Here is a 55,769-nt window from a genome sequence, read left to right as displayed (position 1 = left end):
ACAGGTTTCCAGGTTTCGAAACCTCCGCTGGCTTCAGAAACGGCTCAAAGCTTTGTTGCTCCGGCTACCTGTAACAGCTTTACGGATGTACTGCCTGTAGGACTGTATGTTGTTGTTCTGAGTGAGCAGTACCAAAAGGGGTGTTTCTAGTAAGATGGATTAATCACCCAAGCCGAGGTGGTTGTTGTTGTTGTTGTTGTTGCTGTTTCTTCTCTGAAAAGCACCAGACTGGTTAATCACAAACACGGGTAGAGCACTTCCTCTCTCTGACTGTGAAAATTGGCAGCTCCGACTTCTGTTTTCATGACGCCTGCATGCCTGGTCAGAGCCTTGCGGGTGTCTAAAATGGGCAGAGGAGACTGTTCCACTTTCGGACAGCTCCAACACTGATTAAAAATAGGTGGAAAAACTCAGAGGGGAGTGCTGGGAGACGCAGTCGGTGTGACGCAGTGTAGCCGTAGTCTGGTATCACAAAATCTCACGGGCTGGTATCTCTGAACGGCCAAATGCTGTGTTTCTACTGACACCCAAAACACGTCTCTCCCTAAAGAGGTCGTGTAAGTGCAGGCCCCTTCTCCTTCAGAGAGGTTTGGTTTTCTCGTAGTACAGTAAGAACTTAATGATTTGGGCAGTGCAAATAACTGACTCACGTTTTTTTTTTAGGTCAAAACATGAGATTAATTATTAATGACAGATTTACAAAATCAGTTTTAAGTATTCTTTTAGTCCCCTGTGAGATGAATGTTTGAGGAACTCATTCTGTTTCTAGCCCCTGTTAATTGTATCATTGCATTTGGCCACTCAGCAGTACGCAGATCAAAGGGCAGCTGTAAAAACTACATTTAGTACCTCTCCATTAACTCTGTCCAGATTATGAAAGGACTGTGCCAAGAAAATTCTGAGATTGGCTATTCCCACATCGTGTACCTTTTGGTTTTGGTAAACGGAATGTGCTAAGCGAAGTGATGTTTGCAGAAAATTACTGCAGCAAAGCTCAGTGCAAGATCCTACTGGAGGAGGAAAGTAATATTTATTTGCAAAATCCTTGGTAAGCTCATTTTACCTATTCAAATTCATTCTCTCAGATTTTATTCACTCACACTATCACAGCCAAATACTTGCAGGCACCAAGATGCACGTGCACAGGTGGACTGCCCAAAACCAGAGAGGACAAGGACCTTCAGCTGTCCCATCCTCACTTTCTCTTCTGGGTTCCTCTCGGTTGGTGGTGACAGGGTGGGTTTTGGTCAGGTCTGCTATGCCTTCTTGCAGCCAGCAGTTTCTATGCTGCCATCTTTTTGCCTCCGAATTTTGCTTACTCGGTGTTCCACGAATCTTAGGCAGGGTTTTTTGCCCATTATTTTCATTTTCCCATTTTGGATGTCTTTTCAGCTGCAGCCTCTCCCCGTGTTGGAACGAGGGGGAGAAGGAAGGTGTGTGTGGGCTGGTGTGACCCGCTGGCCGTCCTCCCGCTCTCAGAGCGCAGGTCTTCCAGCGGCAAGTCATCCGTGCTGGGCCTTAGCCGAGTGCTGGTCTTTGGGAGTGTGTAAATAGCACTTTTCCCAGTTTTATTGCTGTTAATGATTGTGCTGTTGTTTTAGCCTTTGCTCTGTTGTTTCTTCTGGTGCCTTCACACACACACCGCCATTCGGTCATTCTTCGTATCAGCCAGTATTTCTGTTACAACTTTTACATCTTTACAGTGCTCAGAAGTGTCACGAACTGTGAATGTTATCACTGGTGACATGGCAACTCGCTGATAACTCCAGCAGAAAGGCCCCTTTTCAGTTCATCACACAATCCTAGAAACAACCTCGGATCCATGGCTTGTTTCCCTGACCTTTCAATGTCACCCAGCACAGCTTGGACACAGCTTTGTAAGATTTAGTTATGGCATCTTCGTTTAAATGATTTCCTCATCCCAGTTGCTCCCCCAGCTCAGAGCAGCACGACATTGGTATGGATCGGTTCAGGTCTGGTTTTGGTTTCTGGTAAAGACAGCGAAGGATCCACCTGTGATATACTGAATAGTCAAGGCAGAACGAGGAGTTGGTCTGCTCACCACCAAGCTCCAAACCTTTCCAACTCCTTCACTGTTGAGAATATGCTTCCCTGAACCACATATTTTAGGTGACCCTATCCATCTCCCTCTGACCGTTGTCACCACCAGCAGAAGCGTGTATGAGAAGAGGGATGGCTGGGAGTTGCATCTCCAACACCCTCCATCAGGCCTGTGTAACACCCTCCTCCTGAATGCATTTCCCCCGATGGCACACTACAGATGTCATGATCAGACCTGGGCAACTGCTAAGAAAACAGTTATCTGAGGTGCAGTAGCAGGTATAGCGTCCAAAAACGTCTCAAAAAATGAAACGAGCTGCATGCAAGCTCATACCTGCTTCCCCAACAGACTGTTCATTGCACAGTCGCTGTATTTCCAGCTCTTCTACGATATACTGCAATGATGCACAACTCACGTAACTGCTCTACCTAGCAGTTTTCCTCAAGCACTAGGCTGGGCATGACCAAACCTGTGGCTTTTCAGCCACTGCTGTTGATTTATTGCTTGAAATGAGTTCCTTCTTGTGCGCCCTTACGACGCGCAGAGGGAGCAATCTTCCAGAACAGGAAGGAAAACATGCGTTGGCACTGAGCCATCGCTGCTTGGCGTAATCCCTACCTTCTCCAGTTCTCTCTGCCGCTTTTGTCCAGTTCCTCCCGGCACGTCCAGCCCTGGGCCAGCCCCGCCGCTGTTACCAGCACCCTGACCCCACTGCGGAATTGCAGCTCTGACAGGGTGCATGGACTTCAGCTCCGCAGCTCCTGCTGCCAGGCCACAACACATCGTAAACGTTTACCTTTGTATAAAACCGCTTCAGGTGAGTCTCCTGAATGTGTTTATCAAATATGACAGGCAGCCTGTTGCTCTACGAGATACAGCCCCTGCTCCAACCCCCGTGGGTGAGACAGAAAGGCACGTACCTGCTCTGTCACCAGCACGGCCGTCGGCTGCCGGCTCCCGCCGGGGCAGGTCCTCAGGGCACTAGAAGCTGTTAAAACACAGCAGACAACTGATAGCGCTGGGCACGTGCTCCAGATCTCATAGTTCCGATTTTCTGCTGAAACTAAAGGCTTTTAAATGCTGCAGGAGTGCGTTGTGTTCGGAAGAGTGACCAGAGCAAGTTGTTTATGCGGTGGCAGTACGTACATATTCTGATCTCCGTTACATTGGAAGCAGCTTGAGAATTTACCAGCTCCAAGATGTGCCTGACATACTGTTCTGTGAGCTTCTGCGCGCTGAAAATGTTCCTTCCAGTCTGCTTACGGGGATCAATGTCAGACATCCCTTTATTTTCAAATCTTCTGATGACTGCCTATGAAATACAGTTACGGATTTTTTTTATCTCCAATGATGTTACTAGTGATCATGGAGACTTCTCCCAAATACTCTAATGCATCCAGCTAGTTGAAATCCTGAATATTGTCGTCTATATATACAGCTAAAATCTGAAATGATTGTTTGAAAGCACTGAAGATGCTCTTTAGAAAAAAGGGGACTTCAAAAACTGTATAAGTCATGGGAACAGATCTTCAGATGAGTAACGTAGAAGACTAAAACCACCTATCTATTCACTGAGGCAGTTGTTACAACACTGCTGTGCTCAAACAGAAACACAGTTGTATTTTCAACAGAAAGATTCGCCTTTTTTAATCAGAGCAGCCATCCTAACCCTGACCAGGGGAGACAGCAGACGAGTGTGCACCAACACCAGCCAAGACGCCCCGTTGCTCCCCGGGCTGCCGGGGGTGGTGGGGGCAGGCAGCGACGCTTCTCCTCTGCCCGGCCGGACGTTTCTGGGGGCTGTATCAGTTCCCAGGCCCTGCCAGTGGACACGTGAAGTTTTCCGCTGTTACGTCAGATCTGAAGAAGAGCAGAAGCATCTGAAAGCTTTTTTTTCCCAACTGTATCAGCCAGTCTAATGAGATCTAGGGTGGAAATCTGCTTCGCCTTGGGAAAGGGGGAAAAAAGAGTTTGGGGAGATTTATTGCAAGCAGAGGAAACATCCCCCTTTCTCTTCTTATTTTCTTACCCTTCCGATTTTCTAAAACAGCAGCAAACTTCTTTAGCAAGATATAGAGCATACTGTATTTTGTAGCTACTGCAAGATAGAGAGCTGTAACACTGTGCAATTAAATGTCCCAAGCAGGCAAATTAATACTGAACCTTTGACAGATGCTGCTTATCACAATGCAGCGCTTCAAGTTCAGTGGCTTTTCTTAAAAGCACAAACATAGCTCATATGTATCCTTTGATCCTGCAAAGAGATTTCGTTTTTCTTGTCCTCCTTAGTATGCTTTACACTTACTGATGTAACGGCAATGGGTAATTTTCTTTTTACAGTGCTGCTCAAAATTTATTCATTAATAACACTGGTCACAAGTCCTCCCATTTTGCATAGCTGGTGTATATTTTGCTAAAATATAGGCATTTTTATTGCATACAGTGATTAGGAGCCTGATGTGATTCTGTAAAACCTTTCTAAACCAACTTCTGGTCCTCTGTAGATCGTAGAAGGCTTATTTCTCAAGGAACATACTAAAGAGGTTTGGGTGCCCTCTGAAATTCTAAGGGACAAAAGAAACAGGATTTTTTGTCAGCTTTATGGGCAATAGGGGATTACAGAAAATGATTGTAAACTTCAGCATCAGCTTGGTTGTTTTAGAATGCTAAAAGTTAAAACCAGCAAAATAAGCAGAAGGTAAAACATCTTCTTTTTCCCACTTAATGTTTTCTTATGTTACTGTTAGTAGGAGTTTGTTTGCTATCAATATAGCAAATGTGACAGTAATTCATAGTTCTTTGCACATTTTGTGCCGTATTTTTCCTCCTTTAAAACACAAGTTTTATCTGCTTTAAGTACCAGTGATATGCGGATAGTAGACAGAGTTTAGAGAGAATCACATACTATTTAGATTGCCTAAAGGGTTAATAGCAAAGCTCTCATGTGAGTCTGCACATATGTGTTAAAAATTTAGTGAGGTGTATGCTAAGAAAATAATTTTTAAAAATTGCACTGATGGAGAACATTTTATAAAGGAAACATTGAGCAAGAAAAAAACAATCTTGAGATCTTTTATGTACGATTTTATGTGCATATTAGTAGTTAAAGGGATGACATATTTTAGCGGAGTCAGTTTTTTAGAGAAGAGATTGCCATGCAGATGGGTAAAGCAATGGGAAAGGTGAGGTGCTGAATTATGGTGAGAACCGAATATATCAGTTTATCAGCACAAGAGTAACCAGATAAGCATTAGGTGCTCCCATGCTTTTCATGATAAGAATTCTTTGCCCAAAATTAAAGCAAAAATAATTTGACTGTTTGCTAACAGTTTTGCAACATGACTTTTGTTAGGTTTGTTTGCCCAGCAGTAATTTTGTGAACAAAACATCTCTTTGGAGCTAGAAGATAACGACATGTGGGTGCTAAATGATACATCATTTAGTGGCTGCAGCCCAGCACCGTGAAGACAGCCCTGGCCAGCCCGTCGGCACTGAGTCTCTGCTCTCCGAGCTGGTTGCTAACACAAATTAATATTAATTAATCAGTAAACGATAGAACAGTGGAGGCGGAACAAAGTCAGAAGCAGACCGTTATTCAACTAAATGCAACATGCAATCCTAGTGAAGAATTGCTGCTCGCGGGCAGATTAGGATAAAATCGGTAAGTCAATGGTTAGGGCAGAGCTAGAGAGGACAGAATTCAGAATTAAGCCTTTTCTGTCTGTGTGTCTGTTTTTTGCTGATAACTTAGAGGCACCTTTTCCCTTGCTGTTGCTCAATTAGGTAGGACATTGAGAAATAGTTGTTTTGCAGCTTATGGGGTTGGCAGAGAAGCATTTTATCAGGGAAGCTGAAATGAGTCCCAGGGACTGGAGACCATGTGTGGCGTGAGATAGCAGGGCAGCAGCGTTCATGTCTGAGCGCCACGAGGTTTCTGGATTGGCCTTACTTTCTTTTCCAGTGACATTTTGGGCCTTAGGGAGACAGAGAGCAGTGAGATGATGCTATGGGCTCTCCCTGACTCCTTGCAGAGACTCTCTGCCCCCCAACACTCCCTTGATTGAAAAAAATAAACAATTCAGTCTATGGACGCAGATAAGTCTGGATTACACACAAATGGGAATACAATTTTGCATTAAGATTTTTTGTTCTGCTTTCTAAGGACTGGCAGAGGAATGCTTCCTATGTAAGCCAGGAGATCAGGCAGCACTTCCACCTCCTAGAGCCAGTCACTGTCTGAGAGCAGCCGGTCGGCTTACGGCAGGACACGTGCCTACCCCCCATGGGCATCCCGGGTCCAAATGAGCATCACTGTGGGACACACATCAGTGTGAAGAGAAGGGGGATTGCCACTGACCACAGGGAACCAGTTTTATGGATCTGTTGCATTTGGGGTTGCCAATCTAGGCAATTCAGATTTGCTTATAAAACGTATTTAAAAGCTGAAAATAAATAAAAATGACTCAACTTTACAAGAGGAGGGTTAAGGAAAACAGGGACAAGTGAAAAGCAGAAAGAAACATAAAAGTGTGACAAATAATAGGAAATACTGACTAATCACTCAGATATTTGTTTGCAAATTAAAAAAAGTTCTATGTGCTTTGTAACCAAAAAAAAAAAAAGAACAAGACAACCTGATGATAATATAGACCATCTTTACCAAATGACAAATCATTCCTCCTAGTTATCTTCAAAAATCTCTCTAGCAAAAATCCCATGATCAGATTGTCTTTTGAGACTAACTTCCCTCGGATTAGCAGGTTTGGGGGTTTTTTTTGTATTTACAGTCATACCTTCTCAGATAACTCAGAAAGAAAACTGAATATATTAATATGATTAAAGACTCACGTTGGCAGTCCATTGTAGAGTTCTCTGCTGAATTAAAGAGATCAAGGCCATGCCTTTAAGCTCCATTCCTTTCCTCCTATGTGTCCACCTATTGATTACATTACTTTCAGATACTTTAAGCTGGGATTTTGCAAAATGAAGCACTGTGCATATTTGCAGAGCATTCATATGGCTCTTGATTTAATGTTCTTAATTAAATGCATGCATTAGCATATACTAATCTTCTTTCATCTTTTTTTTTTCCCAGACAACTGAAACGTGACTATCCTAGTGCTGTAATTCTTAGTACTGATGACTTCTTTATTGAAAATGGTGTATACGTGTTTGAGCCTGACTTCCTAGAGGATGCACACAAATGGAACCAAAAGAGAGGTGACTGAAATCGATCCAGTCTGTCTTTAAACTTAGCCTCCAAAATAAAATACCTCAAAGTGGTGTCATACACTGAAGTTCATGGGGTGCTGGTTAAAAGAATACATTTACCACTTCTGATTTTATTTCTTCTGACTTACAAGAGAAAAATTTATAAATGAAAAAATGTTGGTGATTGATAGATGTTATTTTAGAAAGTAAACCGGTGGCTATGAGGCAGCACTGCTGAAGCTTGGTAACAGCAGGTGGCATGCAAATACCAGCCCAGCAGCAGCTCACCACAGCTCCGTGCACCGCATCCCTCAGACTGCGGCTTGTTAGATGTCTGTCCTGACTTGGAAGGGGGTGTTACAGGGGCAGTTAGTGATATCCAGGAGGAAAACTTGCAAACCTAATTATAAGTTTGAGAATGAAACAACCCAGGTCTCTACTTCAGAGAGAAAAATGTAACATGCTTTTGTGGCTGTGCTCTGAACTAATTTCGAGCAATGGAAAACACTTTGAGATCATATAACAGACACCTTTTGCAATAACAGTCATTTTTAGCTGTTGTAAATACCAAGTGCTGTGATACCGCTAAGTATGTTCTATGAGAGATTCAGCTCTTACTACTGAGCACAGCCAGCGGCTGCATCACTCCTCCAGGAGAGCACCCGCCGGGCACTGACCTCTGCCCGCGTTTGGGTGGTGGCTACAAACCCAAGCCCAGTGGGGAACCAAGCGTGCTGCTAGCAGTGGGCGAAGAAAGGACGCTTTGGGGCTGGTAAGACCTGGCGCAGTCTGTTATTTAATATGTTAGCTTTACTTAATGTGTTACATTACAGCACACAAGGCAATGAAGAATGGGAAAAGCCCGGTTATTATTGATAATACCAACATCCATGCTTGGGAAATGAAATTAGGGAAAGCTCTGATTTATTGCTTTTATATGCTCAGCTATGACATTTAAGAGGTGATCTGACTGAAACAGTTCTTAACATGGCTAAAAAGAATTACTTCCATTTTTCCCTTAGTTCTCCAATTATAGTTAAGGATTGATACTGTGACAAAGTAGGGGAGGAGGTGCCAGTGCAGTTGTTTTACCTAGTCAGCTATATACCTCAGTGAAGGCAAAATTACTTGAAAAGATTAAGTATCTTTGAACTTGCCCTGTAACTTCTCGATGATCAGGATGTCAGCCCCTTCCCCAGTAGTGACATGAATCGAACAGTTCCAGTGGCTGGAAATTGCATGACTGATAGATGTTGACCTCACACTCTGGGAAGCTCTAGGCTGGCATGGCCAACTTGTGGCTCTTGAGCCATCTGTGACGTCCGGAGAGTTCAAGTGCCAGGATGCCGTCCCGTGGGGGACGGGGGCTGAGGGCAATACTGAGGCAAGTTTTACTGGGAGACCCAAATCCTTTGCTGTGGAAGGAAATGAACTAGCTGGGACTCAGACCAGCACCTTGATGGGAGCCATGGTTATCTTCCTCTTTCTGGCTCCTGGAACATATGATACATCTCTTAACGAGATAAAATCTCAGGGGGTCTGGCAGATTGGCTACTCCTGAGCTCGGGAGCCATACATCTAAAACTTCTGTGTACTTCTTCAGGCACGTGAAAATAGATACGAAGTTATATTCCAAGAACCAGATACACCCTGGAAGTTCAATGTTCAAGAGCTGACGAGGTACATCTTCTTCTCTTTGATATAGCAGACAGCTTCTCATTTTATTGATGTGCTCTGAGAAAGGTCAGCACTCTTCCTCTTCATGTACCCTAAAAGGTAACCTAGTAAATGACAACAGAAGGATTGTCGTGGAAAGCTTCTGTTACTCAGTACCAGGTCTGCAGTGACTTCAGCCTGAAAGAGCCTGACGGTGCTGAAGTGAGTCAGGCAGTAGAAAAAGCAACCCTCTGGCCAAAGTGTGTATTTATACTGCAAGCTTCTTGGGGCAGGAACCCTGATTTTCATTCTGTATTTTGAGCAGCGCTCTCTCTGTTTAGGCACAAAACGTGTCTAAGCACCACAGACAACATTCAGAGATCTGTTCTTAAAAAGCTAACCATACAAATAGTCTTGCAATGGTGGGATTAAGCTACATTAAGTGTGGTCAAGAAATGGGCTTCTAGAGGATCTTTCTGAAGATCTTAACATGCACACACAAAAGGGGTAAAATGAATGTATCAACTCTGCATAATCTGGTAGGATACAGAGGCAGCCAAACGCGCCTCTAAGTCTGTTAGTTTGGCTGGTGGATGCAGGGTTAATGGTTATATCACTAAAAAGACTCCATGCAGGCTAATTTTCTTTAACCAACCAGCTGTAAACTATGTTACAGTGGCACGTGCACTCCCATCTACTAGATCCAGAAGCTAACACGTGCTAACTTACTTGTTATTGCAAGAAAACAGGGTGTGGGTACTTCATTCTGACTGATTTATTTGTTTTGTACCAGCTAGGAACTCTAGTCAAAAATCAGCCCTGCTCCTTTTTGTGTGTGACAGAGACAAATGGCAGCGGGCCGTGGCCCAGAGCGCTGGTGGCTCCAGGGTGAGGCAGGACCTGGCAGGTGGCAACCGATGGCTTGGGGCTGAAGGCAGGCGAGGACACCAACAGCCTTAGCAGTCAACTGCAAGTGTCAGCTCTTGCTTCACCAGCACCAGCTGGGAGCCATTTGCTCCCAGCATCACTTTGCATCACTGCAAAGGCAGATTTTACTCGTAATCATTCATTATAGGCCAAGCTACTCAGTAACTTGTATTTTGTTTTATTAATCATTTGAAACAAGTTGGCTTTTTACAGTAGCACTGTAAAGCTAATTCAAATACACTCAGTTTGGAGCAGCTCTTTGGCAAGTGGTTCAGGGACAGCTGAAGGCTGCTTCCAGTCTGGTTCCACGTTGTGTCTTTACTGGCAATACAGTTTGTGCTGGTTGCTGGTCCCAGGCGCAGGCTGCACACCTGTGTAGGGCACTGGCTGCTGGAGGACCTCGTGCCCGCTTCGTAAGCGGGATGCTGCAGCTGGCAAACCTGCTGCATTACTGTCACCTTAATTCCAGCAGGGGAAAAACATGTTGAGCGATGCAGGATTTGCACACCACAAGGCTTTGAAAATATGGATGCAGGACAAATTTAGATTCTAGATGATGAATTGTGCCTAATAGCTAAAGGGCAAACCCAAAGACACTCAGACTCACAGACAAGCAGAAATCCTTGGTGGTCTTTGGAAAAACAATTTCCACTAGTGTGTCGAGAGACTGCAGCCATTTCTGGTCTATCCAGAAAGCCCTGCGTGTTTGAGCATCCTGTTCTCCTCCCTCTCCGACTCGTCATTTACAAATCTGCCCTGGAGCGTGAATCACATCAGGTGCGATTTTTCCCCACTTGCACTGAGACAAAGCAACAACAGGTTTTTGACCTCTATACTTGCTGATTATGAGTCAGTGTCTGGGCTCTCTACAGCCCTTGTCTGCGTTTCTCCAGATTTATAAAAGCTCACCCTGAGGCTAAAAAGCCGTTAGCACTAAAACCCATATAAAATAACACACAGGTCTTCTACATAGCTCTTTCTTACCTGACCTACATTTCAAAGCATTTGTCTAACTTACTTCTTATGTCCTGGCTGCCCACAAAAATATTTGCATAATATTTGCAAAAATATTTTTCAGCAGTCACAAAAATATTTTTAAGAAGTAGGTGGAAGTGAAGAACAATTCGGCAAAAAAGGGCTAGAAATAGATCAGCAGGGATAGGAACCATTATCCTGAACATATCAGGAACCTTAGCAAGCTTAAGACAACCTCTAATACATGGGCAGCTAAATACTTGTGTTTTCTGTTAATGTTGACTCTACAGAAGAAATATTCATCAGGTCCCTCGACAAAAGATACAACGGATGAAAGAACAATACGAGCACAATGTTACCTTCCACAGTGTTCTTCAGTCTGAAAAACCAAGCAGAGATGAGAGAAGCTCCAGTGGACGAAATGCATCTTACAGCATGGGTGCCCATTCCAACCCCCCTCCAGCCTTCTCAAACAGAAGACCTCACGTGGCACGTACGAACAACATGCCATTTAACTGAAGAGGTGGATTCCTCACTGTATTTTAATCATCAGGGTATAAAAGTCTCTAGTTTTACATTTTTTTCTAAACTGTTTTTTATTCTTGGATTTTTCTACTACATTTCTAAATTACTTTTATTTCTTACAAGTCTTTAAATGTCACTGGATTATGATCTCACAGCACTACGTGACTGATCTAAAAGCACTATCCCCAGTACAAACTGCACCCCCTCTCATCCCTCTTCCTCCACGAAAATCCATTCAAACTTATGGTGAAGTTTACTGGCTGTGCCACATGATTTTTGGGTTTTTTTCCTGCATCGCACTGTCACTAACAGATAACAATAAATATTCCTAAATTCATTCTTTCTTACAGGCCACGTGGCCAATTCCTTCTTCACACAATTGTCATTTCTTGCCCTTTTAATACTTTATATCTGGCTGTATAACCTTTTGTATCTTCCCACTCAATCTTGCCTAGAGCATTACTGCTAGCTTGAAGAGGGGCAAAGTGAATGGTGGAAAAGGTAGCTCTAACAGATTGTAGAAAGATTTGATGCTGTTCCCTATCTGCACCTCTGCTGTCTAGATTCATGCTGGTCTTACCTCAGCTCTACCACAGCCAGACAGCTTCTCCAGCCTGGAGGTGAAACACTTCAACACACCAAACTGAGCCCTTTATCTTGCCAAGACATAGGAATTCAACTGATCCTGAGATGAGTCCATGTATGGTGGCTCCTAAAAGGTAACATTAGTGTTAGGCTAGTGCTTGTTAACTTCTAAGTAGGAACAGGGCTACAGGAGCAGCTCTGAATGGCTGAAGCACAAGGCTACCAAATACCCAAACTAACTCAGTACAAACTAATGACTTAAGAAGGGAGAAAAAGAATGTCCTTGTAAGGGGAGAAATCAACTCCTTCCACCACTAAGTGCCAAGAAGCCACTGACTGATGGATGAGCAAGAAAAGAAGCTATCCTGCAGTAGTTTTATCCATATTGCTAAATTCTGCTGGTTATGTTCTTATCAAGAAGCCTCATCAAACATTTTTAAAACTCAGCATTTGTGATGGCAATTTTTTTTAAGTAGGTGTGGATTATTAGGCAGTGCTTGTAAAACAGGGCAGTAGTGAGTTATTTCGCAGTAGGAAATGAAGACAGCTCACATTGGACATTTAGAAATACAGGTACAGCTGCTATTCATCTAGCAATTTAGCAGACAGAGAGGTATAAAGAAATATGCTGTTTGGGCAAAAGCCAAGCTGTCTTCAGGACACTGTAGATGTATGAGATGAATTGCATTTTCTACTCAAGCTGCACTTAAAAAAGCAGTATCATCGTTGCAAATAATTACGAACTAGAGGGCCTAGGGAACCTGGCTCTGCAGTATTGCACAAAGGTTTACAGAACTATCAGCAAGCTTGTGTCAGCCCAGTACAGTTCTCCAGTCCTGCTACATTGTCCAGCTTGGTGACAGGAGCCACCCCCAGCTCAGCGCTTGCGCCAAGTGAACGGCACAGGACCCCTGACATGGTGCCGAGTGGGAAGCTGGTGGTCTCAGTTCTGAAACGTCCTCCCTCCTTTGACCCATGCCTGGTGGGAAGCAGCAGGGCAAGGGGCAGGTTGACAAGAAATGAACTACAATGTGGAGCTGGCAGCTGGTCTAGTAGGACTGTTTCTCCAATGGAGAAACTCCAATTCTGAGAAGCTTCACCTGTTGAAATTAATAGAACAAAGTAATGAATCCAAGTACTAACTCACTCCCAGCAGAAAGATCTCGTGATGAAATCAAAGAAAGATCTGATTATCTTTCATGATGCTGTGGCCTTAAGTGCTTCTTTAAGAAGGAGTAGCTTAGAAACACTGACCAAGGATCTGTCATTAATACCTTTCTATGGCATTTTGCTATGAATCAAATAATCACAGCTGTTCTCTAAAACTCTTAGCACTATATGGAGAGTCTGAGGGGAAGAGTACAAGAACTATGGCAGAATTACAGAGCAATATTTCAGAATTAAAGTGTTATATTTGGTAACAATAAACTTTGAGAATTGTTTATTTTGCCCTGTGCTAGTTCTGACAGCCAAACAACTATTCTAATACTACAGAGGGTAACAAAACTGATTGCTTTAGACTGAAACAATACATCAGAATCAAAGCAATGGCTTATAAAATGTCATCAAACCTTCAGCCACACTCATGCTATTGTATGATACATGTTTGTGTGAGAAATGTATGATCCGACTCAACTCCAAATTATTTTGCAGATGAAATGTCATTTCATGAGTCTTTGTTTTTGTAATAGAGCTTTATTAAATACAATCAGGATTTAATGTACAAAGTGTAAAAATCATTTGAATTTGAAATATATACAATACTGTACATGTGCATTTAGTAGCATTTTCGGGGTTTTTGTCTTTGTAGCATTCTGCGAGCTCGTAACAAGTCCTCAGGTTCCTTTGTGTCTTTCTGAAGAGCATCAGCTACTTCAGAACTGCTTTTCAATGAGTTATTTGCTTCCCCAGTAGACCTGAAACTGTTTTTGGGTGAAAGATCATCAGATAAGTTAGTAGCTATTGTACTGCTGTTTTTATTTACATAATGAATCTTCTTTTCTTCCTGTAAATTATTCATGAGTGCTTGTGTATTAATCATTGCAAGTTCTTCATCAGCAACCAGGTCATTCTCAGGAAGATGGACAGTTTCTCTCAATTTTCTACAGGGGGTGACATGATCAATATTCTGATTTGTTTCTTTTGATGACTTGCTACGTTGTAAACCCAAACTTCGTGGAGGCTGAAATGCTTTTTTTAAAGATGGAGAAATGATTGAACAGATCGGTGTCAGTGGTGGGGGGGCAGGTATGCAACTGAGGAAGTCCATCGCTTTTCTCTTTTTGCTGTTTTTGGGATGGTCTTCATTAATAGTAGCAGATGAAGGTGTTTTTGCTGACCCTTGTGTGACAACTTTCATATTCGGTGTGCTAGTTGACAAAGGGCTTGGATGCTTTATTTCAATTTTGGAAGAGATCTAGTTAAAAAGAGATTAAGTTTTATGTTGAATAGAATGTCATATTTCATTAGCTTCCTCAATTACTTCCACAAAACGGGGGGAAAAAACCTGATACAAAAAAGCTATGTCATCATTCATGTCCAATTTAACTTTAGTTTGATATCTCCCGATGGTGGCTAATATTGTCCTTTCAAGTATCGATGCCTGATAAATCACTGTTTACATGTACATTAAGACAGCACATTTACATTCTGTTTCTGAGATCTAAAGTAAATGTATGGGAATTTTTCTGTGCCACATGGTAAGAAATTAAAGCACTCATAAAAAGGAGTTAAGTCTTCTACTGCATTGGGTATCTCCTCAACAGGTTATTAAATAGGGGAAAATAAGGAGAAAAATTTGAAGACAAAAGGGATAGAATATAGACCAAAAAAATTGAAGATAACAATACACACAAGATAGGCATTACACAGCAAATCATTCAAACACATGCTTAACTTGAGAATACCTTTAGTGTCTCACTTGTTTTAACTTGGTTAATATATTTAATAAATGGATATAAACTAAATCTTCAGAATTTAATATTAGCACTCTCTCTGAAATGGAAAAGGATGCCTTATAAGCTTAAATTTAGTCCCCAGGAATTGATCTCACATCAGAGTGTTTCCACCTCCCTTGCAACTAGTGGCACGAAAAATTTTTTTTCTGACTGCGCTCAGTACTCCACATCAGGAACAACTTGCCACCAGCAGCCTTCATGGGAAACTTCACTACTATTTAACTCAATTTTTGTCAAGACTGCTATAAAACGTAAACATTTACTGGGTGATACCTCTTTCCTTTTAAACCCTGGAAATAGTGAACACTATCTAGGAAACAAAGACCAGGAGGTAAATTCTCTAAGCAAGGGTAGGAACTGCAGAATGCTGTGAAACAAAAATTTACAGATCAAGACTTTTCCTTCCAGTGACATCCATGTCAGGTAATTTTCACAATAGGACCAAGGAAGCAATAAATCATCTATAGGGAAAGGATGATTCATTTTACTCATATAAAATTCAGAATATTTAAAGTATGCTGTGAAAACACAGGCCACAAGGGGAGGTTTTCATGTACTGCTTGGAGGAAGAATAGTCTCACAGTTCCTCCTGGGGAATAATCCTAAACCCACACACAGAGAAAGCTTCTAATCAGCTTGCAGTGCCCTGAAGAGAACCTATGGAGTGGACTGAGACCATTCACCACAGCTATCAGTATAAAACATGCTTATATCCTTACTATATGTACTGTCAGTATAAACCAGAAGCTTACCAAACTTTTATCCTCTGCATAAAGACCTGAGTTGCAGGAAGGAGAGAGGCATTCCAAGCCACATCTTTTAGTTAAACTGGGTGGAAGCGAGAGATTTCTTTGTAGCAAATTCATCAATTTACTTTCTGCATCAGAGCAAAAGGAGGCCACGTTCTATAAAGGAGAACAGATTACAATGCAGAACAGTTGTTTTTCAAATTTTTTAAGTACTATATGCTCCCCAAAAAAATATTTAAGACTTTGTTTTCTCATCATAATCCCACTAGAAGTTTATTTTATATCAAACCAACAACTTAGAAGACCGCTGCACTTTCTGTGGAGGGAAATATCATACCTTCCTTTTATTGTTAACAAGAAAAAAATCCTTTTGTATTTAAACTTATTTTTCAGTAAGAAGTGAGAATGCAGGACCAAGACATGCTATTTAGCACAGCTAGAAAATTGAAATAATAAATAAATGAAATCAACAATCCAATACTGAATATGTTCAACTGAGCAAGACAGTAAATTTCAACTTTTAAAAGGCTAGAACCAAACTGTCCACAAGACATTCCCTGTTGATAGGTACAATAATTTTTGCTAGCCAGAGAAGATTCTGTGGCACATCCCAAAGACAGTGTTGGTTGAACTGAATTTAAAAAAAAAAAAAAAATAAAAAAAAAAAATCAAACGACATTCCAGAGGTGATATGGGGAGTCCTCCAGTAAAAGTGCATTAACGCCTTACTCCATCTCCCAGAAAATCCCCTTAAATTCAACATTATGTGCATTACTTGTTTTAAAGATTTGTTAGTAATAACAGACTTTTTGGTGAAGAATGTAACAAAGCAGTAACTAAAATTAATCATTAAACTAAAAATCTATAGATTTACCTCTATCGTACTTCTCAGTTCATTAACCTTCTCTTGAAGATAGTTCTCCTTTGGACTGGCTGAGAATACAGAAAGATCTCCAGCCAACAGCATAGGAATTTCTGATCTGAATTCAGATTGCCACTGAAGGTTGCTTGCAGAAATGAACGAACAGCGGACAACTATATCTTCAATAGCAAAGTGTCTAAGATCTGTCCAGATCCTTACTGCCACCAAATTATAGCTTTCATCAGATAAGTACACCATAGTAGTGAAACCTAAAAGCAAGAAAAAAGTCTGAATTAAACCTTAAACCTTTAAGTAAAGGTTGATTACAGCAATTTGTATCTATAAAAAAAGTCTCACATCTTGAAAGAGAATTGTTAAATATAACATGGCAGCCTATCTGCATGGTAACAGATGTTTGATGCTTCATTCATATTCTGCACTATTTCCCTACTGATTACAGAAAACAAGTGAAAGTCTGTGTTCCAGTGCTTAAAAAATAACACTTCTATGGTGCTTTTCCTTTTTATTCAGCAGATTATCCACCTGTCCCTACCCATGAGCTCCAGTACCTGGGTTCTACTCATTCCATGAGAATGAGCTTTCCACAAAAGAGGGAGCTCACATACATGCATGATGCTACTTCTGCAGATGCTGAACACAGATGTGAGAACTTACATCCACCATTTATAGAAACAACTACAGAAAAGTTTCTCTTGAGCTTAGATCCTCCCTTACTAAATTCTTCCTGAGCTAATAAGCAAAGACAAGTTTTTCTTTAGGAAAACAGAATTATCTGCCAGCATATCATGGTGATGGGTTAATTAGCATGTTTTCACAGGCCTGAGATGCAGGTACAACACTAAGATCATTTTGACTTTTGAAATAAAAAATTTAGTGCTTATTCAATGGGAGGACATGAATGTGGTCTACAACATACCTGTTCTGCTAACAGAAACTACAACTCCAACTAAATCAACTTCAGCACATGGTGGCTGAAAAGAAGGATCCAACAAACTGGTGAATTTTAGAGCTTTCCTTGGAAAGAAAATCTGTACCAGCATCTCCTGTGATACCTGAAGAAATACAAAATTTTTAAGTTTTTACTTATATAGACTGTGATATGTTTTAATGGTACATCTTTATGCAGCTAAAGCACTTACTGATAGTTGTAGATACTGAGTTTTCTTTGTTGCTGTTAATTGTATGTTAGTTGAGTCTGATCTTCCTTTGGACTGTGATGTTGACAGCTGGTAGATTCTGTACCGACTCCCTTCCTTTAACAGCGAACAAACGTCTAGCAGTGGACGCCAGATACTCAGTATCACTCCTAACAATATCAGAGTAAGATATATTAGCTGTGCAATACTAATTTGAAGGCTTTTGAACAATATAAATCCACAACACTCCCTCCCACCCAAAAGCCCTAAACCAAAAACCAAATAAAACTGGAAATACTAAGACGCAAGCTAGAATACTGTTGGGAAACTCTTCAAATCTACCTGCAATGTTGGCCAGTTACCATGTTTAGATAAAAGTCACTTATAATTTTCCAAGAACTAACCTTTATGTTTTTCTTGCTTTCTGTAGTCTACCACACATAATTTCCATACAGTAGACACATCTCTTTTGGAACAACCATTTTCTTCCTGTTCTGCTGACTCTAAGGCCTTCTTGAATTCTTCTTGTATCTGAGTTTGCTTTTTATCATTCATCAACTGCCTGTGAGCATTCAAAGCTTTTAATTGGTCTTCACTGAGATATCCCTGTAACCAAGAGAAAATGTATTCAGTATCTTTTTTTATTAATTAAAAAAATCCCATCAAGATTTTTATATAGCCTCTTTAAGTGTTTGTCTGTTACAAGCAATTTATTGTTCAACTGATACACTACCAGGACTTGCAATGAGGTATGTTAACACAGTGGGAGTCACCAGTCTTGACTGGTACTCAGCTAGTGCTCCGTTGTCGAAGTATTACATTACACACTGTTCTTATGTGATAATTAGTGAGAAGCCTGCTTAAGAATGCATAACTAAGGTGAATATTTAATATAACAGGCATGCTTGCCTGTTTCGTAAGAAAGAAGAAATATTAGGAAAAAATTCTGTAAGAAGAAAAAAGGAGTTGCACCTCTCAGCAGACTGCTGTCTCTGAGCCTACACAGTGATTTACACTAAAATGCATCAGGAGTGTTACCTTTCTGACCAAGCCTTCAAGATCCAGATGCCTTTACATGTAGCACGACAGATATGCATAACATTTTATCAAATAAAGTCACAGATCATATGGCTGTATGACAGTCAAGGACCCTGACTTGCAAAAGGCAAGGCATGCATTTCATTTTTAACAACTGGCAGGGACTAATCACCTGCATCTTATTAATAAAGGCATAGACACTTAAAACTTGTGATTGAACTGGAACAGGGAGTGAAGAGAGCAACACTTCAGTGAACAGCATGCAAAAGTAAGTGTGTGAAACTCAAGACTTATGAGATGCATTTAGTTTTCACATATGCAAGACAAAGTAATAAAATTACATGTAATATTAACTTTTAATTGTGCTATATCCTGGATTTTTATATCAAGAGAAAATAACTTATTCTGTTTTGCAATCCAAGATATTAATCTATTTTAACAAGCCTTCATGAAAATATTTTCAAAATTTTTAATCTTAATTTACTTAGCAATAAGCATGCTGTAGAAAATCTCAAAAGGTGGCAAAAATAAATTGTAATTTAACGGTTGTTTTTAGCAGGAGCTACTAAATTGTAAATTATTCCACAAACATTTCAGAAGTAGCCCAGAAGGATCTACAGTTACCTCCATATAGCCAGGATCAGATGCATTCTGAATTGCTTCATAAAGTTCTGCACCATCTTGCAAATTATGGATTTGCTGTCTCGTGACTATGCGTGATCTTGGTGTTCTTCCGTTACTTCTCTCTGTTGAAAAAAAAGCCATTATGTTGAGTACAGCAATACACTTCAAAAGTGAAGGAAAAAATAATTATGTAAGAAGCACGGTAGTACTTAGGCCTTGCCAGAATGAAAACACAAAACACTTCTATATAAGAACTGATATATATATGTGTGTGTGTGTGTGTGTATTATATTTATATAAAAAATACAAGCAGAAAAAAAATCTCGTTCATTTAAATACAACATAAATTAGAATATTATACAAACTTTGGGGAAGCTGGTATCAGTGTTTGCACTTAGGAGAGGGTAGGAGACTTGATGGGCTGCCATGAAACTTCATTGATACTTGACCATATTTTCTGTATGTCTGACACTTCCTCTTCCTCTCATACAGCAGAAAAGCACAAAAGTCTCAAAGATACCAAGATCTGGGACAACAGGTGACCACAGGCCTGCACATGAAGCCTCCTTAGGACACCAGCTAAAAGCGGAGTTAACTTCATTACATTAAATTATTACCCTCTTCTTAGGTAAGTCATTTTGCTGCTAGCATTTTGATTAATTCCTTCAGCGTAGTAGACTCCAGTACAGACAAGTTTACTAGTCAAACATAAAACAACACAATGAGGTGACTGGAAGTTCATATCAGTGAAGTTAAGAATTACAAAGCAATCTCTGTTTTCAACTAAGAATTCGGTGGTGTGTTTGTTTTGTTTGGCTTTTGGGGTTTTTTTTGTTGTTGTTGGTTTTTTGAGGGTATGGCTTTATTTGCCTTTTCCTTGTTATTCGTGAGGGACTCCAGGTTCTGAGAAAGCAGAGGACATCTCAGTGTTACCATGAGATGGTATCGAGATCACCACGAGAAAGACTTATGGAGAGGGAAAGGCTGTGTGGGTTGTAGATACAACCCTGTGAAATTTGAACTGCACAGGCTACCATTAGTGATGGAATCCTATCTGTTTTTTTGGGCGGGGGGGGGAACCAAAAAAGAAAACACCAAACCAAAACCAACAAAAAATCCTCCCAAAAACCAGACCAGAGTATCAAGGCAGCTAGAATCCAAAATCAGTGTGGCAGGAATCCTGATGCCCTTCCTCATTCCAGTTTAGCTGAGTCAAACCTAAGGGGAAGCAAACACATTTCCTAAGGGGAAGCAGCAGTGAGCTTCATGAAGCTATAGCAATCAGCAGCACTTACAGCAATGGCAGACCTGAAACTACTGCTAGAAATCACTGGCAGAGGTGTGCAGTGTCATCCCATTACAGAATCAGAAAATGGTTGAAATTGGAAGGGACCTCTGGAGGTCATCTTGGCCAACCTTCCTGCTCAAGCAGGGTCACCTACAGCAGGCTGCCCAAGACCATGTCCAGTGAGCTTTTGAATATCTCCAAGGACGGAGATTTCACATCCTCTCTAGGCAACAACACTGTCAGTCACCCTCACAGTGAAAAAGGGTTTCCTGATGTCCAGAGGGAACCACCTGTGTTTCAGTTTGTGCCCATTGTCTCCGGTCTTGTCACTGGGCACCACTAAGAGCCTGGCTCAATCTTCTTTGCACTCTCCCTTCAGGTATTTATGTGCATTGATCAGATCCCCCTGAGCCTTCTCTTCTCCAGGCTCGTCCCCACGTGCAAGATTTGCACTTCCCTTTGCTGAAGTTCACAAGGTTCTTGTCAGCCCATTTCTCCAGTGCGTCGAGGTCCCTCTGGATGGCAGCACAACCCTCTAGTGCATCAGTCAGGCCTCCTAATTTTGTATCATTGGCAAACCTGCTGAGAATACACTCTGCTCCATCGTCCTAATCACTAATGAAGATGTTAAAACAGGACTGGACCCAGTGTTGATCCCTGGCGTACACCACGAGTTACTGGCCTCCAACTAGACTTTGTGCTACTGATCACCACCCTCTGGGCCCAACTGTTCAGCCAGTTTTCAATCCACCTGACTGTCTGCTCGTCCAGCCTATGCTTCATCAGCTTCTCTATGAGGATCTTAAGGGAGACAGTGTCAAAAGCCTTACTGAAATCAAGGTAGACAATATCCACTGCTCTCCCCTCATCTACCCAAGCCAGTAATTCCATCACAGAAGATTGTGAGATTAGTCAAACATGACTTCCCCTTGGTGAATCCCTGTTGACTACTTCCAGTCACCTTAGTGTCCTTCATGTGCCTGGAAATAGTTTCCAGGATTAGTTGTTCCGTCACCTTTTTAGGGATCAAGGTAAGGCCAACTGGTCTGTAGTTAGTTCTCTGGGTCCTCCTTCCTGTGCTTTTTGAAGACAAGAGAGAAATTTGCTTTCCTCCAAGTCTTCAGGCACCTCTACCAATCACCATGATCATTCAAAGAGGATCAAGCGTGGCCTCACAATGACATCTGCCAGCTCCCTCAACACTCATGGGTGCATCCCATCAAGGACCATGCATTTAGGCACATCCAGTTTGCTTAAGTATTCTCTAACTTGATCCTCTTCACCAAGGGTATGTCTTCCTTGCTCCAGACTTTCCCCTGACCTCCAGGGCCTGGGATTGCTGAAAGCTGGTATTACTACTTAAGGCTGAGGTGAAAAAGGCACTCAGTAACTCGGCCTTCTCCACATCTTGTGTCACCAGGGTCTCTGTCCCATTTAGTGCTCCACTGACCTCGGTATCTCCACAGTTCCGCAATGTTTGTGAGGAAAGATGCCCAGTGGTCAGTCTTGGTGTTCAGGTCTATTGAGATACATCCTAAGTAGCGCCCACTTCTGGGTGAAATATTAGTGTCAGATCTTTGAAGAGAATGGAATTACCAATTCTACAATTTTGTAGCACTTCCCTGAGCATTATCTCAGTGGTAATTTTTCAGTAGCCTGGCTAACAACACGTTTAGGAAGAGTTTCCTAGATAGCTGCAAAGCCAAGCAAGTAAGTATGTAACTGTTTTTTTCTGAAAGGTCTTGATACATAGGAAGTAAAAAACCTAAACCAATACAACACAAAAACAACAACAAAGAAAACAACCCAACGCCCTATCTCTGCTTCTCTATCACCAGATAAGTTTTTGCCAGTTTCTCTAAACTCTTCTGTAAACGCCAAAAAAGTTTTTGTGTTCTTATTACAATGTTCTGAAACAATGAAAGCTTTACCTTCATGCTTTTCATATTCTGCTTGGATTTTTGCAAACAGAGCTTCCAGTTTCTTTTGTTGATCCTCTGCATGCTTGGCAGCTTCCCTTTCTTCAGCTCGGCTGTTACGAAACACGTATGAACCAGCTGATGTCTTTTCCATCCACTGAAATAAAAAGATTCAAACAAAAACAAGACTTTTTTTTATTTTTAACCTCATCTAACTTTCTTCTAATACTCACTGCTAAGCAAAAATGCTTTAAAAAAGGAACAGGCAGTAGATCAGTTCTTTAGTATAACAGATAAAACACAAAACCCCACAGCATTGGTTGGTAAATCTCTACTTTAAAGATATACAGACAGAATGGAGCAGTAGTCAAAACTGCATGATTTAACAGCTAAAGAAGCCATAGCTTATCGTAATAGGTATTGATGTAATTTAGAAGATAGTTGGATCCCACTGGTAGATACATAAAGATACAAACCATCAAACTCAATCCTTAAAAATATACCAGAACTGCATTCTACCCAATTTGTCTTTCCACATCAACTGTACTGTCTGTTTTAACATACTAGATTAGATGCTGTAAAAGAACTATGATGTTGTTCTGCAGATGCTCTTAAACTTTCTCTGCCTGAAATGGTTCCATAGAACTACAGCCTTGTCCACAACGCTGCCAGAACTGGCTTGCCTGATGCCTGAAGTGACTGGTTTGAAGAGATAGGTGAGCCAAACAAAGAGGTCACTGCTGCTGAAAGTGGTCCCTTCCCTTCCTCTTTTCTGCACAGTCCCATCTTCTCCCTTGCACTGGCTCTAGCACATATCTGACCTCATCAGACCACATCAGTTTGTTAATTCAATAGAATAGCAGGTTGTTGGGTTTTTTTGTTTGTTTGTTTGTTTTTAATTATTATTATTAGTTAGTTACTTACTCCTGGTTTAGTGAATTAAATTAGCTAAGCAACAGGATCAGATGAGCTCCAGGTTTAGCATAGGGAAGCGGCAAGAGAGTATAGCGAGAGCAGGATGAGGAAGGGTTGAAGGACTGATCCTTACGAGGCAGTGAATTGTTGAAATAGGCTCTGCCTGCCTCATTAACTGCATACCATGTATCTCCTGCACTATTCACAGTTTGATACCTTTAATTAGGGTTACTGTGATTCCTACACTCCTTGACTCTTGTGATTAGGGTTACTGTGAGGTTAGGATTACTGTGATTCCTACGCTCCTTGCTCCTTGAGGTAAAAAGGAGACAGACAGTGTTCCTATCATGTCGGTAGGTTTGAACAAGAGTCTCTGTTTTTAAAAAAAAAATCTACATCAGCATATCAGTCTCCTGATACAGCGAGACACAAAGCACCACCTTCCTCCCCAGCCTGAAAGCCATTTACTGTGATGCAGTTAGAGATTACAGTCTCATTTCTGGGACTTAAATAAATGTTAGTTCTATCAGGCAGTTCTCATAGTAAGTGCTGCAATTTCCTCCATTAAAGTAATGATCTAAATATCAAAGTAATGATCCAAACCAAATAGTGGTATTACCTTTGCAGAATTCATTCTACATCGACCAACAGTTATACAACACTTCAGAAAGAAAGCAATGAAAAAAATCCCCTATATGTACATTCCAAGTGTAACATACTCTGAGAAAAGTTAACAAAATCTGAAAGTTGTATCCTGGTTAAACTGTTAACATTAAGAGGATTGATTACTAACAAAAACATTGTTTCTTTTTGTAGTTGGTATTGTTATAAGAGCGAGTAGTTACAGTGAAGTCTGACCATATTTAAAATGTCTGGATATCAAGTGGTATTTAAAACATCTTCATTCTATTTTACACCATAATCACATTGTATTTTCAGAAATATTTCTAAATAATAGATCTTAGACAATATAGCCAGCTACATGTAAGAAAAAGTAATCTTACTAATGGTTATAAATATTTAACTTCTTTGCAGGGATATGTCTGTTAATAATAGAAAAAAACTGGGTTTCAATTCTACTGGGAGTTGAAACTGTCAGTGTTGTTTTCTCCTTTAAAACAAGCGCCATGCTTTTTAGATTACAGAACTGAAATTCAATTATTTCTGGCTTTTTGAAGCTGAAAATAAAGCCAACAGAAGATACTGAGCACAAACTGAAATTCTTCTTATAGCAGGATACTTCAGTCCTGAAATACTAAATACATGCACACTGCAAGAACCACTCCTGTTCATTACACGCATAATGGTACTTTTTCTTAATTTTTTTAGCTATATTATATCTGATTTGAGGAATGATATAGCAATTAACTAATACAATTTAGATTTCATAGAACCTGTTAGATTCATAAAATACTTACACCATACCTGAATAGGGTAAGTTCTTTGAATAACTATATCAATACACCCCACTGCACCACCCTCACTGTAAAGCGATGACAAAGGCAAAGGGAAAGGTCTGGGATCCCGATGAAATCCTAGTTTTGCATGCCATCGTGCACATCGAGTGCTGTTCGCTGAAATCTAAATAAATTAAATGTTGAATGATGAACTGTCACTGGTAGGTCAAAAAGATATCCAACTTATATCTAGAGGAAAGACTAGAGGAAAGACTATTTTCACACTGGTCTCACTAAGAATATCTCATTTTTGCACCTGAACATATTACATTTTAATTTTAGGGTTTCTTTTCACATTGAAGAATGTATTTTAAACAGAAACTAAAAATTTGATGAGTTAAAATTCTCGACGAAATGAGCATCTATGAGACAAGCCATTGCTTTATATCAGAGAAGCAAAATTTTTATGCTGAAACTTCACCCAGCACTTTAATCATCCTCAAACAAGTCAAGACCCTCCCCGCCAAGCCCACCCTCTCACGACCTGTTTCTTTCCCCCCATTCTTCCTCCAACTTCCATATTGTCTGTGATGAATAAATACTTTTTCTAACTTGGTGCTTAACCAAATTAAGGAGCTGGAACTGACAAAACATGAAGCAAAACTTGGCAGAATTTTATATTATAAACTTCTCTTCCAACCCTATTGAATAGCATCAGCTACTTTGCGTCATGTCTTACAAATCTGGTTATTAAACTTAAACAAAACTTCGTTTGTTTATAAAGCCCTGACAAAACTTTTTCTGTTTACAAAACGTGGCTCAAGTAAATAGCATCTATCACATCTCTCGGTCACATCCAATCAAGCTGAACTAATATTTTGTTTTACCTTTAACATAAGGGAATCTGGAGCTTCCAGTGGCGTACATCCATTTTGAGAGCCAACAAGTTCTGCTCCATGCACTATGATCTTCTGACCAACAGTCAGCCTTCTTCTACGTAAGAAAGCTTTGAGAGGTGGATCCAGAAGAGCTCTAATCCCATACCAGCCATCAGTAACTTCAATTATTGCTGCTGCTTTTTTACTTTCCACATTCTTATTGCTACTGCTAGGAGATACAACGGTGTTCAGCGATATGATTTTAGAAATACACAATACAAGTGTTTTACCTGCTGCATCATCTCTCTCTGTTATTTTTTTGATTGCTGATCGTTTACTTTTATCAACTTCCAAATCATACCTACAAAAAAGAATTCATGATGCTTTGTTAAAGCAAACAAAATCTATCACATTGTTTTTCCTTAAACACAATTGTGGCAAACTATTGCGTAATCAATCTACATGATTAAGTACCACTATAGCAAAGCAAATGTTATCTAAATTTTTGCAAATAACATGCATTACGTTTTTAATACTGATATGCATAAGTTTAACAATATAAGCATTCTGATAAACAGTAAAGGCAAAGTAGAGGTGCTTATTTTGTAATATTATGAACTAGAAAGCACACAGCATCACAAATTACAACTCCAAATACATTGCTATACACATACCTATATTTCAACTGCAACAGCACTGTTTCTGGTGTCAAACATCTGTTAGCAAATTCATGTGGAAAAGACACTTCCATGGCTGCCAATTTCCATACAATCCATCTATAGTGATTGTAAACCCAGGCCTCTGTTATTAGCTTGGGATCCACACCAGGAGTGTCACAGAGGGCTCTGCAGATAAATTGTTAATAAATTAACCTGAAATCTACTGTAAGTTTTTACTTGCCTGTTTTTCCCTAACATTGTATTCAGTGTATGTACATAGGCAACAGTAACAAAGGAATATTTATTACAGTGAAAACATGAAAGTTACATTCCATAACCTGATCTGGTTATTGTCTCAATACCTAAGTTTTGTCCCCATACGCTTTGGCAGCATGCAAGTGCATACACGCATACATTCTTGAAACTGAGACTTTTGACCCTAGTAGTAGCTCCAGGGGCAGGCTCTGTCTGCTTCACGCAGTTATGCACATAGCATAGAGGGACAGAGGCGTGCCCTTTCAGCCCTCAAATTTCCCCTACTTGCTCGGTGAGTTCATTACAATCCATCCCCTTCTACTTCACAGTTTCTAGAGTTGTGGTTTGGGTGTTTTGGTTTTGTTTCTTTTATTTAACCATGCATGTGGACAACACATTTCAAAGAACTTTCAGTTACTACTGAAGAACTTCTCTCCATTGAGTGACCGCTCAAATAGACTTTCATTCTGTGTGGAGTCCAAAATGTACCACCATGACCTGCATGAGTTGGGTTGGAAACATCTATTTTTTCCAGCTCTCACAGTCACTAAGAAGGCCACTTCATGAAAGAAGAAAGAATTCGACGAGAGATTCAAATAGCTGAGCCATTAGACTGATTAGAACACGAGTTAAGTCCTATCAAAAAGTCAATTTCCAACTTGTCAGAAAGCCTCAAGAAGATTTTAAGGAACTGTATTGCAGTTGGGTGATGAAAAGAAACAATTTGAAAGCCAAAAAGTCATATACAGGAAGATAAGGAGCAGGCATGACCATCAAATTATTACTACATTAGAAGAGAGCAAAGCAATCTCAAACTTTAGGAGATACTCTGTAATCTTTCATGAAGGACAATGCAATTCAGGAGTTAAAGACAGAATTTAGTTCAAGATTAAGATGACTAAATGAAGGCATATATATTCTAGTTGATGGAGATCTAGTTAATATACTTAAAGGGATAAAAAGACTGATTCAGCTGACCAACCAGTAGGTATTTATTCTCAACCATATGCTTTAACATATAACAAATCCAGAAAAGATACAGGAACTGAAGGCAACCTCTTGTGGAACAACATCTAAAAATGGCTCGAGAATATATCTGGTATTCAGGGTCAGACTGACACTGAATTGACACGCAGAGCAGGTTCTGACACCAAAACCACTGTGGCTATTCTGGGCTATTTAGCTCTATGTTGGTGGTTTCTCTCTTCTGTTTCTGAAAAATGAATGTGGGCAAAGCCATATATCTGATGGCCTGACAACAGAATCAGGAGCACATCTGAAAATTATTAAGACAAGTTGCCTTTGGAACAAGAAGTTGGACTGCCTAAAAAGGACAATATTTGGCACATCGAGGCATAAGATGTTTTGTGCAAATAATTTAATGTCTTTCCCATTTACAGGAAAATTATGTGAAATTAATCGGTATTACCTCCAACATGCCTAAGCAGCATATTGCAAATACGCTAATCCAGAGTTGGATGTGTTGTTTCCAGAGATCTACTGCTTCTTGACAAAAACAACCTCAAACCTCACGTTTCCTATTAATCTGTGTAGTGGTGTGCTTGTCAGCCTAGATACAGCAATTTCATATGAGAAAAGAATGACCAGCTTGCTTTCTAGAATGCATGCAACTCCAGAACACGGACATGTAGGCAAGAGGTCCTGCACCGTAACTGCACATGGATGAACATCCCAGACAGTCCTTTTTGCATCTACCATAAATGCTTTGTAGGAACATTCCATCTACCAACGTATAACTCCAAAACATTGAACAATCGTGTCACCACTGGAGGGAAAGGCAGAATCAGGGATGGTATCACTAATAGCAAAATACTTTCCAAATGGGGAAGAAAGACAAATAACAAGTTAGGTCAAGTTCTGCGTACTCTGTCTTTGAGTGACTATATAAATGCATATGCCCACACATCCCACAGCTGTCCATGAAACAGTTAGGGCATGTGATGCCACAGGGTGCAAAATGGAACTGTGGGAGGATTAGCTTTGCTTTACAGTATTTAGAAAAAAAACTCAATTTTAAGGACTGCTTTGAGACAAACTTGATTTACTGTCAAACAGAGAGACTTGAGAACTTCCAGAGCAGCATGCAAAAATTCTTAGAAGCCACTTCTAAACAAGTGAAAGACAAGAGGGTGATTGGGAATGGCCAACATGGATTTACTAAGAGCAAATCATGCCTAACCAACCCGATGGATTTCTATGATGAAGCAACTGGTGCTGTAGGCAAGGGGAGGACAGTGGATGTTGCATATGTTAGCAAGGACTTTGACAATTTCTTACAGTCTCCTTATCACAAAATTGGTAAGATATGGGCTGGATAAGTAGATAAGGTGGGTGGAAAATTGGCTGGACTGCTGAGCATAAAGAATTGTGATCGACAGTACAAAGTCCAGCAGGTGGGCAGTAACTAGTGGCACCTCTCAGATATCAATACAGGGACAAATACTGTTTAATGTCTTCATTAACAACGCAGATGATGGCATGGAATGCACTTGCAGCAAGTTTAAGGATGACACCAAATTTGGGGAAGTGGTTGATAAACTGGGGGGCAGGGTTGCTATTTAGAGGGACCTGGACAGGCTGGAGAAACAAGCTGGCAGGAATCTCATGAAATTCAACAAAAGCAGTGTCTTGCACCTGCAATGGAACAACCCCATTCAACAACAGGCTGGGGCTGACTCTCCAGGAAACAGCTTTGCAGAAAAGGAACCAAGGTCCTGGTGGACAACAAGATGACCACAAGGCAGCAATGTGTCCTTGCAGCAAAGAAGCACAAAAAGATCCTGGGCTGTATTATGAGCAAAGCCAGGAAGGCAGTGATGCTTTCCCTCTCTTCAGCACTTGGGAGACTGCATCTGAAGTTTCTGTCCAGCTTTGGATTCATCAGGACAAAGATGATGGTATACTGCATCAAACGCCGCAGAGGGCCCCTGTGCTCTTGGGGGCTAACCACATGACATACAAGCTAGGAGAGCTGGGTTTGTTTGGATTTAAGAAAGAAAGCAAAGAGACCTTATTGCTCCTGACTGGAGGATTCAGAGAAGACAGGGACAGACTCTTCTCAGAAGCACACAAGAGGATGAGAGGCAACAGACACAAGTTGGAACATGGAAAATTCTCATCAGAGATAAGGGCTGTTGTTTTGGTTTTTTTAAACCATGAGAGTGGTCAGCACGTTATCCAGAGATGTTGCGGAATCTCTGTCCTTGGGAGGTGTTCAAAACTCGGCTAGACAAGTCCCTGAGTAATTAATCTAATTCAAACTGCATTGAACAGGGGCTTGGACTGGATGACTGCCAGCAGTCCCTTCCAACTTAAACTATTCTATGATTCTGTGAATTCCAGCACTTGATTGATCTTCACTGATTAGTTGTTGGGTATGGACGTAGAACATCTCCAGTTCTCCCAAGATGAACAAATATTGTTGACACCAAAAACATTTCCCAAAGTCATGGCAATGACTTTGGCATCAAAAATATTCCCCAAAGTCATGTGGGAGAAGCTAATAATGATGCTGACTCACTAGCAAGAGCAGAAAACAGTTGGTTTTTTTTCATGAGGAAGTACAGATCACAATGTGGAAGTACCATCTTATACTAGTCAATTTTCCCGTATTTGATTACTGGCACTAACTTCAACTCAAACTTTCAAATAAAAGCAGTCCTTGAGCTTGGAATAGACCTATCTCTGTCACACTTTGGAACTGGGAAGCAAATACTGCAAACCTCTTGAATTCTGATACTATGTAGGTTGGCAATGCATGCTTGACTACAAATACTATTCAAATACAGGTCCCTGCCTTGAGTGTTTGTGTGAACGCATACCAACAGTGACATTGACTTGAAAAAAAGAGCATCTCAAATTTATGGAGGAAATCAGAAAATAATGGTAAAGTATTTTCTGAAGTTTTGCTGGAACAACAATACACTGGTAGTTCCTTGTTGTGTCACACATGCTTTTGGTTAAGTTATAATGTACAAACTTGCTTACAGTAAAACAAAACATAATTTTTATGAAAGTGTTTAGGAGAGATGCACTCAACACATAGACTTTTTTTTCAGCTCATCTTAAATGGCCTCCAAAAGGAGGGGTAGAAGGATCAGGAAGAGCGCAAGAGCAAGGGTTGTTTGTGCACTTTTTTTTTTGCTTCTGACATATACTCAAAAGAAAGCTTGAATTAATCAGTGAGTTTTACTACTGAAGTCTTTGCTTCCTTCAAATCGTACGTCAGCTTTAAAAATACTATATTAAAAACATATTTTCAACCCTATCCTGCCAAAAAAGCCCCAAGCACCTCCCCAATCAACCTTCATTCCTATGAAAAAACTCTAGAGCCCAACAGAAATAAATCTTTTTCCACTTAAAAAAAAAAAAATCAAAACCTATTAATGCTAATTAAACAAAATGGTAAAGTGCTGAATTAACAGAAAATAGTAATATTTTTCTAGACTATTTACACTGTTGAAGGATCCCCAGAAATTTTCTAAATTGACTTTGTATGCTTTCTTTAATGGTCAGTGAAGATCACTAACAACATTAGTCTACCTAGCAAATTTACAATCCTACAATATCTTTATTTATACTAACAGAGGTGTACTAGAAATGCACAGTAAAAAAGTAGTCAGAGGCTTTAAAAGATCACTGTGTTGGATTTATTCTAGGGGATAAGAGAATCACTAACTAATAAATAGCATACTTTTCTCAAGTTGATAAGTAACAGTACCTGTAAAACTCCTTTTTTCCAGCATTTCCCTCATCTGTAGGGATTAGCCATCCTCCATCAGCAAGTTGCATCCCATTTCCAGCTAATAAATACTCCTTACTGAAAAAGTCTTTGATGAGAAACCGGAAAGATTCTGCATTTGTGCTGTTAACTTGTATGCAATGTTTTGAAACACCATATGTGTAAAGCTGCAAGAAATTAGATGAAAAAAAGACAAAATAATTACAATACCGTAAGAATTCAGCTGAGAGTTTTTACATCTAATGTTATAAATTCAGATAAAATATTTCCTTGACGTTGAGACAGCTTTTGTCTGACGTTGTCATTTCGTATGTAATCCAAAGAGAATGAGGAATTCCCAGCAATTATTTTAGCAGAACAGCATCACAGTGTGCTTTAAAAGTGTTTAAAAAAAATTCAATAGGTTTTGTATCTTCACTGTACCAAAAGCTTTTGGTATAGACTTACCTGAGCTTAAATTTTAACTGTGTATTATCTTAAAACAGCTCTTCATATGGGTTAAAAGTCAATAGCAACTATAATTGGTGGATTTTTTCCTTGTTTGATGTTTCTCTTGTTTGATTATAACACTACAGAGACACTTATGACCCTTATTATTTGGAATAGTCTTAAAAACTGAGGATATGCAAAGCTACTTAAAAACTGTAACAACTGGTATAACAGCTACTGTAAATACTTATCTCAAAACTGAAGAATGTATCTATTCAAAAGCTACTGAGTTTTTGTTTGCTTGTCTTAAGGAACAGACCCCAGGAAAGATGCACAATATACCTCTTCTGTAGAATAAAAACTAGGAGATTTCTCTTCTACTGCAGTTTTCAGAGAGATTCTATTTCTTGCAGATGTTTTAATGACATAAAGACTACCTGGCTGTGAGCTAATATTTTGCCTATATTTCTTTTTAATTCTCATTTCCTGCAGATCTCTGGCACAGCGGAGATTTGTAATCATCTTGACCATAGCTGCAAAGGGAAGGGGAAAAAAAAAAAAATTACCAAAAGCTTTTTACAGTATATATCCATTTAAGATATACAGTCACATTATAAAAGCAGATTCAGAGAAGCATATTTTCTAAGCCACCCTGCAGATTTTTAGAAACTGCAAGTCTAAATATTCAAAGTTTAAAGCATTTAAAAACCAGTGTTTACTGAAGGCATTTAAATAATATTTCTATGAAATGAACAATATGAAATAAATACGAATATATAAGTCCCTGAACTAAACTAAAATCCATGTATTTTTTGCATCAGACTGAACTCTTATCTTCACAGAAATCTCCAAATGAACAGAAATTGGTTGATGATGACTAGTCCATAATCCTGAGATTTTGACCTGTAAATAGGGGATCTAATTCTGCAAATGTTCACGCACCTGTTCAAATATACACAATGAGTCCTTGTGAAAAAATCCAGATTATTTGATTGTAAAAGTTACATAAATTATACACACTGGAACGTTAAAGAGAGCTTAGAAAGCATAAGCCCACACGCTTAAAATAAAGTCAAGCAGTTGAGATTTAAACTCTGCTTCTTTGAAAATGGCACAGTCAGCCATTTATATGGTTAAGCCTACAATTTAATTAGAAAACAGAATGAATACAAGCTTCTATAAAAGTTGTTAAGGTTCCTACAATATTTTACTTAAGAGGTATATAAATTCAGATATCAAATGAAACATAAGCCATCTTAAACACTTGTTTCTGAAGCACTGTGTGAAAACAAATTTTTCGTGTTCTTAATTAACTTTGGAGATGAGATGAATATGCTTTATTTGGAGTGCAATATAAAATATTAGGAAAGTAATTATTTCCTAATTTTCCTTAAAAACCAAACCAAAACAAAACCCCAAAAAACAAAACCCCAAGCTTAAAAATAAGCTTCTTTTTATTTAAAAAAGAAGTCTGACAGAATATGCAAAACCCTTAAAGGTTCAGTTCTGATAGTTAGTATTCACAATAGGTAAGTGATCAAAATCTGAAATACCTAAATTGCCATTTTCTAGGTCAGTGTCTGCTGTGTGCTGCATGCAAGACTGGTGATCCTGAAGTTCAGCAATATTTTGTTCAGTTGTGATCTGATTTAATTCCGTCTCTTCAGTCATATTTTTGCCGATTGGCGAGTCACATCTTTTGCTGCTGCCTTGTTCACCTGTAGAAAATGTCAGCTTGGTTTTGAAGGGTGGAATAAAAGTTTTAACAGTTTTGCCAGATTTGTACAAACTTCTTGTTTCTTCACTCTCTTTTGCCGAGGCCTTACATGGAGTAGAAACCCCTGAAGTACCATTTGAGGACTGCCTTAGTGCGCAGTGCTGAAAAATGGCAGGTTTAGATTTGAATCCTTTTAAGTCTTGATCTGGTAGAGTAAGGGTAGGGTTCTTGACTTCTTGTCGTTCTTTAGTAGCCCTACAGAGATGAAAGCATTTAAACATACAGGTTTCAGCTTCCTGACAAAAATCTTTGTCAGGATTTTGATATTCTTAATTTAGTAATACAATTTTCAACACTATGTCAATAAAAAGACAAAATATCAGTCTTTGACATTTTAAAAACTGAATACTTAATTTCTATCTATCGAGAAAAGAGAAATACAAGTGTAAAATTTGTTTAGCATCTCACTGGTCTACTGCAGCAATGTATGTTACATGGTAATTTAGTATGTTTATTTTGAAGTAAAATTATTAGTCTTTTATAAAGTTGGGTAGCAGATTATTACCATATATTTTTTAAAAGTTACAAGAGCTTGCAAGGTTTTAAGAAATTGCATTAGAAGAACTCTAAAATATATTACAAATTTCTCACCCAAAAGGTCGACAAGTTACGGGTTTTAAAGGAACATGGTACATAAATTTTCTTCTGTCTTTGAAAATGCCTATAAGATAATTAGAAAAAAAGCTTGAAATGGTACATTACATGGATAGATATTTAAAGCACATGTTTTTTCTATATTAATGTTATAAATATATAGAGAAGTTTCCAGTGTGGATTTAAATAGCTTTGTTCTTTTTTTGTTTTTTCCCCAAATAAAATCTTTGTATAAAACATCTTCACACTAGTTGCAGACAGATCTAAAGAATAAGTGACCACATGCTGAACCCTCAGAAGTTCCTATTTGTGAGCCTGCAAGATGTCTTTAGGCTCCTGAAAGGAAAATGTTTATCATATATTTAATTCCAGGTAGGCTCACCATTCAATTTAGAATTCTTTTAGCAACTTCTTTTTTTTTAAAGTTACAACAGAAAAGGGCACATTTGCACAAACTCCTTCTTCCATCATTGAAGGACATGCTTATCTTGGAATTATCAACATAACTAAATAATGTCTGCCTGGAATTTAAGCTCATTTGTGCTATGCTCTTAGGCTGCAAAGAGGAAGTCATATATGAGTCATATATATGAGAAGTCATATATACAAGATGCCACATGTTCTAGAAGTCAAAGACAAGACTATACTGGAGATTAGGACTGTTTGCAGTTATTCCACCAAAGAATAACACTGTTCAGATCCTGCTACGGGGTACGATAATATTTACATATGAAGGGTATAGAATTATTCTCTAGCAGCAACTTACAAATTCGATTTAAAACTTTCTTTAAATCATGAACAGATTTAGGACAGCATTCAGGAACCAATATACTGGTTAAACCAATATATTTGATGAATCCTGCTATTGAATTCTAGGTGAGAGCATGCAGTGCTTAGAAAGAACAAGTTCCTTAAAGAACACAACTTATCCCATGGTTACATTATCCTAATACTCTAATTACTAACTTCACATAAAGCATCAACTCAAACTTTAAAACCTTGATTTCACTTTCATAAGCCTCCATATTACCGGCTCAAAATATTAAAAGCATCTGTAATGTAGACACCTATCAGTAAGTATATTCTTCACAAATTATTGTATGATGAAATGACCAGTACCTTCTCATTTTCCTGTAGATACAGTTTTTAATTGAGAAATTACAGATCAATAAGATATATTCTTCCTATTGAGACCAAAATTTGTGAGATTTAGGATTGTAAGAAACTGGATAAATTCCTACCAAGCTGGAAATTAAACCAGAGTTCTTGCAGCAGTAGTACCCTGTAATACATTTAGATTCTACACAATAAGGCATACCATTAATCATGTGATTTCAAGTCAGCAGAGACATTATCATAGCAGCTTCCCTGAGTTTTCATGACTATATTGATAAAAGAAGCAGTTAAGCATTCTTATTATATGTTAGTTTATTGGAAATCGAAGAATTCTAAAGATAACAACTGACATCAGATTACTGCTTAGAACACAAGACGACTAAAATTACCATCAGGGGTGCTTTTCGAAGCTTTCAAAGATCTGGGGGGATTCTCTGTTCTGTTAAATTCAAGCAGTAGCTGTCTTTTAATTGGAGGTTCTCCTAGGATAAAACCACAGATTTTTAAAAGTGATGTTCCTTTTAAGTTCAGTTTCTTAGCAATACTGTATAACTTAATTACAATTTCTAAATAAAACATTCAAGAAGTTAGAGCAAGCAGATGTAGCAAGTTTTCGGATCACACATCTGTATTAAACAGCCTTTTCGAACACAGAGCTACTTCACCACAATTTGCAGAAGCTCCTTCTGTACAGAATGACTGTATATTGTGTTACCAAGAATGATTTCAAGACTCCATATAATGAAGTCTGTTGCAGAATCTTTTGTGGTCAGTAGGTCTGTTCCGCCCAAATCAAAATTTGTGAGCCTTAAGTTATCAAACATACTTGAGGCTGCCTCAGAAAGTGCACCACAGTGGACTTCGGCAGCACAGCTCACCTGCATCTTCTTTTGTACTTTCAGTAATCAGAAAGTCCCTACAGAATTCTAAAAAAATGTGTAACACATCTTTTACAGAAGCTGTAACTGAGGATGTGGTTCAACTGTGTCACAGCTGTTTCGAGTTGGACTGATAGAGTCCTATCTGCCTTTTCAAGCCTACCCGAACTTTCCCACACTAACCTGTCTGACCTTTGTACCTGAATTTGTGCAACTAGGCAGCGACTCTATTGCTATCTACCCTTCCATAAATAGTTTTCAGCTGGCCCAGGTCCCTGAACAGGTCTGGGTGACTGTGCAAGCATTAAGTACCAACACTTCAGCCCTGAGACAGATCAGTTTTAGATGGTAAGAAACCATGCTTTTAGACGGACAACTATTTTTCATATCAGACTAGCAGTCTCAATATATGTGAAACCTTGTCCTCGCCTACAAGGCACAAACCAGTGAAAATGGAATTACTACTTCTCATTTTTCAATGAAACACCCGCTAGATTTGTGCGGAGAGGAAAAAAAGAAGTCTGCTCAGAGAGAAAACAAGCAGTAGCTTTCTTCCATAACTTTATGATAAAATAGCAAAACCTGCACACCTTAAAAATTACTAAACACAAGTTTAGCTTGTACTGTATATTTAAAGCTGGAAAGAGCGTATGAGTTATTGCCTGCAGCAAGAATTTTTTGTCATTAACACTAGGAGTAAGAACTTCAATTTCTATATCACCTAAAAATCAACATGACATGCAAAAAAGCCCCAAACAACCCACTGTGCAGAAATATGGAGTTGAACATGAGACAAAGACCTACCAAGTGAGTTTTTTTCTTCGAAGTGCCTCTTCCCAAAGGTCTTATTTTGAAAGCTTTTATCCAGTCTGCCACTGAAGGACTGTGCAGCATTGATTTGTACTCCAGAATTGGAAAGATTGTCTTCCATAAAAGCTCTTGCACTTTCTACAGCCTCGACTTCCAAGTAATTTTTTGGAGTTTGGAGAAGATCAATACTCATTTCTGCTTTAGCAGTAGCGCTACATGAAACTGCTTCAGACTCTGTTTTCAGCCCCAGATTCAGCTGCCCTTTTCCAAAAGACCTAGTTGCTGAAAGCTATTTTTAAAGAATGTTAACTGCTTGTTTTTCTTACTATGTGGTACATACTCAGGCATTTTGACATGGTGAGTGCTTAGGAAAGGCTTCATTTCCTCAGGGTAGATGCTTTTTAAGTCAAAGTCTGCATTGCAGCTTTTCTCAGTTTTGGATCCTGAGATCACTTTATCAGTTAGAGATTTTACATGTTGACCACTCTCTTTAATTGAACTAAGTTGATCTGTAATGCAAAGCCCACTGCTTAAGAAGTCATCAGATTCTTTTAAAATTGCCTTTGCTTTTTGATAAGCATTTTTAGAGACTGTTACCTGCTTTCCACTTGCAGTGCTGAATCCAAAAGCTGGATTTGAAATCAATTCAGTGCTGGCATTTTCTTCCTTTTTTGGTAACGCTATCCGCATTTTCCTAGGAACTACTTCAGTGTGCATTTCAGACTTTTCAACATCTTCCTCCATTAAAAAGGCTTCTTGTATATCTGATGAATGGTTACCCTCCATTTCTGAAAAGAGCTGTCTAGCTTTCCTGAGTGACTCTTCTGACAGTTGTACAGGCTTACCACTTGCTGTACTAAAAAATCCAAGATTGCTTATAGAAGAATCTGACTGCTTTATCTGCTTATCTGGAACAGGCAAGTGCCCAAAAAGCTTAATATTCTGTTCAAAGCATTGCCTCTGAGAATTTGGAACAGACTTTGCATCTGCAAATGTGTTTGTATCTTGCTGACCATTTTCACTAGCACTTGCATTTACTTTAATAAAATGGGATGCAGAAGAATTAATCTCTTCACTTCTTGTAGCATTTAAAAACTTAGCAGAATTAGGACACTCAGCATGAATGACGGAAGATGAATTTCCAGCAATTTCTGTTTGATTAGTTTTTGAGTTAGTCTCAATTTCGTATTTTACAGATTCACTGTAGTCTTCTTGAAACATTTGTCTGACTCTTGCTAATACACTTTCTGAAACAGAAACTGCTTTACCTTTTGCTGTACTAAACACAATTTGTTTCATATCATCCTTTTGATTTTCAACATTAAGTGATGTTTCTTTTAATCTGGTTAAATTAGCTTCATCTTCAGGAAGACTGACTAGTGACTGGTTTTGGCAAGCATTAACGATGGTGTCTGTGAAGCAGTTTTTGTCAGCACAAGGCTCATTTAAACGTTCTAAGTCAAATTCCTTACTGTCACAGTTCAAATGAGAAGAGCTACTTTTTGAAGTTAAGAGAACGGGTTGATTAGATTTATTGTTACTATACTCAACAAAGAAAGTATTTCTTGTATCTCCAGGCATAGAATTATCTTCAAGGTCATTTGATACCTTCATTAAATGCAGAGATGCAGCAGAGTGCACAGGAAAATCCTGTGTGTTTTCTGAATCATCCCTCTTTTTTGCTGAGTATTCCGTCTCTCCCTCTGCAAACAGTTTTCCATCTTCAGACAAACAAGTTCTACTTAAAGCATCACTCTCCTGTCCGGAAAGGGATTCCGATTCTGACTTTCCAGGTCGGACATCAGCTTTTTTATGTGCACATGAAGTTACCAAACTTCTCTCACAACCTTCACCTAGATTAAAAAATGTATCTACTTTAACAGTATCAAGAATTGCAGTGTGTTTAATGGGACTGCTCTCTACTGTCTGCTTAAATTGATCTCCAGGTTCTTCAGGAACAAGCTTTTGATTAAAATTAAGTTTTTCTCGATCACATTGAGCAATGCTTTCAGTACATAAATCACAGTTTTTGACATAGTTTTTATCACATTTCCTTTTCTTTAAGGGATTCTCAAAATAGTCATTATGTTCCTTTCCTACATCAACATTTTCTGCAAAAAACTGTTCAGCTTTAGCCAAAAATCCATCAGCAATTGTTATTTTCTTGCCACTAGCAGTATGAAAACCAGTCAGATAACTCCCTTTCACTTCATTTTTTTCAACGCCCACCTCTTGCTCAAAAGGTATTTGATGATCATGGTAAGAACCTATTTTTATTCTGCTTTCATTCACTAACAGGTTCTTATCACGGGTGGTGTCTTCTCCTTCCGTATTTTTATGATTTGTCTTTTGTTTATCAGAGTTCTCCGAAACATTTGCATCTCTTTCTCCACGTTGTACATTGAGCAAGTGTAGAGAATGATCCAAAGCTGCATCAGAAATGGATATATCACCACCAGCTGGAGTTCGAAATTTTTGAGACAAGCGTTCATTTTCCTGCTTTCTGTCTTCTCCTTTCTGATTAGGAGACAGGTCTTCCATTTCATCTGGTATGCTTAACCTATGTTGTTCTGCAGCTGGAATAGCATCTCCTAGACATGTTACATCTAATGAGTCTTCTTGCAAACTACCTTCAACTTGGCAATCTCCTTGATTCAAAAACTGTTTGGAAGTTTTATGGTTCTGGTTATGTTTTTTAATGGATGATAGACTGTTGATGATAGTGTTAGTACTATTGAAATTAACATTTTCATTATAATCTATCGATTTTTTTGTTTGATTTTCCGTATCTTCCTTGAATGGTGTACTAGTATTTTCTTCATTTTTTTTCTGTGCATGGTAGGAAATGGAACTTGTGTGGGAAATGGCGCCTATGCTTTTGAAATCTGAAACGCAGATGGTTTTTCCTTTGTTTTCTTTTGTCAGGCATCTGATAAAATTACAGCTAGAAGACATATGCCCATTTGAATTGTGACATCTAGTACTAGTTTCAGAAGATTTAAACAAATACTTATCATCATCCAAGTCCCTGAAGAGCTCTGCAGATCTGGTCAAAGCCTCCTTAGAAATATTTATTTTTTTACCTCCAGCTGAAGTAAAGCCTACAAAATTAGAAAAGCTGTCCTGTTTAGCTACTGGAAAGCTCCCATCAGATATTCTATTTTCATTTCTGTCTAAGTTAGTAAAAGTAACCCTTTCATCATTTTTATGGAAAACCATTGCGTTTTCTTTTTCATATTCCACCACTTTAGAGTCTTCATTTGTGTCTTCCTGCTTAGTACAATACCTGTCATTTTTAATTTGATTTTCAGATTTAAAAGTGCTACAAAAATCAGCATCTTTCCTTATTTCAGAAATATTTTCCGCATTTATTGTTCCATGTGTTTCTACAGTTCCAAACTGTTGAAAGACATGACTTTGTATCATATTACTTTGCTTTCTAAACTGTGTAAATTCAAACTGACTACCTGTTTCTTCCAGGATACTAGAAAGTTCAGCAATTTCAGCTTCTTGGCTTGCTGTCAAGGTTTGATTTGTTTCTTTCAAGGATTGTTGACTTCTAGGAAAGCTTTTACACAAGCCAACTTTATGTGGAATAAACTGCATATGCCTGGGCTCAAGAAAACTTGTCTGTGAACCTAAAGAATCAGATAAATTACTGCCCAACATGCTTTCTGAATCCGAGAAAAACGTATTCTCCTTTTTAACTTTATTTGAAAAGTTTCTGACTCTTTCCATGGAAGAGGCTTCAAAGCATTCATTTTCAATATCTTTGAACAGCATTTTGCCTTTTGCTAGACTGACTTCAGAGAATTTAATCTGCTTATTGGAAGCAGTCTGAAAGCCACCAAAGCCCAGATTCAAACTGCACGCATTAAGATTTCCTGATGATTTCCCTGTATACTTTAGGTTCTCCTTTGACTTTGTGCTGGAATACATAGGTGCTACTTGTTTATCTTCTTCGGAAATTATTTCATTTAAAGAATTATCATCTATACAATCTAACAATTCCTTAGCAATCTCTATAGCTACGTTATTGCAAGCAGCTGCTTGAGGGCTTTCACTATTTTCAACTGACTTTGGCTCTTGATTGTCAGCTACAGCTTCTGAGAAGGCAGCTGCATCTGTTTTCTCCCCTTGTTTTAACCCAGTACTATCATTTTCTGAGCAGTTTATTCCCAAAGGTCCAAGTACTTCTCTACAGTCAACTACTGACCACTGGTCTGTGGCATGCCTTTTATCAGTTGATATTTTATTGCAACAATCACTACTGACTCCATTTATGCCAAAGTTGATCTGACTCAAGGTATTATTGAAACGATCGTTTGTCACAGACGTAGTCTCATGGTGCATATCAATCAAGTGTTCATTATCCCTAGAAGACCACGCAAGTTGTTCTTCAAGGCTGCGAGGTACAGTAGCTCCATCGTTCACATTAGCACTCACATATTTATCTTCCTCGCCTTTCTCTAAGCAACAGCTTTTAGGGAGCAATCTGGAACGCTTTCTTGCCATTAGGCATGCTGAAGTTAGAACTTTACGTTTTATATTTGAAATTATTTCACTATTTAAACAATCTGTTGTGTCTTCTTTCTGTGTATTAGATACTTCTAAGCATTTTAATGATGTAGCAGGTTGATCCTCTCTTCCATTTTTCCCCAAGTCTCTCAGGTCTTGGGGAAGCTTCAGCCTATTGTTGAAGGAATTATCAGATGAATTATCCTTTATATCCATTTTTAAAGTACAATTGCTGAAATTGTTTTCCTTGATATTTGATTGCAAAAGCTTTCTCTCAGCAAAAAGCAAGCCGTCTACAAAGGAAGACATTACCAAAAAAAAGTGTTAATAAATTAGTTCTCATTTATGCAAACAAATGCAGATTCAGATTTTCATTAAATTTTGGCCCATAAGATCATTTCTACACATTTAACACTGGTACCATAAATATCACTTTTGTTTTCAAATGTGAACGCCTTGAGAAGATTGGAGATCTGTTTAATGAAATCATGTTCTAATAACCAGAAACGAGTAGCCCGCAGTTAATGCTATGAGTTCAAAAAACAAAACAAAACAAAAAAACCAAAAAACAAAAAAAAAAAACAAAAAACAAAAAAATTTTTAGTTGTAATGAAATTTGAAGAGATGGGCTTCCATTCCTTGTGCCTCAACATAAGGACTTGTTTAAAACTTTAAAAAGAAGTACTTCTATTCCTAATATTAAGTAATTCTTCTAGCAAGAACAACAGCTTTTAAAAATAGGAGTATGTGCTTGTTTTTGTTATATACTTTTTTTTTAAAAATATTTTGTGCTTCTGGAAGAAACAGATGTACAGTCTTAAATCCCCTAATTTAAAAAAAATAACAATACAACTTTACCATTCTTTATGATCTCTTAGAAGTTATCAACTCAGACAGGATGGCCCCTGACACTATGGATGTCTAAACAGCATTGACAAAGATAATTAAGTTTGTCAATTAGAATAATGGTTCAAGGTGGAAGTTTCTATTCCAGAAACTAATCTGAGACTAAAACAGTAAGTTAGCACCAAACTATTTGAAAATAATGCGATTCTGTCACTATTATTATAACAGACCAATTCCATTTCTTGATTCCCAGACTAGTCAATTGCAGAGCTACTTTATCACAAACACAAGATTTTACACGATTTTATCGGAAACATTTACATAAAAGGTTTGTAATAAATAAATACAGAATCCTCCACAAACAATGAAAAACTTAATAATATACCTTGCTCATCAACACTGGCCGCATGACAACCTTTAAATTCACGCGAATCAGATTCCGAATGTGGTAATACAGGTTGAATAGGCAATTCAGAGGTTACTTCTTTCTGTATTTTTTCTTCTTGATACAGTAAAGTATTATTTATTGTATAAATAAATCTCTTGGATCTCTTTCTCAAGCTGGATAACATATTCAGGCTCTTAAAGCCAGACTTTGTAAGAGTATTTTCACTATTTGTTAAATGTAGGTCATTACAATTATCTGGAGATGTAGCACTACAAACAAGTGGGTAAGACAGAACATCAGTTACAACAGATTTAGAAGTTGCTTTTAAATGTTTGGAAAAGCTGCCGTTGTAGACTACAGAATACTCCGTGATATTTGTACTTTCTATTAAAAAAGAATTACAGTTCAAGAAGCTCATTTTGGAAACCTTCTCAGCTGCACATCCTTTTACTAACTTTGGATCTTGAACACTCAGAGACACAGATTTTACTGGAATTATTTCTGATGTTGGGTTGTCTTCAGAATTTTTCACTCCATAGCACTTTTCTGACAAATTGGCACTCAACAGCTTTTCTGTTTTTATCAAGCCCGAAGTATTCAGTAAAGGTGCTTCCACAGCATCGTCCTTGGTCGTTAGTACTGACTTCTCTTCTACATTTTTCTCCCTACATAAGTCAGAGGGCGGAGAGCTACATACAGACATTTCCAAACGAGTTACATCAAAATCAGATAAGTTCAGTTGAGACCACTGGCTTGATGAAGATTGCACGTCTTCTTTCACAGGCTTCTCATTCTTGGATGACTTGTGTGTTCTATAACCTTGCACATCTCCTGCAATCCTAAGCAACTCCAATTCCTTTTCATGTCCTATTAAACAGCCATCTTTATCATGCCCTGTATCTTCATCTGTGTTTTGGAATAAAGAATCCTTCATTTCAGTAGAGTGGCTTTTTTCAGTCCTGCTAGTTGTTTCCACTTCCTGTGAAATGCCAGTCTTTCTTCTAATAGACTGCTCGGAAGGAACATCCCCCTTTCCTTGTGCTTTATCTATGTTTATTTCACATTTCTCTACCGCATCCAGAGCATGTGGCACCAGCAGAAGAGTTCCATTGGACTTAGCAGGCATGTTGAATGTATCCTCAAAGCTATTCATCTCACCAAATAAGCCATCTAACATCTCCGACTCTAAATAGTTTAGAGAAGATGGAGAGAGGAAAAGAAGTAAAAAACTAAGTTTTAGGAAATAACTTAGGAACAGCATTGTGGTTTTATAGGTAAATACAGCTTTCAATTTTATGGCAATTACCTTTACTCAGGAGGGAGTTTGGAAAAATAAATCTGCATGTCTTTAAAGTAGGTTACTCTTCAACAGCAGCTGTTAGAGGAAACAGGAGGCAAAGGACATACGTGCAGATGCCCTGGCCTCCTGAGGACTGTGGTGGTTAAGCAGGTTTCCAAGACAAAACCTACCTGTCTCAAAAGAATTTTGTTTTTCTACAGACAGGAGAATTAGTAGGTAATTTTACAAGCTAGATTTTTTTCCTCCAAAATTTATACCAGAGGTAGGCACCGAACACCTTAAGAAGCTGCCTATTTTTGTCTATAACTGGCAGCTAAGGAAACTTATTTAAAGATGATTCTAGTAAACTATCTTTTGCTTTGATATAGAATAGTACAGTGTCTAGAAGGATTTAGAAAAGATTCTCATTTTTTAAATTTATTAGGAAGCTTTTAACAAGTTCCAAATGATTGGCACAAATATAAGAAAAATAATGAGAATTTTTTGTTTGTGTAGAGAAATAATATGCAGCGGGGAAAAAACCTAAACTCTACTTCATAGACAGCCTTAAAAGCTTATGCATACCAAATAAAAATATTACCTTCTCAAATGTATGAAAGTAGGCCTACCTATCAAAATATTTCACATTCAAAAAGATAGCTAGGTTTTATTTTGAGAGAAATTTTTAAGGCTTTTTCATATCAAAGAAGTTGTAACCAAGTACCTAGAAAACATCCTTGTCCTCTGTTTTTCTTGGGCACATAACCAATAGCTTAACTTTTTCCATAAGCCTTTTTTTAGGTACAATTTCTATGATTTAGAACTATTTTTCCTATTAGAACTTTTAAATAACCTAGCATACAAAAGATTTTCCATTTGAAAGTCCACAGAAGATTTCCCAATACTTGGTCACACACATCCAACTATTTGTAATACATCCATTAATGGTTCATGCCCATGCTGTAGGCATAAAACCACCTCTCTTACCACATCTCTCTAACAGTTACCCATTCTCTTTACTTTCTATTTTTTGCCTGAGTGGCAGAAGGTATCACTAAACAAGTTCTCAAAAAGAAGGAACTGTAACACTACAGATTGAGTGTACAGGTCCTTCTCCCTTATTGAAGTGCATTCCTCTGGAGTAACTTCTGTGTCCACATCCTTTCATCCTGTAATAGTTTAAACAGGAGCCATTACCTTTAATCAAAAAAGAAAACCAGGAATATCTGAAAGATTGTAAAGATACTGGTTGTACACTAATAACCTGATGCTGGGGGGGGGGAGGAATCAGGGAAGTTCATTTTGACTTCTAAACTCACTGGAGGGTCAGTGAAATGACAACCCCAAAAACACGGACTACAGAATAGAATTCTCCTGTTTTCCCAGTAAGTGCCCTAACTAGGCAATAACTACTTAATTTGTTTTCTCAGTGCCGCTCCTGGGTAAATAATACAATACTCAGGAAAAAAAGAGGCTTAAACATTAGATGTTTCTGCTCTGGAGTCATATATTGACTGATTGTTAGAACATATTGCCCCATTTCAGGTTGGAATCCTTATTAGCAGAGGATATTGAACCTATTTCTGCTACTTCATTAATAATTCTAGACACTGAGGTTAAATTAAGTAGTTAAGTAAATTAAGTAAAAGACCATTTACTCTGATCAGGGCTATAAATGGAATGAATGATGTCTTTTTTTTTTTTAATTAAAGAGTTTAAATATGAAGTTTTGGGCAACAGGCCAGGGTGAAATATCTAAAATGTTACAGAATTTCATGTTTCCCATTAGTTTTTCAATTTAAATAGCTTCCCAGTCAACATGCTGATTACTATATATTTGAAGAATCTTAACTCTGAATCCATAGTTATATACCTACAGTAAAGCTGTGACTTCTGCTACAAGGGCCAGATGCCTAAAGCTTAGTGTTACAATGACCAGCCTTAGACTTACTTAAACTAGGGACATGAACCTTAGGAATTAATGATTGGGTTATAAATGAATATGTTTAATGAATATATGCAAATTTAGCTCCTTTTGTAAAATTCTTAAGTGTTAATACATGACAGTACATACCTTGCAGTCCATGGTTAGACTAAAGGTAAACAGTTAAAAAAGTTTTCCTCTTCCACCAAATGATTACAACTAAATATAAAAAAAATCCAGCAAAAAAAAAAAATCTTTGAAATATTTGGTAGTTCTTGTACTTTGGACTGAGTGCATATATTCAGTCTCACTGCTATTAAGGACACAACTTGTACAATATAAATAATCTCTTCATATCCTTAAAATCATGTAGGTATTCAAATCAATATTATGACCGCTCTTATTTTCTTTGACTGAAACAAAATGTATACCTAATAAAACTGATTGCCTTTCATGATACAACACTATTCCAGAGAAAACCAATGTGGAGGTTTGAGCTATCCTTCTTTTCACATTGCATCTTCAAATGCCAAGTTGACTATTATCAAAAAGGGAAGACTGGGGGGGGGTGGGGGAGAAGACATTTGCAAAAGTTATTTCGTACTTTAAAATACATGGGTTTCTTCATCCTCTTATTTTTACTCAGACATTGTTTTAACTAGCTGCCCCTACTGTACTATGGGATGTAATAAGCCATTTTGGAACACAGAACAGGACATTAATATGTCCTTAATTCCTGAAAGTATTTTACTGACCACAGATTACTTGAATATGTTTACTACCAACTAAATTTTCTCAGCATGTTTGAACCTACAATATAAAAATAGCAGTATATATCGCTCTGCAAGCAACAATGCTTCCTGACCCAGCATTCTCAGCCCTCCTTGTCAAATTCTAAATTGATTCTTTCACAATTCTTACATGTACCACCAAACAGTATTTTTAGGGCAGTCCATTCAATTCAGATAAGAAGGAGACATACAATCCTAAGGATATATCATCCTGTCTAGCCTGTGTCATTCTCTACAGCACCCTTTTACACCCACGCATGCTGAACAAATTTCTGTTATTCTTCCCTTCTGTCATCATATCTCAACAAAAATCAAAAAGCTCACACTGAAGTGTACATTACTAACATGATCTAAGAACATAGAATGAAAACATTTTTTTCCCTTGGCTGAGTATTTTCTGCATTCGTTTTTAAAAAATTAGCATTTCTTTTTCCTAAATGATTTGTCACATTTTGAACTACTAATGGGTGAAGTAAATGAAGAAAGGATATAGCAATATTAAAAAACAAGCTCACCACAAAATAATGAGTACTGGGGTGAAACTTCATGATAAAGCTAAACCTATTCAATAGCTAGAAGTAGTAGTAGTCTTGCTCCCCCTTCAGCCTGTACCATTTTTCTCTTTCACCTCTCCCGTACAGTCTCATGCCTTCACTTTAACAGCAGTACTAATCTGGTTGTCATCCAGTGGCATGGTAACCTGATTTAAGTCACTGACTCAACAGAAACTGACTCCCTTTTTTAAGGCCAGATTAGTTTTACAAAGTTGAATCGATTCAGGAAGTGGAAGTACACAGTTGGCAGAAGAAATAAGCCATAGGATCAGCTCAAGACATACAATGTAACTTTACCCTCAGTCTTGCTTCACAGTATACTCAGTAGTAAAGCATCAATACATACCAAAATCTTTGATGTCATCTTCAGCATTTAGCTTTACTGTCTCTGGTATGGACAGCATACTTGTATCACTTGTCTCAGGACATTTATCATGGTTGGAAAAAAAGTTGTGCAAAATCTGCAAAGCAAAGACATAAGTTATTACATTACATACCAGTAAGTGCCACTTTAACAGTAAAGCACGCAACTCTAAACATTTACTACAGTATCCAAACAATTCTGCATCTCTTAAAATGAAAGGTTTTCACAGAAACACTTGAAAATAAACAAGCAGATAATGCCCATTTTCAATGCAAACCAGGTTCCATTCTACAATCAATTTAAGGGCAGCAAATGGGTTCAGTAATTTACTATTAGCAAGCCTCTCAAGAAGGAACAAAGGAGATATGAGGAAGGAGAAAGACGTTTTACTTATTTTAACTTGTAACAGTTTGTTAACTGTGAAGTTTCAGGTAGTTAAGAATCAAACTTAAATTTGTAATTGAATCGCATTAGTACCATACCTCCTCTGAATAATAATTCAGCTTTCATATAGACTGAGTAAAAGTACAATTATGTAAGAACTCTCTCTAACACTATCAAAGGACTGAAATTAATACTGAACTTCAACTCTTGGAATAGTGGTTGAGCACAGGAACAATAACTCCCAAAACCTTGAAAAAGAGGAAGAAAAACAAACCAACCAACCCTCAGATAAGTAGCATATTGCAATTCCTAGGTTTGATTTCTCTTTGAATGACTCCCACTACTGCTGAATCCAAGTGATTCAGCAAAAATGTCCCTCAAAGGGGATTATTTGTGAAAATACAGTCTACAGCCAGGTTTTGCAAGTTTAGTTTTGTGAGCAGTAACTTTTAAAAATAGCCAGATTGGAGGGCCTAGGATGAAAGTGACAGAACTTTTTATTCTTAGCTCAAGGAGTGTAAACATGTAACTGAATAGCTTAACTGAAATTAAAGAACAGCATAACTCTTAAAACTACTTACTATCTCAGCTCTTTCATCCTGTTGCTTTGCTCCAGAAAGAGAATCATTCTCTCTAGCTTTAGAAGAAAGACAGACAAATAAATTCATTTGCTTCTAAGTGATTTGCTGAGTGCGTTCAAATACAGTTGTGTTTTGGGAGGGTTTTCATTGGATTATTTTAAATGCAACTGAAGCCTGTAAACAAAAAACTACTAAAAACTAACTAAAAGTTCTAATTAAAAAGTCCTACAGGTGGGGCTGAGGGACAGTGTACAAATACAGTTTCATAACAGCACAAAACACCCTAAATCATAGGTTGTGGTTTCTACTATATAGGTAGACCAGTTACCACCCTGAGTCCACCATCACTGCCATTCCCCTTTCCAGCACTACTCTAACTTTTTCTGTCAAAGGATCTGGATGAGATCTTCCAGCCTCTGCCAGGAATTTGTTTTTTTCCATTTCCTCCCAAAAAAGCAGTAATATCTTTTCACCTACATTACAAAAGGAGAAAGTGAACCCTATTATTAAGATGCCTGAAGAGCAGTATATTCAAATAACATGTTTCATAGACATGGTATCTAGGTTTCCATGTAGCAGCCAAATGACTCATTCTTTTCTTTTACAGGTGACAGATGGCAGGGAGTGGGCATCACTACTATAAAATACTAGGCTCATCCAGGAAGTGGGAGAACGAGAATGAGAGCTCAAACCACAACTCATCTCCTAGAGGAACACCATTAAGCTATGGGTACTTTCCCCAGCCTTTCTTTTCAGATCACATCATTCTGAACCCAAAATGGCACAACTCAGTAGCCTTGTGAATAGTACCACACCCTCACTGCCAACAGAGAAATCATAGAATCTCTCAAGTTGTAAGGGACCCCTAAGGATCATCAAGTCCAACTCCCTGCTCCTCGCAGGACTACCTAAAACTAAACCATATGATGTAAGAGCATCGTCCAGACGCTCCTTGAACCCTGACAGGCTTGGTGCCCTGACCAATTCTTGCGTGAGGAGATTCCCAATTCTTGCATGCATTCTTAATATGTTTTATACGCTTTCATGGTCTATATGCTTTATACAGTGATAGTTTAACAACATTAAAAAGCGCAATGTCAGGACACAAGCAGACATCCAGGTTTTCCCATTTTCTCAAGAGTTTTCATCAACAAATCATTAAGTCAAATTTCATTTTGCTTATCATATGCTAAAGAAATCCCACTTACAGCAACACCTTAGGTTGAGGCTTGATGTTTAGCATCACTGTTAGTGCCACTTAAATAGTCATCACTCACTCATTCTCATTCTCAGTTATGCTGGCACAGCTGTTTGTGCAGCTGCACAGTAAATAAGGTCCAGGAATTGCCCTGTCTGAATAACCCAGGAAATACGGTCTTCAATTGGATCAGTATCTCAGTTTGTCTCACTGCATCAGTAGAGGGGTAGGCACTGCTGCTGGAAAGTTTACTCAACAGGCTGCCTCCTTAGACTTCATAAAAATACTCACACGACTTAACCTAATAGTATCTAGTTCTATACTTTGCTATGTTATTTCTAAATTTATATTTCCTAATCCCTTATACAAAGGAAGAAAACTTTTGAAAAGCAATGCTACATTTAATTTCATTTCTTCCTTTTAGGGCTGCATTATTTAAAGTCACCCACTAAGCATCACTGTAAGAGTTCTGTCCTTTTTAATTTAAAAAAAAAAAAAAAAAAAAAATCAGTTCACACTGTGAACTTCCAGTGTCAAAACCAGAAGTTTTTAACCCTTAGCAAATGTACATTTTTAGAAATACCTATTATCACCGTGGCACCAAGTGTGGGAGGTGTGGCTAAAGAACTTGACCAGGACATATCTGGATCCACTTCTGCTCCCAGACTTTCAGAAATACGTTTTGGAGTTCTGACCTAGAGATATATTTAACAATTATTATTTCTATACAGAATTCTAAATGTAATACTCAGAAGAAAGAAAACGAAATACAAGAATAAAATATTTACCTCCAAAAGTTTTGGTGTGCAAAACAAGCTTCCATATGGTCCTAGAAAACATTATGTAATAAGGACATTAAGTAATAATACCTAAGACATAAGGATTTATATCTAATACATCAGATACTTTGTAAAACCAAAAAAGTGAAAATACAAACCAGGAATATTACTTCTCTGAGGTGTTCTGTAAGTATTCCTTAAAATAGTTGGACTGCAAAACAAAACCAAATAAAAAGATATTAATTTCCCTTCTCAATTTCTGAAAATAAGTAAATATTTCAGACATGACATATATTACCACCTCCATTATTTACTTTCTTTGCAACCATGGCAATTTTCCTGACTAAATAAAATGTAGATTTCTCCTAACCATCAGTCAGTATTTTAAACCTTACCATAAGTTTATTTCAAACTGTAAAATGCTTTTGTGAAATACGTTAATTTTCTATGATGATTTGCCTGACAAATAGTATACTAGACTTCGATATAACCATGCATTTCTTAATATGCTGTATGAAACTATGTAAATGGCTTAATTAATTGGCTTTAATTAATTAGTTTATTCTTATAAACAACATGAGTACTTTGAGCAGATTTATCTGAAATATATACATTGAAATATAGAAATCAAGGCTATTACAAAAAAAATCTCGGTAAATATTTTTACAAATTACTACTTGAGAAGCACATGATACATCACTATTATTCTTTCTTGCACTGGATGTTGAAAATTTGGGAAGCTGAAATAATGTCTACAAATGAAATATGCCAGCTGTGGAGGAGTAGAAAAATAGAAAGGAAGAACACCTAAAAGCAAGGAAGTTTTCAAAATTAGCTAGCGTTTTACTTTCAATTCACTTAGCAACTTACAAGTATCATAAACGTACAAGACATTAAAGATTACTGACTGCTCTGAAGAAGTCTATCAGTCAAATACGGTGGCTTTAATATTTCTTTTTGCCAAAAATCCAGTTTATTTTATATTTGTGTTGACATATTTAGCATACCTAGCAGCAAAGTAGTTGCGGCAGGTACCAGGAGGAGAAGCAAGTATTTCATTTTCTTGATCTATTTTTCTTCTTGTGATACGTGGGCTTATCAAATTCTCTCTGCCTACAACATAGAAGATAATAATCAACACAACCTTGCAGAACTAAAAAGTAACAGTTTCGATTTTGAAGTTTAAAGATAAGCTTTAAAAAAAAGTATGTAACATCTGATTTCTAGTTAAAAAAACCCAACACCACACTACCTTTTCCTTTAGTGTTTTGAACATGTTCAAATTCTATATACAAACAATGCTAAGCACATTTCAAATGCACAGCCAAAAATGCTCATTATGTCACTTTATTCATTTGATATATATGTGTTTCAGTATATTTCCTTGATATTATTCAATTCACATACTCCATTTCAGTTTCAGTATACTGTATTGCGCCTTTTTTGTCATTGCAGAAGTTATTCTTAGGAGAAACATGCATTTGTACCAGCTTTCCCTCAAATTTACTTAAGACATACACTTCTTGATTTGAATAAGCAAAATTTATTTCTGGAACTGTTAGTGGAGGCACTATCACTGGTAGCAGTAGCTATTTATATGCTATGCATCTCCAGGCAAAAGAGAAAGAGGGTGCCCACCAAAGCAGCAGAATCCTCTGAACAGTGAGCCCCTCACATGAACAAGCGACTACTCAAAAGAATTCCTACTTTGAAATTTCCAAACAACTTCCGTCTCAGAAATTACACCTAGCTTTCTGCATTTCTCTCTGTGTCTGAGTTCCTGAGTTCATGTGCACAGCATGGCTGCATCCCAGTACCATACCAAAGTGAAATCCATCAGCCTCCATCCATGCTCTTGTTTTCACACGAAGTAAAACTAAGTACACGAGCCAGTTGGCTCTAACTAAGAAAATCAGGAGAAAAAGATCTCGGGCCAGCCACAGGTAACAATAGAAACTTTGATAATAGTCATCTTCCCTTCCTTTCGGAGTGTATATAAATGTCTGCATGCACAAGCACAGGGCAAAAGTAACCATTTTGAAACAGAGGAATCGTAAGGTTCCTTTGTTTGTAACTTATGAAATGCTACCAAGAATTCACTTAACACTGTAAAAGTCCAAATAGCTGAATTTATAAGAAACATGTTCTCAGCTGAGAATAAGTTGAGCAAAAGTTCAGCAGTAACACAGTTCCCCACCTTTAAAGACTTTGCTTTAGGATCTAAGAACGATTCTGATAATAAAGGGAGTCTTGTGTTCGTCTGTAACCTGTTTAGAAGAGCTTCTCTTACTGTTAGGAGGGCACAGACACAGTAGATGTACAATCAGATATTGCAGGAACAGGCTTAGATATTCTTCCATTGAAAAGATTCTTATATACAATCATGCATACATTCTCCATAGAAAAGATTCTTCTTTCTGTCCAAGGAGGATAGGTACTATGGCTTGCATACATGAAAAAGGAGCAGTGTGACACGTACTTTCATGACGTACTTGGGATTTGGAAATAATGTAGTGAGAAGTACCTCATAAAAGTAGCAGAACTTCTTGTCTCCAAATGAAAAAGTGTAGCTTCTTTCCATGACTTATAGTTTTACTAACTTAAAGACCTTAGTGCTTTGAAATCTTTCTAGATTTCAGAATGGCTAAGGAGTGCCCTACAGATCGCCTCATACTTCAGCATGATAAGCATCATTCTCTCTCTTGAAAAGATTTTCAGAGATTTTGGATAAAACAAAAATCAGACTGCTAAAAAAATTCACTCTGATTCTCAGTCACCAGGTTACACTAATAAGCTCATATGCTCCTTATATTAACAGTATTTAGAGTATTAGGACTCGGATAATATCTTTTCTACAGGGAACTTTGCATGTACATTACCAGTTTTTTGCAAGGCTGAATTCATTATTAAGATTAATTCTGGATTTTTATCTTCAGATAAAAATCTTCAGAAGCCTACTAAGATAAACTTTTTACTCATACAATTTCTGCAGTAGCATTATCTATTACATTAATAATCATCAGATACCACAACAAAAAGTAAAAAAAAAAAAAAAAGTCTCTTGCTTCTTCTGGAGGACACAAGGGCACAGCAGCCTTTAAGTACCACTAAAAAAAAAAAAAACCCAAAAAAAACCTACTCACTTGCTCCTACTTTTTTCTGATCCAGTTCTCTTCCAGGAGAAGCATAAGGCAGCAATATTGTATTTTCTTCTTTAAAAATCAGTGGAGTTGATGCCAGCTGACTGTATGCAGAGAGTTTTGCCCTTGGAGTTTTGAAAGATGTTTGATGAAGCCAGCCAATGGGACCATCAAGTTCTCCTAACAATTTAGGCTCATATGACGGTGCTTCTGCACTGAGTTCTTCAAACCAGTTGATACTGATAGGCCCTAAGTCTATGAAGAAAAACATACAGAAAACCACATTAAAAAAAAAAGAAGAAAAGAAAGAAACCTCCCAAATGGCGTGCAAATAACACATGACAACAAGTATGAGTTCATATGTTATTAAACCAGGACATAAAATATAAATCTTCATTCTATATATGATACATGTAAGAGAAGACCGTAATTAGTTGTAAATTAATAAAAAATTAATGCTTCATGCAGGATGTGAAAACACATTAGGCATTTAAATGCTAGCAGCAAAACGCATTGCTCCTTCCATTGTCATATGTCTGTTTATTTTGTTTCTAGATAGCTTTGAACTCTAATAGCCACGAAGTATATGAGAATGCCTGCCCAAATTCTCAGACCATTGACAAAACTAATCAAAGAGCAGATAAATATCCAGTTTGTTTAAAATTAAAAGTATACATCTGGCTTTTACTTTATCTCTTATTTTACTCAGACTGGCAAGTTAAATAGGTTCCTTTTAACATTAATAAATCATACAACTCCAGATGCATTTGGTAAAAGACTAAACCTGGCCTGCATGCGGGTACATAAGGAAGCCACAGCTAAAAAACAAGTACAAAAAATAACTGAACACATATTATGAAAAAGAGCTACAAATAAAATTTAAACAGATAGTAAAAAAAAAGGTAGATATTAGTGAATACAGACTTGGGGCAAGTAAGGCTGCTAACAAGTTGCATAACACTTTATATGGAATATACAGCATACAGCAGATGTGTATAAAATAGTGACGTCCAGAAAGCAACCCTAATAAAAGTTATTTACTGTAGATAAGCTGTACCTGATTCACTGCAATGTGCCTTAAATATTTCAAAGAAAGTCAGTCTTTCCACAGGTTTGTAAGCCATTTTCTGATCCATAACATTATTGGAGCTGTTGTTGAAAAACCTGAGAATAAATAAGAACACACTTTCATACAGCGCTATTCTAATGTCGTGGGGCTGCAAGTCTTAACCCTGCTTTCCTGCATTTCTTGTTAGGTGTGTCGTAACCCAACCTGTTCAGCTTTACAACTGTGATGAACACGGTATGAAAACAACAGACAAGGAGAGCACAGGGAATTATACCAGAGATAATAAAAATACTCAGCAAATACAGGAGAAAAATCAAGATGGAACGGGCAGAACACTTTTGAGGCGTTTTAAATAAAAAATCCACACTCACTACTATATAGAATATATGCTATTAGATATAAACTCTTACAACCATTACAACTTATGTGCCAAGAATTTGATTTAAAGTTGCTTTCAAGTGGAGCAGACATTACCAGTTTCACAGTTCTATTAAAAAACAGGTATAAGTAAGATGGCCACAGAAACTTTCCTGTTTAACACAGTTTCCACTGTAAAAGCAGTTTCCCACATGATTGCTGTTTTATACACACTGCTTTACCAAAACGATGGGAAAGACAGGCATTTAAAAAAAAGGGTAAAGGCTACCCTAAGACAGAAAGTCACGAAACTAAAAACTGACTCAGAAGTACGTTTTAAAAGGCGAAGCGACCCATCCACGCTGCGTCCCGTCGGGAAAGCTCCTGCCGGGCAACCACCCACGCACAGGGGAAGCCGCCACAGGGTCACCCCGCAGGGCCGAGGGGCCTCAGAGGAGGAGTCCCAACCCCCCACCCCAGCAGGCCGCTAACTGCAAATCCCCGCGCCGGCTGTGAGGAGAAGGGCGGCAGCGGGAGGGACGCGCCCCCGGCGGGGTTAAACCCCCGGAGGACAGCAGGGACACCCCCCACG

General features: G+C 38.3%; 2 protein-coding genes across 2 annotated transcripts; one reads left to right on the top strand and one right to left on the bottom strand.

The window, feature by feature from the left end:
* Nucleotides 1–5,400: 5,400 nt before the first annotated feature.
* Nucleotides 5,401–11,350, top strand: N4BP2L1 (NEDD4 binding protein 2-like 1). Its single transcript, XM_009578290.1, has 5 exons — nt 5,401–5,414; nt 7,158–7,282; nt 8,107–8,199; nt 8,881–8,953; nt 11,122–11,350. Exons 1-5 carry the CDS (start codon nt 5,401–5,403, stop codon nt 11,348–11,350), a joined length of 534 nt encoding a protein of 177 aa, XP_009576585.1.
* Nucleotides 11,351–13,645: 2,295 nt separating this feature from the next.
* Nucleotides 13,646–54,875, bottom strand: BRCA2 (breast cancer 2, early onset). The gene is given in 27 exon segments (XM_009578289.1): nt 13,646–14,357; nt 15,651–15,803; nt 16,522–16,778; nt 17,447–17,582; nt 17,670–17,836; nt 18,071–18,272; nt 19,329–19,450; nt 22,548–22,692; nt 24,876–25,031; nt 25,735–26,086; nt 26,400–26,570; nt 31,381–31,568; nt 32,173–32,363; nt 33,384–33,802; nt 34,199–34,268; nt 35,707–35,799; nt 37,000–37,287; nt 37,290–41,816; nt 42,755–43,942; nt 47,652–47,766; nt 48,635–48,690; nt 50,416–50,527; nt 50,621–50,661; nt 50,770–50,822; nt 51,619–51,724; nt 53,755–54,006; nt 54,809–54,875. Coding segments are annotated over 27 exon segments (10,266 nt in total). The 3' UTR covers nt 13,646–13,718.
* Between the last annotated feature and the right edge of the window lie 894 nt (nt 54,876–55,769).

Source organism: Fulmarus glacialis, unplaced genomic scaffold (assembly GCF_000690835.1).
Source record: "Fulmarus glacialis isolate BGI_N327 unplaced genomic scaffold, ASM69083v1 scaffold14185, whole genome shotgun sequence".
Lineage (NCBI taxonomy): Eukaryota > Metazoa > Chordata > Aves > Procellariiformes > Procellariidae > Fulmarus > Fulmarus glacialis.
This window is presented reverse-complemented; position numbering and strand designations above follow the sequence as displayed.

Coding starts and splice junctions, on each gene's coding strand:
- N4BP2L1 (XM_009578290.1), top strand. Junction 7,283..8,106: donor CAAATGGAACCAAAAGAGAG/GTGACTGAAATC, acceptor GTTACATTACAG/CACACAAGGCAATGAAGAAT. Junction 8,954..11,121: donor AATGTTCAAGAGCTGACGAG/GTACATCTTCTT, acceptor TTGACTCTACAG/AAGAAATATTCATCAGGTCC.